General features: G+C 38.3%; 4 protein-coding genes and 4 long non-coding RNA genes across 10 annotated transcripts; 2 read left to right on the forward strand and 6 right to left on the reverse strand.

The window, feature by feature from the left end:
• The first annotated feature begins 21,063 nt into the window (after positions 1-21,063).
• On the forward strand, positions 21,064-25,300 carry LOC104449025 (S-adenosyl-L-methionine-dependent tRNA 4-demethylwyosine synthase). The gene is made up of 8 exons (XM_010063018.3): positions 21,064-22,087; positions 22,419-22,534; positions 23,176-23,351; positions 23,492-23,682; positions 23,789-23,875; positions 24,378-24,535; positions 24,624-24,834; positions 24,919-25,300. The coding sequence occupies exons 1-8, from the start codon at positions 21,218-21,220 to the stop codon at positions 25,057-25,059; spliced, it is 1,950 nt and encodes a 649-aa protein (XP_010061320.2). The 5' UTR covers positions 21,064-21,217; the 3' UTR covers positions 25,060-25,300.
• A 4,020-nt stretch (positions 25,301-29,320) lies between these two features.
• On the reverse strand, positions 29,321-30,363 carry LOC104449027 (ataxin-8). Its single transcript, XM_010063019.3, has 2 exons — positions 30,101-30,363; positions 29,321-29,834 (listed from the first exon to the last, which is right to left on the reverse strand). The coding sequence occupies exons 1-2, from the start codon at positions 30,101-30,103 to the stop codon at positions 29,442-29,444; spliced, it is 396 nt and encodes a 131-aa protein (XP_010061321.2). The 5' UTR covers positions 30,104-30,363; the 3' UTR covers positions 29,321-29,441.
• Positions 30,364-33,435: 3,072 nt separating this feature from the next.
• LOC120294719 (ataxin-8-like) lies at positions 33,436-34,591 on the reverse strand. Its single transcript, XM_039315157.1, has 2 exons — positions 34,457-34,591; positions 33,436-34,189 (listed from the first exon to the last, which is right to left on the reverse strand). The coding sequence occupies exons 1-2, from the start codon at positions 34,457-34,459 to the stop codon at positions 33,800-33,802; spliced, it is 393 nt and encodes a 130-aa protein (XP_039171091.1). The 5' UTR covers positions 34,460-34,591; the 3' UTR covers positions 33,436-33,799.
• A 3,171-nt stretch (positions 34,592-37,762) lies between these two features.
• LOC104449028 lies at positions 37,763-42,348 on the reverse strand. 3 transcript variants are annotated; one of them, XR_005552148.1, is made up of 4 exons: positions 41,717-42,348; positions 40,893-41,000; positions 38,481-40,811; positions 37,763-38,261 (listed from the first exon to the last, which is right to left on the reverse strand). It is a non-coding gene; the product is annotated as an uncharacterized LOC104449028 (long non-coding RNA). The 3 variants fall into 3 exon arrangements; XR_005552149.1 differs by having other exon boundaries at positions 37,763-38,779; positions 39,018-40,811; positions 41,717-42,347; XR_005552147.1 differs by having other exon boundaries at positions 37,848-40,811; positions 41,717-42,338.
• A 490-nt stretch (positions 42,349-42,838) lies between these two features.
• Positions 42,839-43,846, reverse strand: LOC108960607. The gene is made up of 3 exons (XR_001988550.2): positions 43,666-43,846; positions 43,437-43,549; positions 42,839-43,350 (listed from the first exon to the last, which is right to left on the reverse strand). It is a non-coding gene; the product is annotated as an uncharacterized LOC108960607 (long non-coding RNA).
• Positions 43,847-45,881: 2,035 nt separating this feature from the next.
• LOC120294579 lies at positions 45,882-46,448 on the reverse strand. Its single transcript, XR_005551780.1, has 4 exons — positions 46,316-46,448; positions 46,146-46,215; positions 45,988-46,053; positions 45,882-45,910 (listed from the first exon to the last, which is right to left on the reverse strand). It is a non-coding gene; the product is annotated as an uncharacterized LOC120294579 (long non-coding RNA).
• A 3,825-nt stretch (positions 46,449-50,273) lies between these two features.
• Positions 50,274-51,258, reverse strand: LOC120294615. The gene is made up of 3 exons (XR_005551854.1): positions 51,222-51,258; positions 50,593-50,778; positions 50,274-50,504 (listed from the first exon to the last, which is right to left on the reverse strand). It is a non-coding gene; the product is annotated as an uncharacterized LOC120294615 (long non-coding RNA).
• Positions 51,259-53,923: 2,665 nt separating this feature from the next.
• Positions 53,924-59,144, forward strand: LOC104451729 (histone chaperone cia1-like). Its single transcript, XM_039314484.1, has 2 exons — positions 53,924-54,077; positions 58,804-59,144. The coding sequence occupies exons 1-2, from the start codon at positions 53,924-53,926 to the stop codon at positions 59,142-59,144; spliced, it is 495 nt and encodes a 164-aa protein (XP_039170418.1).
• The last annotated feature ends 12,945 nt before the right edge of the window (positions 59,145-72,089 follow it).

Genomic DNA, 72,089 nt, shown 5'->3' on the forward strand with positions numbered 1-72,089 from the left:
TCGGTCCCAGCGTAGTTCATATAGCGGAAACATAATCAATATCTCCCTACCCCATGCTCAACAAGATAATGCAATGCAATGCACACCAATTACACATTTCATATATAAGTTAGAGCCGAACCACTTTTATTTACATAACTTTGATGGACATCACGAGTCGATACATTAAAAGGCCAAAGCTTTATCCTCCCAACCCCACAGCAATCATGTACATCAATCCATCATCCAGTGTCGGCTATCCAGAAAGAAGCTTCATCCTCCCTCCATCGCACTCAGTCACACCCAACTTGGTCCGTTAGCCGGCAGTGGCAGCATCCCCAGCATAACCCCATCGTGGCGAACATGCACGAACAAGAACTTTTGAATGACAGGGCCGGTGGGTGATCCAACGTCGTACAAAACCAAGACCCGCACACGAACAAAAACTAACCCCCGAATCTCAGGGTGATGATGCTCTGAACACTCAACCTCGATGTCGGTCGGTATGCTATAGAAAGTACCAGGGGTGATTGGCGACAGAGACATAATTCCTAGTTTGAAATGTTAGTCCCCAAAAGGGGTGAGTACAACCACTTAGCAGTAAAAGATCCATCAAACTACACAATGCAACAAGCAAAACAACCAAAATCTCATGTGAAATGCACATATCATCTATGCAATCATGCATATATTTCCATGAGATCCATTCAATGCCTTAATGACCACATTATCAATGCCAAATAGTGCCAGCTCAAATTCATAGACAATTCATGCACCATGCCATATGCACACACATGCGCATGATTCATTTCCCATTTTGATATTCAAAAGGATCTCATTTTTCTCCAGGGACCAATCTTTGCATCCCTCCTGACTCTCGCACCCAACCTGGCATCGCGAGACCTCCAGCACACACCTCCGGACATCCCGCACCCCAACTGGCATCACGAGGCTTCCGGCACGCACCTCCAGGCATCTCGAAACTCCCGAGGACTGTGGCACCCCTCGACACGGCCCTCGATCCACTAGAGTCGCCACAATTCGCTTACCTTTCACTTGTCCTAATAACATGTCACTCTGATACAATTTTAATTATAGTGGGTCCATAAATCCCAGGGGTTATATTATCTTAATTGGTCCTAGTGCAGTTCATATAACGGAAGCACACTTGACATCTTCCTAACCCATACTTAAACTAAATAATACAAGTCAATGCACACCAACTACACTTTTCATATATATATATAGAAGCTAATGCCAAACCACTTTTATTTATATACTTTGATGGACATCACAAGTCGGTACAACAAAAGGCCAAGGCTTTAACTAAGCTCAACTAAAACCCAAAAGAACCCGACTCTACATCAGACAAGTATATCAATCCATCATCCCAGTGTCGGCCATTCAAAAAGTGTCAACCTCCACCAGTCACACGCTCCTATCATACCCAACCTGATGCGTCGGCCGATGGCGGCGGCAGCATCCCCATCATCCTCCCGTCTCGACAAACTTGGACGGATAGGAACTCCTGAACTACGGGGCCATTAGGTAGGCCCACATCATACATAACCAAAACATGGATGCGGATAAACACCAGACCATGAACACCAACGCAGGGGTGCTCTGAGTACTCGACCTCAACATCAAACGGTAAGCCATAAAATGTACCACGCGTGACAGGTGATAGAGACATCTCTCAATATGATATATTAGTCCCCAAAAAGGGTGAGTACAATCACTCAGCAGTAAAGATCCATCAAACTACATAATGCAACAAGCAAGACAACCACAATTTCATGTGAAATGCACATATCATCCATGCCATCATACATATGTCTCCATGAGATCCATTCCTAACCTTAATAATCACATTTTCTATGCCAAACGATACCAATTCGAGATTCGTGGGCAATTATATCTCATACCATATGCACACACACATACGCATGATTCATGTCATCACACAATCATGTATACATATCCTCATGAGATCCATTCAATGCCTTCATGACCGCATTCTCAATGCCAAATAGTACCAATTCAATTTCATAGGTAATTTGTGCACCACGCCATATGCACACACATGTGCGTGATTCAATTCCCAATTTTAATTCTCAAAAGGATCTCATTTTCTTCTAGGGATCAGTGTTTGCATCCCTCATATAAATCGCTCGCACCCAACCTGGCATCGCGAGGAACCTCCGACACACCTCCGAGCATCCGGCACACACACTCCGAGCATCCCGTACCCCAACTAGCATCACGAAGAACCTCCGGCACACACCTCCGGGCATCCGGCATACACACTCCGGGCATCTTGAAACTCCCGAGGACATCCGGCACACACCTCCGGGCATCTCGACACTCCTAGGGCATCGGCTCACACCTCCGACAGTATCATTTTCATCACAATGTCTATTCACACATATATATTTCACTTTCAACATAGCATTCGATGCAATAATGTCAAAGGTCTAAACCAGCCTTTTGATGCTTTATGACATGCTAAATTTCACCACATATACAGCATAATCAACCACCCAAGACATCATATCTCATAGAGCAGTTTATTCATTCTTGAAAATACAGCAATTTTTCGAATAAAACAGAATGCACTCCTTTAGTTAAAATTCTGGAAAAATTAGTAAATGATCTTAATAAATTTTGAAAATTTACCATGTTATAAACGAGATCTAGAGAAAAATATTTCATGAAGGACACTATGTCAAAAGAGCTTCATAAGAATCGTTACGGTCCATGCACCACAGCCTTAAAATTTCCGAACATCACCATTGCACAGTTTCATTCACAAATTCGGTATAAACCCTAAATCGACTAAAAAAAAATCTGAAATTTTGATATGTCATAGCCAAGACCTAGAGGTAAAAGTTTTGTGAAGAACTCAAAGTCAGATTCGTTATAGATCATGAGCTACATTTACCAAAACTCCCCCTAACTCTCGGTAACGATTTCCAGATTTAACACTTCAAAGAAAAATCATTTCACCGACCAACACTTGTTTTTTTCTTCTCAAATTTTAGTATGTTACTTCTCAATATGTCATCTACAACTTTCATAAAGAACACGAAACCAAATTTCAACTGAATAATTTTATAAAATTCGCGGAATCACAAGGAGTCGGACTGTTCCTGCATGCAACAGCTTACTTGGAAAACCACCACCATTCACTCGAGTTTCTAGCATTCAACATCACAACCCAAGCATTTCCAACACCCATTACACTTCACACACAACCACAGCAAGCAAAATGTAGGCTAACGGACTTTACTTGCCTCAAATCCAAAGAAAATCACAGCAAACACAACGGCAGGGCAAGGCGGCTCGACGGTGGCAGCAAGGCGGATGCACGGCGGCCGGTCTTCTTCCTCCTCTTTCTCTCTTTCTCTCTTTCTCTCCTTCTCTCGCACAAACACTCTCTCTCTCTCTCTCTCTCTCTCTCTCTCTCTCTCGGTTGCTTCGTCCATTCCGCCCCCTTCTCTCTCTCTTTTTCTTCTTCTCTCACTCATGATTAGCAATCATTAGATTGCATGCAATGGCCACTTGGCTGACCTCTCTTGCCACTTGTAGATTTTCATGCAAGATGATGGGCTTTCTTTGGGCCGGATTTGGGCCAGCTTTGTGGCCGACCAAATGGGGAGAAATGGTGGGGGATTCGGTGGGGCTGTGGGCTGGTTTGGCCTTAAGAAAATCAGCCCACTCATTCTCCAATTTTCCTATTTAATCCCCACTTATATAAATACTTAATTACAATTTAGATGGCCAGAAAAATTTGTAATATAAATCAATAAAATCCAACTTATAAAGTATATGGTTGAACATAATTTCCTTATCAAATTATCCTTTAGTACCATCCTTGATCACACTTGGACATATAATATATTTCCAACCAAATCATTGTCCATTCAAATGCTTGGCCTTAATCTATTGTAATTCATTGGTCTAATGGCTATAGTAAAATCCGATGGCGCTTCCATCACCTATTCAAGATTCATGGTATATTCATGAGTTGCTATGAAATTTTAGGATGCCACAAGGACATGCGGCACACACCTTCGGGCATCCGGCACACATCTCTGAGCATCTCGAAACTCCCGAGGCATCGTCGACTCAAGGGTCCGACGGTATCATCAACATCACAATATATATTCACATATATGTCTCACTTTCAAAATAGCATTTGATGCAATAATGTCAAAGGTTTCAATCAACTTTTGATATCATACGATATGCTAAATGTCATCACAAATGCTGTATAATTAACAACCCAAGATATCACCTCTCATAGAGCAATTCATTTGTTCTTGAAAATAAAACAATTTTCAGATAAAACAGAATGCACTCCTTTAATTAAAGTTCTGGAAAAATTAGTAAACGATCTTAATAAATTCTGAAAATTTAACATGTTATAAATGAGATCTATAGAAAAATGTTTCATGAAGAACACCATGTCAAAATAATTTCGTACGAATCTCTATGGTTCATGCATCACAGCCTTAAAATTTCAAACATCACCATTGCACAGTTTTATTCATAATTTCGGTATAACCCCTAAATCAACTCAGAAAATTCTGAAATTTTGATATGTTATATAAAAAACCTATAGGTAAAAGTTTCATGAAGAACTCAAAGTCAGATTCATGATATATCACTAGCTATAATCACCATAACTCTCCCTAACCCTCGGTAACGATTTCCAGATTTAACAATTTCAGAGAAAAAAATCGTTTCACCAACCAATACTTGTCCGTTTCTTCTAAAATTTTAGTACGTTACTCCTCAAGATTTCATCTACAACTTTCATTAAGGACACAAAGTCAAATTTCGGCTAGATAATTACATAAAATTCACGGAGTCGCCAAAGGTCAAGCTGTTTTTCCATGAAACAGTTTACTAACTCAAAGAACTACTCCTATACCTTCGAATTCCAGCATCCAGCATCACAACTCAAGCATCTCCTAAATCTATTACACATCACACACAACCAAAGCAAGCAAAATGTAGATCGATGGACTCTCACTTGCCTTAAGTTCAACGCAAACACAGAAAGCAAACGGCAATTTGAGGGCTTCGGGCACGGCTCGATCGACGGCGAAGCTAGGCAACGTCGACGACAGCAGCAAGCGCACTCACGGCGGGGCTGGTCTCCTTCTTTCCATCCTCTCTCGCTTGTTCGCCCACTCGAACTCTCTCGGTCTCACTCTCTCCCTCGGTTGCCTCCTCGTCCATTCTGCCCCTCTATCTCTGTTTTCTTTCTTTCACTCTCATGATTAGCTAGTAATCATTGGATTTGCATGGAGATCACCAGTGAAGCAATGGGGACAGCGACACTTACTTAATCTCTCTTGCCACTTGTCAATCTTCATGCAAAGACGATGGGTCTCATTCGACCGGGCCTTGGTCGACCGAATGATGGGGGAAATGTGGGCTGCTTTGGGCTGTTTTGGGCCTTAGGTATCTAGCCCACACTTGCTCCTAATAATCCACCTTAATCCCCACTTATATATATACATAATTACAAATACTCACATGGCCATATAATATTGCAACATTAATCGATGGCAATCCGACTTATAGAGTACACGGCCAAAAATAGAAAATTCCTTATCAATTTATCCTTTTGTACAACCTAGATCATACGTGGACATAGGATAGATTTCCAACAAAGCAATAATCCATTCAATCCTCGACGTTGTTTTATTATAATCCATTAGTCTAATGACTATAATATAGTCCGATGGCACTTCCATTACCTATTCATGGGTCGTAGTGCATCTAAAGATCATTATGAAATTTTAGGATGCCACAGCTTGTGTGATCACATAATGGTTCCATACTCGTATGATTACGAGGGAGATACTCGATGCATTTCAAATGCCACTTGTCAACAGGTTGTTGTTCACATATAGATTTTGAAAAAAAAAGCTCCTCAATTGGAATGCAATTTTCGAGTGAGATCGAGATGTTGACGTACTTGATGGGACAGGGCAATACCCGGTCATACTAGAAGACCACCAAAGTGAGTGTCAATAATGGTCGAGAGAGGTTGTGATAATCTGGAATTATGATCTTGAGGATGACATGATAGTATGGGATGTCATGCAATTCTTGAGACATCACATGTATAAAGTGCATGAGTACTAAATGTCTCACGCCTCGACCCGCTTCGGGCTTGCGGCACCCCATGCTTCCATACTTATGGTCATTCATTGCGACATCCTAGAAAACGTCACCAACCCATTTGTATTATCATTTATATACACAAGTGGAAGTAAAAACAAATCACCTAACCATTCACAACAAAACAGGATAGTTTCAAACACGCTTGTATATACTTATATGCATCCATATCATTATCACAACATATAAGCCATTTACATTCAAACTTAAATATCACTTATTACACTACTTCATTTACAAGCCAAAAGTGTAACTACAACCATCTCTAAAAAGGGTCCCGGGATAAGCTTAGCACATTTAATACTACGAAGGTGACTTCAAAAAGCGATATACCACATTCACTCTTAATTCGTCTCCTACTCAAAATACCATGGCTTAGGCTCAACTAGTCATGATTAGAGCCTGAAAAGGGTTAAACAACAAGGAGTGAGATAAAATTCGACGAGTGAACTTCCTAGACCTCGCGCAGTGAGGTTATTCACCTCAAAATAGCCTAAACGTGTAAGTTATCTATTGATGGCAAATCAATCGCAAAACAAATCTTGCTTTGCCCTAACTAATAAACGGGAACATTTATCTCACCTTCTCAAGTCATCAAGACATAAGTACATAAACAATTCTTATAACACTTCCCATATTCAGGGCCAAATATAAGAATGTGCAATATAACATAGTCATGCGCCCATGCCACGTGGTAGTCCAAACATGCTCATATATCAATCCCATGTCACATGTGTGCAAACTATAACATTACTCTCAAAATATGCATTCATGCACTCATGCACTTTACACACATGGTGTCTCAAGAATCGCATGACATCCCATGCTACCATGCAACCCTCGAGACCATGCTCAGGACCCAAGGCCAACTCGAAGGTTCACAATCATCCGACCTAATCGGGCATCATCCCACGTATACATGCATCTTAGTACGTCATTCCAATAAGGAGCTTCGTTTCGAAATCCATCCGGGAACGGCATCCTGTTGACATGAGGACATCTCAATGTAATTGGACATCATCATGCATAATCATATGCATTAGGGCAGAACCATCATCCCACATAATCATACGCATTAGGGTATTTAAATGATCACACGGGCATACATCACTCAAGCTCATTTCATATCTTTCTCATTAATTGATAGAAGAGTGTGTAATACTCATATAATATACGACAGCATTAATTATATACAACCATGTCATGTTGTCATGTCACGTGATCACACCCCAATTATGCATTAGGGAAACGAGAAGAAAACTGAAGAGAAAGCTTGCAATGGAATGGAACTGGAGATGGGTGATGGTTGGCCAACACAAAGAGAGAGAAAGAGGGAGAGAGAGAGAGAGAGAGAGAGAGAGAGAGAGAGAGAGAGAGAGAGAGGGGAGGTGAAGAGCAAAAGTGAGAAAATGAGAAAGAGAGAGCGAGAGTGAAAGGTTGATGGTTTTGGGAGAGAGGGAGGAGAGAGAGATTGAGAGATTTAGCTCATTAACATCCATCCCATCTAAGCAAGTGGAAGGTAATTGATGAAGCAAAATCCAAGCATTAATGGAGGAGATTTCACATATGGTTCAATAGCTTTAAGGTAGGCTTAGAATAGGCTAAGTTGTCCTTCTTCAAGTCTTCTCCAAGCATGTGGTGGGTGCCCTCGCAAGTCCTCTTTCCCTTATTGCCCTTTGGTCCTTAGTTGTATGAGAGGGCAAATTGGTCATTTCACCAAAATTGTGCACTGTCCACATGCATGGAGCACATTTAATGTCAAGATCTTGCAATGGATGGCTTGGTGGGCTTGGAAGGTCCATGCCTTCCCTTGGGCCGCTCACTCCTTGGGCATGCGGCCCTTGGGCCGCCCATCATAGGCTTAGGCCCATTTGGGCCAGTCTCCATGGGCTCGGGCCCATCGAGCTGCCCAACGTAGGGCCTGGGCCCATTTGAGTCTTCGTCTGTGGCCCACTCCACCTTTCCAAGTTTTAGCGTTCTGTCGGTGAGAAATCAAGTCTTCACCTCTAAAGTGGCTTTTTCGGCGTTTCCAAGGTCTAACAATCTCTATTGTAATCCCACCCAAAAATTTATAATTCCATTTTGAAAATCAGGGTCAAATCAAATATGTCATAGATTGGGTGATGTTAATTCTGCTTCCGCTAGCGTATAATTGAAAGATAAAATAAATGGCTCAGCAACGCCTTTTGGGACGTCGCAATTAAATAACCAAAGAAAAAGAGGGTTGTCTCGCGTCCAAAGGTTGGGGGCTGACAATGGTGCTCACAGCCATGGCTCTAGATTCGGAGCTCATCCACTTATTGCTCTAGATATGGAGTTCTTTCAAAAACCATGTTTGTGGCCAAGTACGATTATTGCTCGAGTCATGGCCCCAGATTTGAAATTTGTCCACCTACCGCTTCAGATCTGGAGTTCATTTGTGATTTTTTAATCTTTCTTCTTTCTTTAGATTTAAAGTTCTTTTGTGGTTTTTTTTAAATCTTCTCCTTCCTCCTCCCAATTACAACACTTCTATTCTTTTCTTTTTCCTACCCTGTGTTAAGGGCTCCAATTACTTGAATATTTAGTCTTTGGTCTATAGTCATAACAATTGAGTTTATCGCTTCATACTTCGCTAAAGTGAAGTTTGAACAGCCAACAGCCTCCACTTTCCATTAAAAAACCAAAAACCAAAAAAATAAAAAATAAAATGGAGTTCATTCACTGTCATCACTTGCGGCCATGGACGGTGCCTCAAGTGGTTGGCCATGCGAATTCCTTCAGATCTGACCAAGTCAAGTCGTGACCGGAGGTTCCGCGATGGACTCGAGATTGAAGGTTGCGGCCGCTTGAGCAGTGGAGATGGTCGTGCCTTACTCGTCTTAGGCCAGTTGAAGGAGTATGTTGGTGAAAAAAGAAAGAAAAGAACAAATTTCACATCATTTTTTTTAATTACATATTAGGAGTCACGAGTCAATTTATAAATGGATAAGAATTAACCTGACGTTTTGCAATCACCGAATATTTTCTCGATTAGTGTATTAGTACAAAGGCAAGAGAGCATCATTATTATTTTTTTAATCAAGAAAAGGGTAAGAAGGGACAACCTGCCTAGCTACTCATGTAATCTCATAAAAGATAGTACCACATTTTTATCACTAGATTACTATGTTCAATGGTGACATAGCATACTCGTTAAATGTATGGGTGGATGGCATTTCCTATTTGCTCTTTTCTCCTCCTTTATTCACTAGAACGCTCTAATCCCAAATACATATGCATGAAATATATACATTGTGTCCAGAGCGTGAACCAAAATATGTGAAGCAATATAAAAAATCAATAGACTTGAAAGGACTAACTTGGGATGGTACTGTTAGAAAATAGTTCTTCAAGAAACCTAGGGCTCCCTACTTCATAATTAGCTCATAATCATGGTAGTCTACGAATACGTTTAAAAAACCACGTTCATAATAAGTCATGTCAGTTAAGAATAAAATTTTTGTTATAAAATACATGAATGGATATTCATTATATTCATCTTATCTAATGTACTTATTATGGTACATTTGTATCATATATTCTAAGTACATCTCCCTATACAACGAACGTTCATCTCTCTATCCAGTACATGTATCATTCATACATTGATATTAATGATAAGTACATTCTTGTTCTCCTATAAATAGAAGTTTAGTTTTGATGTACAATAAAACAACACAATAAAATACAATGATACACTGGAAATAAAACTCTCTCATCTGGCTTTCTCTATTATCTTTGGTGTTCACTTGCTTTATTCTTCTCAATCTCTTCTCTATTATATATTTGCAACGCAATATTTTACAACATGTTATCAGCACGAAGATCTACTGATTGAGTAAGTAATTAATCAACTTATACTTCATCTTCTTCTATCAATTCTTCATTTTTATTTTTCTTGGCTCGAAGCCAATTTCAAATCTAAAGGTATCCTTTTGCTCCTGAAGTGGCAGTGATATTAAGAAATCATTTTAATTAATTTAAGGATTTGATTTTGCAAAGATTATATGCAAATTTTATAATACTTGACACCTGAAGTTGTCAATATAAATGCAAATAAAAAATACCGAGAAAAAGGAAGATGTTTGTTTGCTTGATAGTGCAACAACACATACTATATTTCATAATAGACACTTTTTCTCGAATATGACATTGTGTAAGGCACAAATCTATACAATATCAAGTTAGGGGTGTGCATGGTCCGAGCAGGCAGTTCCCGACCTAGAACCGAGAACCACCCGCTAAGGATCGGTTCCGAAAAATTGGAACCGGGATTCACCCATTCATTGCATGGATCCACCCGGGAACCGGACCACACCGTTGGTCCGATTCCCGAGTGGATCCATGGAACTGATCTTGACGCAAAATAATTTTGGTTTTCAACATAAAACGACTACGTGACATCAAAGCAAGCCGAAAAACCAAATTTAAGTACGTGGAACAAACTCATCAAGTAAAGTAAATTAGACAAGGTTACAAGGATTGTACTTCCATATCCAAAGCAACCAAAGATATCTCCAATAAGTTTCTTGACATGACAAACATTTTCCACATCATCGAGGACAATGAAAACTCTCATGTGGCCACATAAGTCCCTGAAAAACTCGATTCCCAAGCTGGCTAAAGCAACATGCTTACTAAGGTAAGCAACTTAGTTTGCAAAAGCTGAACATTGGATTCTGCTCCTTGGGTACATAAATCAAGCCCTCCTAATTGTTAGTTCGCAAAAGCTGAAGCCCCTTTTCCGAACTCAAGCCCTCATAAATCAGCTTAGTTCGCAAAAGCTGAAGCCCCTTTTTCGAACTCAAGCCATCATCAATGTTTATTCACAATCAAAAAAACTCCTTAGGTGCCCCTTCTAGAACATCATAAATCAACTTAGTTTGCAAAAGTTGAAGCCCTCCTAATTCTTGAGTTGTTTCTGCTTGTCCTCAACACCAATATTCATCAAGCCCATGATGTGGCCTACTTGATGGTAAGCATTTTTTGTTCTTACCAGGCGAGCGTTGCCATTAAGAGCAAGATCCAAAACATGGTAAAGTCAAAACACAAGCTAAAACTAGTGATAGGAACATATCGGCATGAATTAGCATCACGATATGTCAAATTATCCATGCATACACTTTACAACGACACAACAATCACAACTAGATTCTTTATAAAAAAAAAAAAAAAATCGCAACAAGATTCGCCTAAAACTTCACAACTTATAAAGCTTGTGAATCCCAAGTTTTGAGCTCTGAAATTTCAAGTTCCAAACTCCTAAAAGTAAAACAATAATTAATAGATGATTGCTCAATATTAGTAAAAATTGAACTCAAACAATTATTGAAAATCTCACCACATATATTCCTCCCACTTCAACTTGTAAACTCTATGGACTGTCAATCTCCTTGTTAATCTCCTTGTTAACATCATCCATATCTAACAAAAAGAAGATATTAAATAAAGTATTCAGTTATTAGATAATAGATATACAAAAGAATTACATTATGAAATGATATGGACTTACCAAATTCAAACTTTTCCGCATTTTCGATACATTCTTCAACATTAATCGGCACAAGACTTGCTCTCAACCAATCTTGAGTACAAATCAAAGCTTCCACAACTCTAGGAGTCAAAGAACTCCGAAAACTATCAAGCACACGACCAGAAGTACTGAAAGTTGATTCTGAAGCAACGGTAGTAACGAGAATAGACGAAATATCCCGAGCCATTAAAGATAAGATTTTAAAATTTTGGCCAGCAACACTCCACCATTTCAAAATGTCAAGATCACGACCATCTTCAAGTTCAACTTTAAGGTATCGATCGAGCTCAGATAAGTTGCCATCGGATTTTTTCTTCTCCTCATTAAGAAAGTCATCATACGAAGGCTCTTGCACATTGAAATTTAAGCTGCAATCGTCCTCTTCATTTCCCTCATTGAAATAAGAATCGCAGCTACTACCGATATTAGTAGAACTTACTAATTCGCCATCCAAATTTTTGTCTCTAGAAGTGTGACAAGATTTCTCATAAAATTTAAACACACGTTCCAGGGCAAACTTCACCTTATCAAACATCTCATCAACTTCTGCAGCATCATCATAAATGAGTTTACAACAATACCTCACATAATTCAGCTTTTTTCTAGGATCCAATATTACCACGATCAATACCATCATATTGACTTTTTCGAAACTCCCATAATATTTGTCAAACTTCTCTTTCATTTTCAAGCCCATAACTCTCACCCTATGATCAAAAGTCTTCGTTGTTTCTCGCAAATATTTATACAAAGAAGCTATCCCCACAAAATAATCATTTGAAGTGGTATACAAAGTTCCGGACATCTTCTTAGTGGTATCATAAAACTTCTTCAAAAAATTAAAAAGAACAATAGCATTTTCCCAATCAACGCTACTTGGAGATCAAAATTAAGCTCAGTTAGGAAAGAAACATCTTCTTCTTCCATCCTTTCAAAAGCTTTTCTTAGCTTTATGGCACTCTCTAACATTAGGTAAGTGGAATTCCACCTAGTTGAGACATCAAGACAAACTGAACCCTTATAAGCAATCCTTGTAATTTCAATGCAATCTTGAAATGTCTTAGCTCTCATAGGAGAACTCCTCACATACCTAACCACGTTTCGAATACGTGTAATGGAATCACGTATCTCGGCCAAGCCATCCTTCACAATCAAGTTTAATATATGAGTCGTGCACCTCATGTGTAAAGATTCACCATCTAAGATCAATAGCCTCTCTCTTGAAAATTTTTCTTTCAAATAATTAATGGCCACATCATTTGAACTAGCATTATCCACTGTGATTGTGGACACTTTTTTTCTCTAGTCCCCACTCATATATGCATGTATCAACTACTCTCCCAATATCTCTACCCTTGTGACTAGCTATCACCACAAAATTGATGATCATTTTGTGCAATTTCCAATTTTCATCAATAAAATGTGCAGTGAGGCATAGATAGTTCAAATTTTGAATGGAACTCCATGTATTAGTCGTAAGGGCAATCCTAGAATTAAGCTTACGAAAAGAAGCCTTCAATTTTCTTTTTTCACAAAAATACAACTTTATGCAATCCCTCGCCACCGTAAATTGCGACATATGCTTGAAGAGAGGTTATAATTGATTCACATAATCACGAAATCCAACACGTTCAGCAATCAAAAATGGTTGTTCATCAATTATAATCATCCAAATAAGCATTTGCCTACAAATCTCCTTATCAAACTTCCATGTCGTTAAAATTCCAACACTCCCAGTACTACTAGTAGTATCTCCTCCTATCATTTGAGTTCCATCTACTCTTTGTGATGCAAACAATTTTTTCCTCGTATCCACATTGCGAGGATACTTATTGCACTTTCTCAAGTGCTTCAACATATTTGAAGTCCCATTATCAACGTGGTACGAATACTTGGATTCACAGTAATTGCAAAATACATCAACTTTTCCATTTGTGTGAGTTGTTCCTTTTCGAAAATAAAGCCAAGCTACTAATTTTCGCTTACTAGGAGGACATGGACAAGAACCAGATACCTTATTTGTTTTGGATGTATCTTCAAAGTTTTCACCTCCTTCTTGTTCTTGTGATGTTGATTCCACTATTGGCATTATTGCATCATAAGATTCTTCTACTTCCATTGACATGTTAATGAATCACCTGAATCAAGCAACGCACTGTCAACACTTAAAATGGTTAGCCATCAAATGAAGATAGACATTTTTAGGATGCTTATTATCTTTAAATATTATAAGATCCAATGTCAAATAGAGGAAGGAACTCAAAGAGTTGATCCTTAAAATAACAAACGAAGAAGAAAGGTGGCTTCTGAGTTGTAGGCCAAGTAAAACAGTGATTGCATTGCATATATACTTTTAATGGAAACTAAAAAATGTCTTCTCGTCCTTTCAACGAGTTGTCTTCCCATGATCTAACATAGGAGAAGCAAAATGTAGCCAAACGATATGTGATTGGGTGTCACCAAGTAAACTGTTAGGAGGATTGTCAAAAAATCAATATACGTGCCACACGAGCAATACATAGATAGAAACTTCTGCCCAGTTGCACTAAGAAACAATGTGATCCTCCTCTCCCGAAATTGAAAGCAAATTACATTTTAGAAATGCAAATTATAAATACCTGTTGTATAATTTAGAAAACAGTAAACAAAATCCTTCCTCTAGAAACCTTTACAAATGAATCTGGCATTCTGAACAGAGCATAACCAGTCAAAAGTCCACCACCATATCTAAATAGATAAAGTCCAGTCATTACTCGCATGCTATTAAACCAATGGATAATCAATTTTCATGCGAAACTCCATGGGAATTTGAAGGGTATGTCCCTGGAACGAAAGGGTGGAGTCTTGAACATATTCAAGCAACCATCAACAGAGAATGAAATTGGCAGCACTCCAAGTCATTTACTCAAAAGAAAGCAGCAAGTGACAACTCAAACTCGACAAAAGGGAGGGCTCGTTCAAATCAAGCATGTTGGTGGACTAGGGAAAGCGAGGCCCAGCTATCATTTCAATTCCATCTTAAATAAAACCAAGCAACAAAGTTCCCAGAGAGAAGTGTTTGACCACGAATATCCCTACTCGGCTCGGCAACGACGGTAGAAGGTGAGCCTAAAGAGAAATGAGCTATGGTCGGCCGCCGACGACGGTAGAAGGTGAGCCTAAAGAGAAATGAGCTATGGTCGGCCACCTCGACATTGCATTGAGCCGACGGAGGAGCATCGGCGGCGGAGGAGCAGCGGTGGTGGAGGAGCGGCGGCGGCGGTGGAGACGCTCGGGGAGAAATCGAAGACAAAGAGACTAAGCGAGGGGGCGAACAGCAGAGGTGGAGGAGCAGCGGGCGTGGCGGGTGGCAAGCGGCACGAGGGGGCGAACGAGGCAGAGAGGAGGAGCGGCGGCGGCGGTGTCGACGCTCGGGAGGAATCGAAGACGAAGAGAGGCGAGCGAAGGGGCGACAGCAGCAAGGGGCGGATAGTAGAGGCGGAGGAGCGGCGGGCGTGGCAGGTGGCGACCGGCGAGAGGGGGTGGACAACGGCGGAGGAGGAGCAGCGGCGGCGGCGTCGACGCTCGGGGAGGAATCGAAAACGAAGAGAAGAGACTGAGGAAGAGAGGAGAGAGAGAGAGAGAGAGAGAGAGAGAGAGAGAGAGAGAATCGAAGATGATGAAACCGCGAGAGGAAGAGATGAGACACGAACTTAGGGTTTCTTTTAGTTTTTTTTTTTTTTTTAATATTAAAAGTTCCGATCCGGTCCAGGGTGGGCGGGTGGATCCGCCCACAGAACCGGGAACCAGACCGATTCCCACTGGTTCCCAAAAATTGGAACTGGGAACCGGACCGGTTGCCTCAAGAACCGCCGGTTCCAGGCGGTTCCCGGGTATTTTGCACACCTCTATATCAAGTCATGTTCTGATTATTGATGGTTTTGGGAATGCCACAATTATTTTATCAAATGGCACAATCCTGCATATTGAGAATGTGTTTCTAAGCATTAAATCAAAAAGGAATCTGCTCAGTTTCAAATATGTATGCCATAATGGGTACCATATTGAGACTATTTATAAGCAAAATAGGAAATATATTGGCACTTCCTCTTATAAGATGAGCCTGGAAACCATCATGAGAAGCTAAAAGCTTCTTCTATGGATTTATATTGTGTTATAATTAAGACTGTTAAAACCTATGCCACCACATCCTAGAGATTGATAAATCCTAATCAGTTTGGACTGTGGCATGATCGCCTTGGTCATCATGGCTCTTCAATGATGCGTAGGATAATTCAAAATACAAAAGGGCGCCCTTTAAAGGATATAAATGTATTATTGTCCAAAAATTATAATTGTGAGACTTGCTCACAAGGAAAGCTCATTATCAAACATTCTATAACAAACATTAATCTTAAATCTCATTTATTCTTGCAAAGAATTCAGGGTAATATTTGTGGACCAATACAACTACCAAGTGGACCATTTCGATATTTTATAGTATTAGTAGACGTATCCTGTAGATGGTCCCATGTTTGCCTATTAATCTACGCACAATGTCAAATTTGCACGTTTACTTCGTAGATTATAAAGCTCCGGGCACAATTCCCCGATTATCCAATTAAGAGCATAAGAATGGATAATGTTGGTGAATTTACATCAAAAAGTTTTGATACATATTGTGCTTCACTCGGAATCGAGGTTGAGCACCCGGTTGCATATGTTCATACTCAAAATGGATTGGCAAAATTCTTGATTAAACGTATCCAAATCATTGCCCACACTCTATTATTGAGAACAAATCTCAACGATACATCACGGGGTCATGTAGTTTTGCAAGTGCGCGGCTCTAATAAGATTACGCCCCACTACTAATCTTTTACAATATCCCCTTCAAATGGTTCTTGGTTATGAACCAGATATTTCACATCTACGCACATTTGGTTGTGCAGTACAAGTGCTTGTAGCACCGCCAAAAAGGACGAAAATGGGTCCTCAACGCCGTTTAGGCATTTATATTAGGTTTAATTCACCATCTATCATTAGGTTCTTGAAACCAACTACTGGTGATCTTTTTACTGCCAGATTTGCAGATTGTCATTTCAATGATACTAGGTTTCCATCAATTGGGATACCTACAACTTCCATAACTGCAAAACAAAAACCAGTTAAGGTTTTTTCCTAGAATGAGAAAAATTTATCTCAATTAGACCAAGGATTCCTGAATGTGAAAATGAGGTGCAGTGCATAATCCATTTACAGGCTATGGCCAATAGACTTCCTAACACATTTAATGATGCTACTAAAGTAACGAACTCATATTCCAGCTGCAAATGCTCCAGCTAGGATAGATGTTCCCGAAGGATAGGCTAAAATGGATCAAAATCCCTCGCACTTAAAGCGTGAATTGCTCCTCGAAAACAAATGGGAAAGAATTAGAAATCCGATCCATAAAAGTCTGGCGTTGTGCTTGCTCCCAAAGAGCTTATTACCCCTAAAGAGGCGCAAACCTATGAAAGGAACACTAGCCCCAAGAATACCAAGAATTCCATTACATATTGTAATGAAATTTGGAATCGAAATGAAATCATCATTGATTATGCTTTTGCATTCTTAGTTGCTCATAAAATTACGAATGATGATTGTGAGCTGCAATCTATTACTAAATGTCGTCAAAGGCAAGATTAGCCTAAGTGGGAGGAAGTAATTAAAGCTAAATTAGCTTCCCTAACTAAACGAGAGGTTTTTGGACATATAACTCGTATCCCCGATAATGTAAAGCCCGTTGAATATAAATAGGTATTTATCCGAAAACGAAATGAGAAAAATGAGGTTGTCAGGTATAAAGCCCGACTCGTTTCCCAAGGATTCCCCCAGAGACTTGGGATTGATTATAATGAGACATATTCATCTATGATGGATATGATTACATTTCATTTTTTTTTATTAACCTAGCAATCTCTGAAAGATTGGAAATGAGTCTTATGGACGTTGTGACGGCATATTTATATGGTTCATTAAACTCTAATATTTATATGAAAATTCCCGAGAGATTCAAAATGCTTGAAGCATGCATTTCCCGCAATTTATTCTCAATAAAATTGCAAAGATCCTTGTATGGGTTAAAGTAATCCGGTCACATGTGGTATCAACGCTAAGTGAGTACCTAATTAAGGAAAGGTATAAGAATGATTTTATTTGCATATGCGTGTTTATTAAGAAATCAAAAACCGAATTTGCTATTATAGCAATTTATGTCGACGATATAAATTTAATTGGAACTCTAGAAGAGTTAGCTAAAACTGTTAAGTATTTGAAAATGGAGTTTGAAGTTAAAGATTTGAGTAAAACCAAACTTTGTCTTGGTCTAGAGCTTGAGCATAAAACAAATGAAATAATCGTCCATCAATTAGCGTACGTTGAAAGATTACTTAAACGCTTTTGCGATTATATTATTCTAAGGATTTCACTAACTCCGATTTAGTTGGATATGCTGATGCTGGATATAGATCTGATCCTCATAAGGCTCGCTCTCAAACCGGGTATTTATTTTGTTATAACGGCACCGCTATTTCTTGGCATTCTATGAAGTAATCGTTAGTATCTACATCTTCTAACCACTATGAGATTATTGCTTTATATGAAGCTGGAAGAGAGTATATTTGGTTAAGATCCGTTATAACGCATATTCATAATTTTGTTGTTTAATACCGGTTACAAATTCTCCCACTATAATTTATGAAGATAATGCTTCTTGTGTTGCACAAGTTAGAGGAGGATATATCAAAGGTAATAGGACTAAGCATATTTCGCCAAAAATTTTCTATACTCATGAACTCCAAGAAAGTCAACAAATTAATGTTAAACATATTCGATCCATAAATAATCTTGTAGATCCTTTTATTAAATAATTGCCAACATCAACTTTTAAGAAATTAGTATATGGCATTAATATGCGGCGAGTTCACAAGATACAAGATTAATTAGCCCCAACAGTGGCTACATGGCTCAATTGAGAGGGAGATATTATGAACTATACATTGCAGCATTGATATACGGCGAGTTCATAAGATGCAAGATTAATTAGCTTCAGCAGTGGCTATATATGCATTGCACTCTTTTTTCTTTTTGTCCGATTTTTTCCCACAGGGTTTTCCCGACTTAAAGTTTTTAACAAGGCAATTAATGCATCAATAAAAGAGAGAGATCATAAAGTTTGTGCTCTACACTCTTTTTCCCTTTTGTCCGATTTTTGTCCCACTAGGTTTTTCCGGCCTAAGGTTTTTAATGAGGCAGTATCATTCAATACACATTCATAATGAATACAATGAATATTCATGGGGGAGTGTTATGAAATACATAAATGAATGAAATACATAAATGGATATTCATTATATTCATCTTATACATTTGTATCATACATTCTAAGTACATCTCCCTATACAATGAAACAACACAGTGAAATACAGCGATACACTAAAAATAAAACTCTCTCATCTGGCTTTCTTTACTATCTCTGGTGTTCACTTGCTTTCTCTTCTTAATCTCTTCTCTATTATATATTTGCAACGCAATATTTTACAACAATTTTAAATACATCCTCTAATTTATATGATTTTCAAGTATTAAACTCAATTGAAGATAGAATATGGATATACTTTCTCTTTATTCATTTTTTTAATATCAAAACTCAATATAAATAAAGTATTAAAATTGGGAGAAGGTAGTATATAATTGATAATACGTTTTCCGAGTCATCTATCCCTCAAGTTACTATTTTCACGAATTAAATTCAAATAAGAGATGAAAACGAATAACAAATCACTAAGCTAAAAGCTTATTCATTGAATGCAGACCACACATCAAAATTACACTACGTGTCTTGCCATGCGGCAATTATAGAATTGAAGTGTCAGGTGATAAATACGAAAGCAAACACTCTCACCTCCAGCTTTAACAATAGTAGAGTTTTATACCGTCATCTGTCAAAAAAATTTTGCCTCTCTTCTTTTTTGGGCAGCACTATTTCTAACCCCATTTTGACTAAAATTTTCCAATGAACTTACCACAATACCCTCTCTCCCTTCAAATTATTGCTTCTTATTTTATCATATTAACCCACAAAAACTGCCGTCATTTTTATCTTCTCTCTAGTCTTTATCAGTTTCACGATATAACTGTCAAATGACACCCAAAAACATATTATCTTACCTTGTATCATATTATCATTTTGCCTAGACAAGTTCATTAATTTAAATTTATGATCTCATATTTTAATCACAAAAGTTACATAAAATATTAGAAATTTTTAACTATGATGGCTTATGAATATATAATCAACTACTTATTTTTTATCAAATAGTTTGAGGGAAACATTATTTCAAGTGAAAAACAAAATTTAATATAATTATCTAGATGATTTTGACATTGTGAATGTTTTTTCGGAATAAGTTTGTATGGGTTTAAAGTTAAACATTGCTAATTTGTGCTTCTTTTTTTTAGCTTTTCACATTTTAATATGAATTGCAAGATGGGGTCAAAAATTAATTTATGCCTTCTTCACTTTCTAACTCAAATAAGATTTTTTTCAAATGAACATTATAAACATATTTTAAAGTTTTGATACACTTAGTGTGAGAATGAATCTACAATCGTTAGTAATTACTTTCTTCATAATTAGAGTAGAACACTAAGAAGATTCTTTTTCCTCCTTTATGTGCTTATCACTTGTTAATTTTTAGATGTGATCTAAATATAAATATGTTGGACACTTGATCATTCTTCCAACAATTTAGCCTTTTTCATATTTTGATCAATTTTTTCTTTTCTATTTTTGATCAAAATCAGTATAATTAAATAGAATTTTAATTTTCGACTTTGAAATATAGTTTCGCTTATACTATTTGATAAAATATGGAATTAATTGCGTATTCATAAGCTGTCATAAATAGAAAATAGAAAATATAATTTCATAAATTAAAATCAACAACATTTTCTAGGAAATTACAATAAGATGCATGATAAAATGATATTTTGTTGGGTGTAATGGAGTATTTATATTGTAACACTCATGAGAGAGGTGATAAAAATAAAGGTAGTTTTGTGGGTTAACGTGATAGAAAAAGAAACGATAATTTGAAGAGAGAGAGAGAGAGAGGAGGGTATTTCGGTAAGTTGGGTGAGAAAAGGAGTGTTTTTATATGTTTTTTCTGGAATTCATAAATCCAGGTTTTTTTTTTTTTTTTGAACAGAAAATCCAGGTTCAATTAGTATTTTTGTTTCGGGGCTTTGCAAAGACAAAAGAAAGGAGAAGCCCACAATGACGAGCGCTTTATAAACCCGCGGTCGCTTCCTTCTTCGTCCTTTCCTCTTCCTCCTCCAGGCTCCATCTCCACCGCTGCGAGAAGAGGTGCCTAGAATGCTTCGTCGCTTCATTTCTTGGATTCGACGCAGTCGCTCTAAATTCTGGCCGAAACCCTGAATGCTCGCTCTGCGATCGCCGTCGTCATGTACCCTTCGTCGCTTTCCGCTCGCATAACCCTCCTTGCCCTCCTCTCCGCCTCCACCTTTTACTTCCTCTACAAATCTCGTCGCCGCAAGAACCTCCCTCTCGTCTCCTTCAACCCTAACGGCGATGGCAGCCTTGACGCTCTCTCTCGTCGCAGAGGCAAGCTCTTCTTCATCTCCCAGGCCGGCACTTCCAGAGCCCTAGCTGGTCGCCTCTTCTCTCGCCTCGCCTCCAACGGCCTCCCGTTCGACCTTGTCGACCCGCAGAGCTATGAGCCCGAGGATCTCTCGAAAGAGTCCCTCGTGTTGATGGTCGCCTCCACTTGGGAGGACGGGAAGCCCCCCGAGAACGGCGGGTTCCTCGCCAACTGGCTCGGCGAGAGCGCCGCCGACTTCAGGGTGGGGTCGCTGCTTCTCTCGCGGTGTAAGTTCGCAGTGTTTGGCATCGGGAGCGGTGCGTACGGATCCCATTTCAATGCCGTGGCGAAGGACTTATCGGTTAAGATGAGGGCCTTGGGTGCGGGGGAAATTTTGCCTCTGTCTCTGGGGGATGTTGATAAGGGTGATGTCGATGGCGTTTTCGATATCTGGAGTGAGAAGTTGATTGCGGTATTGAAGGGGGTTGAGGACAGTGGCGTGATATTGGAGAATGGCGTTGGCATTGGAGGAGAGAGTGAGAATGAGAGTGATGGTGGTTTTGAGAGCGATGAAGATGGAGAGAGTGGTGGCGAGACGGTGGTGGTCGATCTCGAAGATATTGCTGGTAAGGGTCCGTCGAGGAACTCAGGGGCAGTTGCTCAAATCAATGGGAAAGCTAATGGGACGAGAGAGATGGTGACTTCTGTTATAAGAACTAGCTTGGAGAAGCAGGTGCGCAATTGCCAATTGAGGCTATTTGAACTGTTCTTGAATTGGGCAATTGAATGCATAAAGATAGCGTTCTCTTGGCTGGTTCATATCTCCGCAAGTATATTTCTGTAATATATGTATATGGATATAGGTGCTTCATCACAACCTTTATGATTTCACTTTGAAGCAGCTTTTATTGATAAACTCACTGTAGAACTCTATAGTCGGTGTCTTTATTAGTTCCCATTTTCTGTTTGCCCCTCTTTATGTTACTGGTCGAGTGGGCTTTACCTGCCGCTCACCTGTGTCTTAGATTAGTTTCTTTTGCTAACTTGATGCCGTCAACCTGCAGGGCTATAAGATTATTGGTTCACACAGTGGGGTGAAAATTTGTAGATGGACCAAATCACAACTGAGAGGTCGAGGAGGTTGCTACAAGCATTCTTTTTATGGCATTGAGAGTCATAGGTGATTATTGCTTATTATTTTTCCTAAGTTAATAGGAACAATTTGATGTTTTCATTAGGCGACGCAATTTTTGTCAAGAGAAAATGATGGAGCAAAGTTTATGCTGCTGCTAGTAGTATGTTTATAAGTCTCTGGATGTTTTAACTTTTACATTTAAAACTCAAAGGCTGAAGTAGCTCTGATCACTGCTTAGCTGCATTTTGAGGAGAAGGTGATATTGCTTTTGGTCTGTACCCTTCCCTGTACTTCATGGAAGGCGCTCTCTGGATTTGCAAACCAAATGCCTTTGCAGAACGAATGGGATAAGGAGAGAGAATTATGGCAACTGAGACTTGGACTGCATTAAACCCTGAAACTCTTACTCCTTATGACAGAGCATTTGGGACTAAGCCTTTTTGGAGTAGATGGAAAATCCTCATTTTTTATGTGGTCACTAGTAACATAATGGCTGCTTTCTTGTCATTTTTATACTGTTTCATATTGCTGGCCATACTCAATTGTGTTGACTGAGAAGATGAGTTGATAGGTTGACCTTGCAGTGCTACGTATGCATCTGTTCTCATAATTCATGGTCTTTCTGTCATTGGTTTCTTTTATTATTAGAATTTGCCATTTATGTTTCTAAAGCGGAAGCAAAACAGGTGCATGGAGGCAACCCCTTCTTTGGCATGTGCAAACAAATGTGTCTTCTGCTGGAGGCATCATACAAACCCTGTGGGAAAAAGCTGGCAATGGAAGATGGATGATCCACTACAGATTGTTGATACTGCCATAGAGCTTCACACGAAAATGATCAAGCAAATGAAAGGGGTTCCTGGTGAGGTTTATTGCTTCAAATTTTTTAATTACTGGTGTGATTTCTTTTGTTGGAAGTTGGTGTTTTGCTGGTGAAGCATATGTTGCCTACGTAGATGTACTTATGAATGAGCCTCTTTACTCTTCATGACATTGTTACAGGTGTTACACAGGAACGCTTATCTGAAGGTCTCTCCCCTAGGCATTGTGCTTTATCTCTTGTTGGTGAACCCATCATGTATCCAGAGATAAATGCTCTGGTGGATGAGCTACACAGGAGGCATATTTCTACTTTTCTAGTAACAAATGCACAGTTCCCTGAGAAGATTAAAATGTTGAAGCCTGTCACACAGGTATTCCCCTCTACTTTCTTATTTGCAAGGTTTAAAAGGTTACTGTCATCAAAGGCCTTGACCTGGATTTGACACTAACAGAATTCATATTTTTGGAAATGTGCAGTTATATGTGAGTGTAGATGCATCAACAAAAGAAAGCTTGAAGGCAATTGACAGACCATTATTTGGGGACTTCTGGGAAAGGTTCATTGTATGTGCTTTTATTTTACAACGCTTATATTTTCATCTTATGTGGAGAAGACTTGAGCACAGTTCTTGATGAAGTTTGATACATGGACAAAAAGAAAACATGAAGTGAATATTATTTGGAATAATAGATTTGCATGTAATAATTTTTGGTAAAATCTCCATTGTAAAAGCACCATCTTGCTTGACGCATTACCCTTCTTTGGTTTATTGTGCCGTTCCCGGAAGCATCTCTCTATGAGGCGGCTCAATTGTGAATTGCACTTCCTGTTGCTTCCATAAATATTTTTGATATAACAACTCTCTCAGGAAATTTTAAGTGCATTTTCATCCCCATCCTTCTCTCCCCCCCCTTCCCCCTTTTTCTCTTCCCTCTCTCGCTTGAAATTCTGGTTTAGCCATTTTTGTTTGATATGTGGAACTTGCCTATGCAGTGGTGCTGATAAATCTAAGTTGTTCTTCATATTTGGAAATCAGTCATCACCAACATTTAAGTTATTTGCCAGGACTCCTTGCGAGAACTTAAAGACAAGCAGCAGCGAACTGTTTACAGATTGACACTTGTGAAAGGGTGGAATACTGAGGACATTGATGCTTATTCTAACCTCTTTAGCATTGGGAAGCCAGATTTTGTTGAAATCAAAGGCGTCACTTATTGTGGATCGTACGTTTTCAACCTCTCAATTTTATTTTTTATTTTTTAATTAATAACTTTTGCTTTTGGAGTTCTTGACCATTCTGACATGTCTTAGGTCCGCTACATCAAAGTTAACTATGGAGAATGTGCCTTGGCATTCTGATGTGAAAGCTTTCTCTGAGGCCTTAGCTTTGAGGAGCAAGGGCGAGTATGAAGTTGCTTGCGAGCATGTACACTCGTGCTGCGTCCTTCTGGCAAAGACAGACAAATTCAAAGTTCGTGGCCAATGGTTCACATGGATAGACTATGAAAAGTTTCAAGAACTGGTGGGTAAAATCAATAGGTTTGTGCATCTCTGATTTGTTTGAGTGGGACATGGTGTGAAGTATTAACAACCTCTCGAATTGCAGGTAGCTTCTGGTAATCCGTTTGACAGCGGGGATTACATGGCAGCCACACCATCATGGGCTGTGTATGGAGCCGATGAAGGAGGATTTGATCCAGATCAGTTGCGGTATAGAAAAGAAAGGCATCACAAAACGAACCGGTGATCATGTAGCTGTGCGAGTGTGTGTTCCTTTTGTGGGTTTAGAACCTCTGCTCTTAACTTCAGGTGCTTCTTCTGTGTCTTGCCTTGGACGATAGGTGATAATTCTTTGTATAACTTTTTGTGAGTAGGATATAAGAGCAAGATTATACCATTTTATGCAGGAGTGTTACTCCCAGTCTCCTCAGGGAAAAATTTTGTACCTCAAACTGAATTTACTAATGGGTAGTGTTTTTCTTCTCTCTCTCTCGGCTTTCACGATGTTAGTGAATGCTGTAGTGGCGTTTGCTGTAAATTTAGCGAGTCTCCCATGTTAATTCGGCTTTAAAATGAATGCGCAACTCTTTGGGAATGTATGGATCAATACTCAAATCCGTGACCATGTGTCTCGTATCTGCGGTTCACATTGGCTTGTTGTATGGTTATTGGATGTGATGAACTCACCTCGTGTAAATTCAGTTCCAGACAAATATCGGCTCCATGGACTATATGACATTTTAACTGTAACCGTCCCATCTTACATCTCTAAATATTGAACTATTTAAATATGTCTCGGCCTTCAAATCTTATACACATTTTGTAAATTTCAGCTAGTTTCTTATATTGTTTTTCCGGAAAAATTGCATTTCCAAGAAAACGTCAAAGCAAATCATTCATGAATTTTATGAGACCGAATATTGGAATCACTTTTCTGAGGGAGAAATCACCCAAAAAAAATTAGATGGAAAAAATTGGCGAAACGCTCCCTTTATTACAAATCCTGGACCTCAAAGTCGCGAAAGGCGAAAGGACGGACCCAGGAGGAAACGTGTCATGGAGAGCAGAGTGGGTCCCGCCATTCACCCTTCTTTGTGCACGACGTCAACCTCCGAGTCAGCCCAGCCGAGGGGGAGATCTCTCTTAAATCTTTTTTTCTTTTGTTATTTTTGGCTTTTTTCATCGTTTTTGACTTGGCCACTAGAGGCGCCCCACCGTGAGCAGTGGGGCCTCTGATGGATTCTCAGTCGGCACCCGGTGGGTCCCTTCTTACGCGCTCGTCAACCCGCGTGCACCGCCCCGCTAACCCCGACTTATCAACCCCTTGCCCCGACAACCCGCTAGCAAATCAAGCTAGCTCTTGGGACCCCTCCGCGGTCAGCGCCCGCGCGCCCCAGTAAGGCTGAGCCCCAAGCCGTAAGGACCCGAAATTAATTTGAACTATTTTTGGACATGGACATTTAATAAGAAATGCCGATATGATCCATTCGTAATCAAGTTGAGTTGGACCCAACTTGAATATTTGCATATAAAAAAGAAATTATGATAAACTGATTTGAATAATGTTTTAAACCACACCTTACAACTTGATCTTGAGATAACCAATAATCACCGTTCCCAGATAGTTAGGTCAGTATTAGGTGGATGGTAGATTTAGATTATTTAACTTTTCGATTTTTAGGTAGGTTTAGATTATGAATTTTAACTCACAACCAATATCCTAAATGCCTCCACAATGGTGGGCTGAGCAATATAACTTGGCCTTTATATTCCATACCCAAACTCATGAATATATATAATTTATGAGATCATAAGGTTGGTCAAGCCTACCTTCTCCCAAATGATTTGGGACATCCTGGTTACATGTTCAAATCATTCAACCGGTCTTTAATCTCAAGAAGCATTTGATTCATCTATGGTGTCAGCTTGATCGTATCACGGCATAAGGTAACCCCGGCTTTACTTTCACTAACACTATGGTAGGTAGCAGTGATGAGCTCACACCAAATGAGGAATAATTATAGTTCAAATTGAACATCTTGTCTCGGATGTGAAATTCTTATGATAATGCCAAGAAATCATTGACACCGATTGCCCCTCTCCACACTTCTCTTTTTGCAAGAAAAAAACAGTCGATCCTCTTGTTTGATTACGACTAGTGTTTGCTAGCCTTTTGACCCTCTTTGAGCTACTAACTATTGAGTTACCTCTTATAGACGGATTGCAAGAGAGCTTAGCTTACAACTATTTTACATGGACAGATCTATATGATCGAAAATCTTCTTCAAATGATTAAATCAAAGCTAGAGTAATTCAATTATTGTGGAACATAGAGCACATAGTAATCACACATGCAATGCGGTAATTGGTTATCACAAATCATGTTGAATAATGAAAATTTTATGTCATAATTATTGAATTTAATCTTGTTTGAGATGCTTATCGAATTAATATAGCAAACTACAGTTACCAAATATAATCTTGTTTGATAAGCTTAAGTTTTGATCTCCGGTCGTAAACAAGAAATTGTCATCGAATTAATAGAATTTATGCCAGAATGATATGTTCTAAAAGCAGTAGTAGTGTAGGATCTTGGCATGAATATAATGTTAAGTGAAGTATTCCCAATGACGAAGGTGCATAACTTGACTTCCCATTGGGAACTACCCCAACTTATTGCTTCGTTTTGACTTGCTTTGACAGGAAATCCAACATCTTTGAACATGACTGATAATGGGAGACCAAAATATAAAAATCAAGTTGGGAATTATATCTCTGGTTGAAAATATTGAAGAAAGCTACACAAGATGATGGCTTTCTCTGCTAGAGAGATGATGAATAGGATCAAGGTCAATCAAAAGAATCATAACTTCTCTTGTTGAGCATAACGTCACTTATATTCGTTCGTTTTACCATGGACAAGGAAGCAATCGACATCTAGTACTAGAATTGATATCATATTTTGTGTGCAAACCTTATGGAGAAAGATATGGATTTTCTCAATAAGATAAATTTGTTCAATTACACCATCAGCACACATGTGAACGAGATGCTCTACTTAACAAAACTATAGCCTTTGTGTTTGTGATGCCCATCTAATCGCATTGTGTATACAATTTCTTGTCAATATGAATATTGCGTTATTGAACACAATTTATCATTTTTTGCCTTTATAAATTGGATTCATAACGACAATCTTAGTTAAAATTACAAGCAAAGAGAGAGAGAGAGAGAGGGAGAGAGAGACGTTTGTCGAAGACATATTTAACAAGTTAACTAGAATGATATATCACTACCACATCAAAGTTTTGTAATCATATTAGTAAATCCATTCAACATATGATTTGAAAGGAATGAGTTAAATAGTGCCGCATGGGCACAATATTGTTCTAGTTGCTGTATCGGAAATTGAAACTTCTCTACACAGAACACAATATTGCCAGAGCAAATGTGACCAAAATGCGATTTGAAGTCTAACCATTCGATTAGTCCCAAACAGATGGTATATTCTACCTAGCATGAGGTTAAATTTAGGTGCTATAGAATTAATGCTAGACAACCAAATAATGCTTGTGAATATAATCTCTGGGGTCTGGGGTCGATCCCAAATTCAATTCAAGTCTTAGCATGGTCCAACCGCCAGGCCTTCTGAGTTCTGACCAAGTACTACGGCCACACAGGGAAGTGGGCGTCACGTGCCGCAGACAGCGATTCGTCCCTCTTTCTTTCTTTCTGAATTTTGGATTTCCTCTCCGATTCTTTTCTTCTTCTTTTTCTGTTTAATTGGCGTCTTTTCATATGGGCACAAGTCAGTGAGTCGGGCAGTGGAGGACAGACACAGATCTGCAACTTGCGAATTCCTGCCTCATTATTTTTCCCTTCTTTCCCCATCCCCTCACAGATTGCAATTTCCCACACGCCCCCCCCCCCCCTTCTCTCTCCTCATCCTCTCATCATCTCTTCTTCTCGTGCTCCTCGTCTCGCTCCACCTTTCTCATTTTTCTTCCCTCCCCCACAAAAAAAGCAGAAAAGGTTTAATGAAATTACGCTTAAATGTTTATCATTTAATGGGTTGAGCAGATAAGTTTATCCATTTCAATTGTGGACTTCAAAGACAGGATTCAATCATGATTGGATGTGTGGAGCGTGGAGTGGGCCTACCCAACATATTTTAGTCTCATTCGTGATATAACAAAACAAAATAAAAGCACCCACAACCAGAATAAGCAAAGAAACTTGAAAATACATAAAAAGAATAAAAAAAGGAGAGCAAGAAAACCATGTCCATCTGTGATTCATAGGTTGGTTTGCGCACACAGATAAACCACAAGCTGAAAAACAACAAAAGAAGAGACCGATAACTTCAATCAGTGGGTAACTTCAATGAAGCGTGGGGGCATCGAAAGTGAAAACAAACCCGCATCAGAAAACCTAATTTGCAACAATATTTCATCGTCGTCGTGTCAACAGATAGGTATGAAGAATATATGTGAGCCATGTGAAGTGTCAAAGGCAGGAATGATCTTCGATCATACTAAAATTGCCTGATCAAGACCCAAGCTACAAAACCAAAAGAGAGAATGAGTTGCAGAGAGAAAGGAATAGATAGTAACCGGGTCATCTTCTTTGTCAGCTGCTCTTACGAGGCTTGCTCTTTCTTCTCGCTCTGCTTCTGCTGCTAGTCTTTTTTGTTGATGACTCCTGCAACATCTCTTGCTTCTGCTCTTCCACTTCACCAGTTCTGGCTTTCTTTGTTTGGTCCACTACTTTAGCTTCTTCTTCTACTGCTTCAGCTTGTTGTATTGGATTCTGTTGCTGCTGCTGCTGCTGCTGCTGCTGCTGTTGTTGTTCCTCTTCTTGCTTTGCTTCGGCTTTTGCTTCAACGATCTTGCGGGGTCGGCCTCTCTTTCTTGGGGTTACTGCTGGAGATTTGGTTTCGTCTCCTGCTTCTGCTGCTGATGATGATGCTTCTGCTATTGCCACCGATAGTTCCTTCGTTTTCTGTGCCTTCCTCTTTCCCATCTTCCCCAAATCAAGAAAACAAAAAGAATAAAAATTCCAGCTACTACTTGAATTTTGGGTCAACCGGTAATACCCAAAACCTTCGATGAAACCTGCAGAACCGACCGAACCCAAAGCCAGATGTTTCCTCTTTCACCAAATCAAAAATGGTTTTGATGATCTTACTTTTCTCAATATAAAGTCTCTCTCTCTCATCCAGAAGCTAATAACTGCACAGCAACCACTTCTTTTACTCGCTGAATGAATAGAATAAATAAAAAGATCACCATATCGTCTTTGCGTTTTCTTGGTCAAAGGAGAGTGAGACCCGACCCATCAACTTCTCTCTATGTATTGTTTTCTGTATCTCCTGCGCCTTGTCTCCCACGCTCTGTCCCACTCTCTCTCTCTCTAGTGAACGAAAAGAGATATGTATGCGGAGAAAAAAGGAGGAAGAAATGAGGTCGAAAGGGGTCAGCAGAGAAACGAGGGCGGGCGGAGAGCCTAAAAACAAAAGGCGAAGGCGAGGCGAGGTGGCTCAAAAGCTAATGCTGACTGACTAGGGTTATTAACATTACCCCACCAAAGGTCTCACATATATTACCATGTGATATTTCTTTAAATATTATTTCGATACATCATGCTATGGAAAGCTTGTCATACCGACGATTCAACACTTAACGAGATTTTACTGCGAACATCTTATCGAGTGCTCGGACACCTTATAAATCTTATCTATTAAATAAAAACTTTCATTTTTAATATATTGATTATACATAACTTAAAACAAATAATGCATTGAAAATAACAAACCTTCCTAATTATGTAACGAGTGCTTTGGAGACTTTTGTTAAGAAAATCTTTATTCCAATTCACAGGTTTATAACATGGCCACGTGACGCTCAACTTTCTCGTATTAAATGAATGTATTTAGTTCTTCTCATGATAAGCTGAAAAAGAAAAAATCATCTTCACTCAAGAAGAATATGAACAGGTGTAAATTAATGAAAATTTGAAAGTATGAACGAAACTAGAACAAAGAGAAAGGAGGCACTCAGATGTAACTTACGGACACCTTCACCAGACTGGCATGCTTGGATAATTAGAAAGAGTTCTTCTTTCAAAGATTATTGGCTGAATCTTGGGCACGCACATTGATATCAAAGTAATAGTATTCGAAGAGCTCCATTGGTCACTTCATCGTCTTATGGTTTGAAATTGATCCACCCTGTGCGAACAGCTACCCCTGTTGCTTGATGAGTCCCTTTTCTTTCTGCTTCAAGTGCTCCTTCACGGCATAAGGTAACCCCGGCTTTACTTTCACTAACACTATGGTAGGTAGCAGTGATGAGCTCACACCAAATGAGGAATAATTATAGTTCAAATTGAACATCTTGTCTCGGATGTGAAATTCTTATGATAATGCCAAGAAATCATTGACACCGATTGCCCCTCTCCACACTTCTCTTTTGCAAGAAAAAAACAGTCGATCCTCTTGTTTGATTACGACTAGTGTTTGCTAGCCTTTTGACCCTCTTTGAGCTACTAACTATTGAGTTACCTCTTATAGACGGATTGCAAGAGAGCTTAGCTTACAACTATTTTACATGGACAGATCTATATGATCGAAAATCTTCTTCAAATGATTAAATCAAAGCTAGAGTAATTCAATTATTGTGGAACATAGAGCACATAGTAATCACACATGCAATGCGGTAATTGGTTATCACAAATCATGTTGAATAATGAAAATTTTATGTCATAATTATTGAATTTAATCTTGTTTGAGATGCTTATCGAATTAATATAGCAAACTACAGTTACCAAATATAATCTTGTTTGATAAGCTTAAGTTTTGATCTCCGGTCGTAAACAAGAAATTGTCATCGAATTAATAGAATTTATGCCAGAATGATATGTTCTAAAAGCAGTAGTAGTGTAGGATCTTGGCATGAATATAATGTTAAGTGAAGTATTCCCAATGACGAAGGTGCATAACTTGACTTCCCATTGGGAACTACCCCCAACTTATTGCTTCGTTTTGACTTGCTTTGACAGGAAATCCAACATCTTTGAACATGACTGATAATGGGAGACCAAAATATAAAAATCAAGTTGGGAATTATATCTCTGGTTGAAAATATTGAAGAAAGCTACACAAGATGATGGCTTTCTCTGCTAGAGAGATGATGAATAGGATCAAGGTCAATCAAAAGAATCATAACTTCTCTTGTTGAGCATAACGTCACTTATATTCGTTCTGTTTACCATGGACAAGGAAGCAATCGACATCTAGTACTAGAATTGATATCATATTTTGTGTGCAAACCTTATGGAGAAAGATATGGATTTTCTCAATAAGATAAATTTGTTCAATTACACCATCAGCACACATGTGAACGAGATGCTCTACTTAACAAAACTATAGCCTTTGTGTTTGTGATGCCCATCTAATCGCATTGTGTATACAATTTCTTGTCAATATGAATATTGCGTTATTGAACACAATTTATCATTTTTTGCCTTTATAAATTGGATTCATAACGACAATCTTAGTTAAAATTACAAGCAAGAGAGAGAGAGAGAGGGAGAGAGAGACGTTTGTCGAAGACATATTTAACAAGTTAACTAGAATGATATATCACTACCACATCAAAGTTTTGTAATCATATTAGTAAATCCATTCAACATATGATTTGAAAGGAATGAGTTAAATAGTGCCGCATGGGCACAATATTGTTCTAGTTGCTGTATCGGAAATTGAAACTTTCTCTACACAGAACACAATATTGCCAGAGCAAATGTGACCAAAATGCGATTTGAAGTCTAACCATTCGATTAGTCCCAAACAGATGGTATATTCTACCTAGCATGAGGTTAAATTTAGGTGCTATAGAATTAATGCTAGACAACCAAATAATGCTTGTGAATATAATCTCTGGGGTCTGGGGTCGATCCCAAATTCAATTCAAGTCTTAGCATGGTCCAACCGCCAGGCCTTCTGAGTTCTGACCAAGTACTACGGCCACACAGGGAAGTGGGCGTCACGTGCCGCAGACAGCGATTCGTCCCTCTTTCTTTCTTTCTGAATTTTGGATTTCCTCTCCGATTCTTTTCTTCTTCTTTTTTCTGTTTAATTGGCGTCTTTTCATATGGGCACAAGTCAGTGAGTCGGGCAGTGGAGGACAGACACAGATCTGCAACTTGCGAATTCCTGCCTCATTATTTTTCCCTTCTTTCCCCATCCCCTCACAGATTGCAATTTCCCACACGCCCCCCCCCCCCTTCTCTCTCCTCATCCTCTCATCATCTCTTCTTCTCGTGCTCCTCGTCTCGCTCCACCTTTCTCATTTTTCTTCCCTCCCCCACAAAAAAAGCAGAAAAGGTTTAATGAAATTACGCTTAAATGTTTATCATTTAATGGGTTGAGCAGATAAGTTTATCCATTTCAATTGTGGACTTCAAAGACAGGATTCAATCATGATTGGATGTGTGGAGCGTGGAGTGGGCCTACCCAACATATTTTAGTCTCATTCGTGATATAACAAAACAAAATAAAAGCACCCACAACCAGAATAAGCAAAGAAACTTGAAAATACATAAAAAGAATAAAAAAAAGGGAGAGCAAGAAAAACCATGTCCATCTGTGATTCATAGGTTGGTTTGCGCACACAGATAAACCACAAGCTGAAAAACAACAAAAGAAGAGACCGATAACTTCAATCAGTGGGTAACTTCAATGAAGCGTGGGGGCATCGAAAGTGAAAACAAACCCGCATCAGAAAACCTAATTTGCAACAATATTTCATCGTCGTCGTGTCAACAGATAGGTATGAAGAATATATGTGAGCCATGTGAAGTGTCAAAAGGCAGGAATGATCTTCGATCATACTAAAATTGCCTGATCAAGACCCAAGCTACAAAACCAAAAGAGAGAATGAGTTGCAGAGAGAAAGGAATAGATAGTAACCGGGTCATCTTCTTTGTCAGCTGCTCTTACGAGGCTTGCTCTTTCTTCTCGCTCTGCTTCTGCTGCTAGTCTTTTTTGTTGATGACTCCTGCAACATCTCTTGCTTCTGCTCTTCCACTTCACCAGTTCTGGCTTTCTTTGTTTGGTCCACTACTTTAGCTTCTTCTTCTACTGCTTCAGCTTGTTGTATTGGATTCTGTTGCTGCTGCTGCTGCTGCTGCTGCTGTTGTTGTTCCTCTTCTTGCTTTGCTTCGGCTTTTGCTTCAACGATCTTGCGGGGTCGGCCTCTCTTTCTTGGGGTTACTGCTGGAGATTTGGTTTCGTCTCCTGCTTCTGCTGCTGATGATGATGCTTCTGCTATTGCCACCGATAGTTCCTTCGTTTTCTGTGCCTTCCTCTTTCCCATCTTCCCCAAATCAAGAAAACAAAAAGAATAAAAATTCCAGCTACTACTTGAATTTTGGGTCAACCGGTAATACCCAAAACCTTCGATGAAACCTGCAGAACCGACCGAACCCAAAGCCAGATGTTTCCTCTTTCACCAAATCAAAAATGGTTTTGATGATCTTACTTTTCTCAATATAAAGTCTCTCTCTCTCTCATCCAGAAGCTAATAACTGCACAGCAACCACTTCTTTTACTCGCTGAATGAATAGAATAAATAAAAGATCACCATATCGTCTTTGCGTTTTCTTGGTCAAAGGAGAGTGAGACCCGACCCATCAACTTCTCTCTATGTATTGTTTTCTGTATCTCCTGCGCCTTGTCTCCCACGCTCTGTCCCACTCTCTCTCTCTAGTGAACGAAAAGAGATATGTATGCGGAGAAAAAGGAGGAAGAAATGAGGTCGAAAGGGGTCAGCAGAGAAACGAGGGCGGGCGGAGAGCCTAAAAACAAAAGGCGAAGGCGAGGCGAGGTGGCTCAAAAGCTAATGCTGACTGACTAGGGTTATTAACATTACCCCACCAAAGGTCTCACATATATTACCATGTGATATTTCTTTAAATATTATTTCGATACATCATGCTATGGAAAGCTTGTCATACCGACGATTCAACACTTAACGAGATTTTACTGCGAACATCTTATCGAGTGCTCGGACACCTTATAAATCTTATCTATTAAATAAAAACTTTCATTTTTAATATATTGATTATACATAACTTAAAACAAATAATGCATTGAAAATAACAAACCTTCCTAATTATGTAACGAGTGCTTTGGAGACTTTTGTTAAGAAAATCTTTATTCCAATTCACAGGTTTATAACATGGCCACGTGACGCTCAACTTTCTCGTATTAAATGAATGTATTTAGTTCTTCTCATGATAAGCTGAAAAAGAAAAAATCATCTTCACTCAAGAAGAATATGAACAGGTGTAAATTAATGAAAATTTGAAAGTATGAACGAGAAACTAGAACAAAGAGAAAGGAGGCACTCAGATGTAACTTACGGACACCTTCACCAGACTGGCATGCTTGGATAATTAGAAAGAGTTCTTCTTTAAAAGATTATTGGCTGAATCTTGGGCACGCACATTGATATCAAAGTAATAGTATTCGAAGAGCTCCATTGGTCACTTCATCGTCTTATGGTTTGAAATTGGATCCACCCTGTGCGAACAGCTACCCCTGTTGCTTGATGAGTCCCTTTTCTTTCTGCTTCAAGTGCTCCTTCACTTTTTTCCGAAGTACGACCATCCTATGGACACCTCCTTTGCTTACGATAAAGTCCCCACTTTCTATGTTTATTTGTCATTTTTTTGCTTTCTAGTTGCCAAACCATTCCGACATTCGCTTTTCTAACCACCGTAACAGTTTCCTTTCTAATGCATTCAAGTATATTCCGATCGTGACTCCATGCGTTAATTGAATGAGTAAGTTGGTTTGAAATACATGCAATCACCTCTTTAGGAAATGGGATGAAGGCCCAGAAGGACACCGACCCCTCCTCTATGGCCTTTGCCTTTCATTTGATGAGTTTGGGCAGCAAAGCACTTGATAAGGACAGATTAGCTTTCTATCAATCAGCAAGAAGGATCACCAAATAAAAAGGGAAAAGGTACCAAAAAATCCCTAAACATACCAATTCGGTCTTAAAACTTCTTTATTGCACAAATTCAGTTCTAAACATTTTTACATTGGTACAAATTCAGTTCATCCGGTAATTTTGGCCAGCCGGCTCGAATGTAGATGCCAGCTGTCTAGCCAATGCTAACGTGACAATTTTCAATAATTTTTTTTAAATTTTTTTCTTTTTTTTTTCTTTTTTCTTCTTGGATCTGGCCGACAAGCCTCGCCAAAGGCTTGCCAGCCCTAGGCGAGGCCTAGCAAGGGCTTGCGAAGCCCTCATTCAATGGCCAATGAGCCACCGAAGGCTTACCGACCACCATCGGAGAAGAAGGCCAAGAGAAATAAAAGAAAAAGATAAAGGAAAAAATTAATAAAAAATCGAAAAAATAAAAATTATTTAAAAACTACCACGTCAGCATTCGCTAGCCAACCGTCATTCACGTCAGCGCTGGTTGGTTAAATTTGATAGGATGGACTGAAATAATATTAATGTGAAAAAATTTAGGATTAAATTAGTTTATTAAAGGCTTAGGACTACATTAATATGAATGTCATAAGTTTATGACTTTTTTGAAGTGCAAAGCCATACTACGGAATGAACAAAGGTTCATTCCGGCATTGGGTTTGGGATATTGACGAAGAGCAAATTGGATCAAATCAGTGCCCATCATTCATGCCATTGTCACCACACAATCCCTCTACATATTTGATGAAAGTGAGCTAGATTTTCATATGCTTAATCACCACTGAAGCGAGATGACCAAACACCCAATACACACTCTTCATAATTCCTTTTCTTTTGGGAGCCAAGAGCATGCAATGCAAAATCTAGGGCCACTACCATCAATGATACAGGTCGAGCCTTTCGGCATTCCATTAAGGCCACAGGTCGCATCAGAAAGTTCACTCAACTAAAAGGAGCAACATGGGTCGAGAACAAGTCGATCGAAGTTTGAGCGATGCTCTCTAGAAAAGAAGATACAATCGAGAGGGTCTTAGATCATCTAGACCAATACCATAAGAAGTTGCGTGCGAAAACATTGGACTTCTTTTGTGCAATCCCATTAAAAAGACTTGCGTATGCAATCGTGGAGCGTCGTCAAATGGTGTACAAACAGATGATCACAACCAGACTTTGAAAAAGAAACTTGAACATGAATTGAAGTGACAACTGGGTTTCTACTCGAGCAGTGAATATCATGAGAAAAAGTGAATTTTTGTTAATTTTAACTATAGAGAAAAGCCCGGTTGGCAAATACATTTTGCAGCTGACCATGGACCGACATTAAGGGATCCAAGTGGACTCGAACCACCATCCTCCCAAGCCCAGTGGGCTTGAGCGCTCTTACCATATTTGAGCTTATGGACCCACCACAAGGTAAATTCAAAGCTAAAAGACGGAAAAGGAATTAATCAAAACCACAGAAGAGATGAACAGACGTGCACCTGGAAGAAACGTCGACTTCAGCATCGACTTATCTGGGTAAAAGGAACAATTCGCATGATCTAGTTCTTACTTCACAATAGGATTTCCCATACACAATCCGTTTTCCTATTTTTTTAACGTCAGAAATATAAATAAGCCCGAAGATTATGGACAGGCCGTCAAGAAGTCTCAACATCCACAGAAACTGAGTAATAAACGTGGGAAGGGTGCTCAAAATTGTATTATCGCTACATTTTCATCTCGAGTTAGCATATATATCGTTGTTAATTTTTCACTTGGTGCAACTACTGAAATCAAAGGATAATTTTCTAGAAAATTAAAATTATTCATGACTTGATACGGAACACGCTCAAAACAGTAACGCAGTAAAATTGTTGAATTCACAAATACTGCCCATAGAAATGGATCGCACTCTCACAACTTTTCAAAGACATCCAATTTTTTTTCTATAAATCGAAAAGAGCAAAATTATATGCAATTAATTTTTAAATGCCAAAGATTTCCAAATGAAAATGGAAAAATATCTACAAGAATCACTCCGGTATCTGGTAACCCACTCGTCAAGCTCAATGCAACTCGATTGTAAGGTTAGCCAGCTAGCAGACAACAAAATAATCAGAGGCACAAAAAGGAAAACTATTATCCCTTTTCAAGGGCATGATTCTAGATTTTAAGCTCACCGGTCAATGACTACTCCATGCATCGGCTCCCAATACGTGAGCCCACTCCATATAAGCTGCTGGGATGGAGTGGCCTCAACTTCACCTGGTCCATAGGAGTATTTTTCCAGTAACTGACGGGGCACAAGAGGAAAAGAAACCTACGAACATCCTGCTGTCCGCTATTTCCGCGCATCTCTTAATTAACTCAAACTTGGAATTTTCCAAATTATGTTGGAAGCCAACAGATCTTGCTTCTCAAGCTCCCTCCACAAATCATGGCAACGGCTTGGCATATCCTTTAAAGAAATTGGGCGCAGTGAGATTGTGCAACAATCAACCAGATTCTGACAATACCATATCTACTACATCCATGCATTACTCGTTGAAAAGCACAAATAGATAACATTGGCAGTAAGGACCATAACTAAGAAAGAACATTGATTTGACAGGCAGTGAAAGACGAGGGAATTTCAGTGACTTAGTGGCAGAGTCCTCAGTACTCATAAAGAATATACCTTCCCAAGAAATCGACAACAATGAAGGCAGTACAGCTACTCAGTTCCTTGACAAGCACACTATCTGCACTTAAAAGCAGATTCTTCCACTTGTTTATGGATAGGAAGGAAACATGTTCATCAGTTTTCTACCAATGAGTCAGCATGCATACAATTGAGTTGTCTTTGATAACGGTAGATTCCCTCAGGAGTTCACCAATAAGAGCCAAACGAGGGATAGAGTTACCAAGACAAACCAGCAGCAGGGAGGATCCATGTCTACACAAGACAACACTCCGAATGGCACCAAGCTTAGCTCTCTACCAAATCACACAACTTTATTAGACACGATTAATCAATATATAAGATCCCAGTTACCTGTGAACATTCGATAAAATGAACCGTATGAACAATAAAAACCTAGGATGAACAAGGTTATGCCACTCAAAACATAAAACATATGTTGAGCTTAAAAGCACTGGACGCAGCTTAGACTGAATTCCACCCAAGTGACTCATTTTAAAGCACAAGGGAAACCAACAGAAAAAGAAAACCCACATGTAACATGGTTGGCACAAGCTTCCACCAAGCTGCCTAAACTCTTCTGGAGTCCATTTTCGAGCAACAGATACATCGGGTTCAACCATAGTAGTACAAAAATGAGGTGAAAAGACCACATTGAATCTTGAATATAGACTGAGTTGACTAAATCTAAATCCGGTGCTGCTACCCATGGGAAGGACAAGCCCGGGCCATTCGCTAGCTGAATCTTCGAAGTCCTAAATCTGGTCCAGTCTGACTCTTAGTAGTTCATCTCAAAAAGGCTTGACAATTCAGGCTTGCCATGTTCTCGTAATTTGGCATCATACCACCACTTTAACACCTTCACGAGATAAGTGCTCCTCCATCCAGATGCTAGAACAGCCAAAAACTAGCAGGGAGATGGCTCCATTTACATAAAGAACATACTTAATGCACACCACGCTTAGTACATGAGAATACAAGGGAATGGTCATACCACTAATAGAACACTCCTAAATTCTAACTGCTCCAAAAGCACATCCACTTCAGGCTACAAATAATTTCTCTACTACATACATAGCAAAATGCATATCTTACTTCAGCTATCTTGCCCAGAATTTCCATTCCCATTGCTTCATAAATAAGAATACAGCAAAATGACCGGAGGACAAAACAAATGTCCGTTCTCGTCAATCATGGATCACTTCCCTCAGAGATACACATTGGTTCAACTTGAGAATCTAATAATCAGCTTCACAGGAAGCAACTTGCAATTGAGTGTCTTAGAAAATATATTCATCAACCATATATTTACACAAAGTGCATTTATCTGGCCCACTTTACTTGCATTACTACCTTAGCTTGAAAAATATTAGATAAGAAGCCACTGGATATATTTATTCTAAAACAATTGCATAAAGTGTTCATGAAATCACAATTAATATTGGTTACCATTCATAGAGATAGAGAGGATAGGAAATTTCTCTAACTAATAATAGCAAATCCATAAAAGTATGTAGCATGCCAATCTTTGTAATGATTCCTTTTCCTGTACCCATTTTTGAAGAGAAATTAGCTGTTCACCATCAGCAATACAAAGCTGTAAAGGGATACATAAAACCTGTGATGATATCAAATGCAGCGATGTCATGCTGATGATTAATTCAGTAAAGGCATAGTATACAAAATTGGCAGTGATATATATTTATTAGTTGAGAAGTGATTAAGTACCTCCAATATGTATTATAGGAACAATTTCCATGGCATTACAAGAGGATATCTTCTTCTTCATGTTTTTTTTCTTCATTCAGAGAAACCAGCCATGTCGAACCATTTTCTCTTAGAGAGAGACAGAGACAGAGACAGAGAGGCAGGGAGAGAGAGAAGGGAGAGCCGAGCCAAAAAACTAAAGCCCGTCTGATCTCCCCCCAACTACTAAAAAAGAACATCTCATTAGGGTTGTTTTGACCTGCCATGCAAGCGCACCTGTCATGACAAAGGTCCTTAACTATGACTTTTTTTTACATCCCACGATTACTTCCTCTCACATCCTTCTTGATAGCCATACAGATTCCTTCTCACATATGCTTACCATGCTTACCTCTTTCAAAGATGATGGAGAACATGAAACTAAACAGCAGGTCATATCCCCAGCTGCTAGATAGAATTTTAGAAGAACCTGTACAGCTGCATCTAAATGTTTCTCTGCCCTCTGAAAACACTTTAGCAATGACCATCCAGGATTATTTTATCCAAACAGAACAAAGGGGACTTCTGCTGACGAACCAGAATTCTAATGATACAAGATCGATCAAGGGACCAGCACTTCACCTGTCAAAACAACGAAAGAGCAATGTCAAAACCTCAATATGTACATTTACATAAAGGTTTAAGGGGAACAAAAAGTAATACCTATTATTCCAAACTCTCTTCTTGCAGATCATGTGCAAACATGACCTTTGCCACGAAAGAAGGACAAGCAGATCTCTCAAAGAAGTTCCAGATTACTCTCGCAGATGTCTGATGAAGAAACTGAAAACTTAAGGCAAAATCATATCTACACGAACTTACTTTACTGGGACTATACAAAGGAGCCCATCATCGATAGCCCTCTCAGGGCATGTCCATTTATGTGAGCCACAGGATTAGTATTAAAAAATATTGCCTAATAAAATTTTTATGATGGTGGACAGCGATCATTGGCTGTGGTGAGCATTAGCCATTAATTACGATGAGATTGCTTGAGAACAGCAATGAACAGGTAAATTCCAAGATTTACCATTGCGAATATCTGTTAAGAACGTCAAGCCTTCCACTCTTATCCACGTTCATGGACTAAAATAAATACTGATAAGAGTGCCAGTTTGCAAGCAATCCAGTAAAATTGAATGGCCGCAATTGACCATATACAGCGTCAGGCCTGGTGCTGTTTTCCATGTTGATGAACTAAAATATATACGGACAATAACAGTTTGGCCCACCCAAATTAACTGGCGGTACTCGACACCAGTGAATGGAAAGTAGATATAGTATGAACTTTTTTTTAAAAAGTATAATATAGTATAAACTCAGAAGGCGAAGTTATGGTAGAATGGATCAAGCAGGGTAGTTGTACCTTTGGGTTGAATACCACTGAATAGAAAGTAAATATAGTATAATTTTTTTTTGAACGTATAACATGGTATAAACTCAGAAGGCGAAGTTATGGTAGAATGGATCAAGCGGGGTAGTTGTACCTTCGGGTTGAATATCATCGAGGACTTCCTCCAGCATAAGCCGTGTGTCGTATTTCGAGGTCATCGTGTCAGAACTTGATTGCCTTCCGATTAATGAAACAATTGGTTTCTTGCGAGATATCAGCAACTGAGAGAGACAGAGACAGAGACAGAGAAACAGAGGGACAGAGACGACACCGCGCCAAGGGGGAAGAGCCGGGCTAAAGAAAACCCAGTACCATCTCCCCCCGACACAACCAAAAAAACAAAATTTTATTGGGGTTTTTGACCCGCCATGAAAGCGCACCTGTCATGGCAAAGGTCGACGACAGTCGCACATTCTTATTCCAGCATCTCATCATCCTTTTCCTCTCACGACCCCCTTTTCAAAATCTCACCACTTGTATCCCCCCCTGTTAAACGGGTGGGTCGGGTCGGGTTTGGGTCGGGTCATAAATGGTCCGACCCAAATCGACCCATTTAACCCGTTTACGACTCATTTATTACAATGCAAAAATTTTGACTCATACCCGACTCGACCCGCACCCGACCCATACCCGATCCATTTAACGAAACCTAAAAAAGTTTATATATATATTTTTAAAATGATATTGCTAAAATGGTTTTATACAACATAAATTTAATAGATAATTTTTATAATTTTTAAAATAATTATTTTAAAAAAATCAAATTTTAATTATTTTTTGTTTTTTTAAAAATTAATTTTTTTTTTTTTTAAAAATAATTTTTATTTTTATTTTTATTTTTTTAAAAATAATTTTTAATTATTTTTATTTTTATTTTTAAGAATATAATATAATATTTCTTTTTCTTTTTCTTTTTTATTTTTATTTTTCTTCTTCTTCTTCGGTCGGTAGTCGGCCACAAGCAAGCCTCGAGCTCGAGCTCGCCCCTCGCCCCGACGGCGAGTTCGAGTCTCGCCGGATCGGCGAGGCTCGAGCCTCCGCCTCGTGAGATCCGCGAGCTCGAGCTCGCCCGACGCCGCTCGCCGCGAGCGAGCTCGAGGCTCGCCGGTCGCCGGCCATCGCCGTGCGACCAGGAGGAAGAAGAAAGAAAAAAATAAGAAGAAGGAAAAATAAAAAATAAAAAAAATAATTATAATTATAATTATAATTTCGATTTTTATAAAAAAAAATTGTAAAGTCAAAAAGAGGAGAGAGATGATGGGGTTTTAAATGAAAATAAATAGGTTTATTTTTAATGGGTTGATAAATGGGTCAACTCTTTAACCCATTTAAAACTCATATATCTTAATCTTAACCCATTAAAACTCATTATGGGTGCTTTATGAAAGAAAGCTTGACCCATTAATGACCCATTTAACCATAAATGGGTCTATAAATGGGTTGTGCAACCCATTTAACACCTCTAATTCCCCCACACAACCAATCATTCCTATTTTCATAAATAATGAAAAGCTACTGACCAGCAGATAATCGTGTATCAAACAGTCAAAGCCACCATGCCATCATCTCGCGAGTCCTTCTTTGTATGGGAATACAAATACACCGGCTCTGATGATCGCCATCCACACGTAAAATATGAAATGACCTCCTCAATCCGTCTGGCCACCAACATCGAACTGATAGTCCGCTGCAACACGACCTCAGCGAGGAACACGCGATCTGCCGCATCTGAACAGCATGATTGCAACGAAAGTCGTTACATATGCTTCAAAACGAAAACAGGAAAACTAAGAGCTTCTTCGCTATATATGTACCTGCAGGCTAAACTCTCGGCTTTCGTGCGCGGCGATGAATCTGCGGCAGAAGAACACCAGAGACAGATATCTCGAAATACCGCCCGAATCACAAAACCCGATGCTTGATCGATCTGCTCCGAAAATCGAAAAATCGATGATGCAAGAGGAACAGATCTAACGCAGAGAGAGAGAGAGAGAGAGAGAGTCTTCATCAATCATACAGGAGAAGCGAAAAAAGGAGCTTTACCGAAGAATCTACGCAGAACCGCGGCAAAGCTATGCGCGATCGGCAGATCGCGGGCGGATCTACGAGAATCCACGGCTCAATCGATCGGACACGTTGACCAAGAGAACAGATCGAAGAGAAGGTTCTAGGGATTCGTGCCACGTGACGAAGTTATCCACCACGTTTGCGCGAGTTGGCGTCCGTGGCGTGGCATGGCAGGCGTGGAATAAAAGTCAAGGATTTGCCCTGTTTGGAAACGCGAACTTACGTGCCCTTATGACCGACGAGATTTTCCAAGTAGCACGCGTAACTTTACATTTTTAAATGACAAAAAAACCACCAAAAATTCCAAATTTTATGTGAAATAACAAATTTACCCCAATTTTTTTTTTTCATAACATAAAAAATTCTGAACTTATATTGACACATTTATTCTAAACTATAGGACATATTCGTCTTTTACTTTTTTAATTTTTTTTCTTTTTGTTTTCTTCTTCTCTTTTCTCTCTGTCGAATTTGGTGAGGGCTGTCCACGCCTGGGCTAGTTTCCCTCTGTCATGGCTAGTGGAGGGAAGAGAGAAGAAGAAAAAAGGGAAAAAAAAAAGAAAAGGAAAAGGAAAAAGATAAAATAAAAAAGACGAAAATGCCATTGGTCATAGAGTTTGGGGTAAATGTGTTACGATTATCAAAATTTGGGTTTTTCATGTCACAAAAAAAAAAGTTTGAGATAAATTTGTTACTTTGGACAAAGTTTAGGATTTTTTGTGATTTTTTCCTTTTTAAATTTAACCGCTGAGACGCTGACGTAACATCCTAATTCAGTTTGGATGGCCACGATCGAATATTCCTTTCTAAATTTTTTTCTTTATGTTTCCTTTCTATTTTTTGTCTCTAGCAATCTAGGCTTCCTCTATCTCTTTTTTTTTTCAACTTCTGTATCAAGTAAGGGGATTGGCTCCCAAGCGACTTATTCCCACCAACAAACCTTGTTCTCATCCCATGTTCAAGATTGGGAAACTCCTATTAGGTTTTGAAATTGACAAAACTTTCCTATTCTTGTTCTTATTCTGAATAATACTAAACTTTTGTGCTATATCGTGGAATGTTGTCAAAATCTATTTTACTCCATAAGTCTTTCCCACTTTGACAAGATCTAGATTGAACTCAAGTCAAGAATGAAGATATAATTAGACTCAGGATTATTGATATTTCGACAAGTATTCAGTACGTACTAGGGGTGAGCATGGTCCGGGTTGGTCCGGGCCACCCCCTAACCCTAGGACCAACCCGTACAGTGTCGGTCCTCAATTTTTAGGACCGAGGACCGACCCTATTGAGCCTGGGACCAAGGACCGGACCGACCCAATGGGTTCGGTCCGGTTCCAGGGTCAACCCGGGACCGATCGATAATTTTTTTCATCTTTTTTTTTTTCATACACCTTAAAAAAGTAAGCTTACAAAAAAGTATCTCAGTGTATGAAATCGACAATGTGGCATATAAGACAAAAAAAAGTATCTCAATAATTTTTTTTCGTCTTGTATATACATAACTAGATCTAATGAATTTTTTCATCATGCATATACATAACTAGATCAAACACAAAGCTTCCCGGGTTCTTCTCCAACGGTAGATAAGCCACTAGGACAAGGAAAAACAGGCCTAACTCTACGGTCTATCTAAATGCCCGCATTCCAAAATTGCAAGAGCCAAAGTGATTTGAATAGAATATACATTATACGAGAAAAGGTATTAGTTTTATAGATAGATTATTCACCGGAGGGGGAGAACCCATTTTCGCATTGCAAGATCTACAACGCTCCTTGGACAGTACAACGGTGTCTCGGATGTCGCCGATAAAGCCTCGGCACTAGTCACGGGACATCTTTTCTGCGACAACTATAGCCTTGTCCGGCTGCTCCTGTGTTAAATCTTCCTTTTCCTTCGCAGCTACTTCAAGATTTGCTCCCGAATATTGTCGATGGTAACGCGAGAACCACGACAGATATGAACGCTATCAAGAGACCAATACCAAACTGTCAAGTTAAGTAGACACGATGCTCTAAACAAGTTTAGTCGTCAACAGCTACTTCACAAAAGTCTACACCACGTCTTAAATTTCAGAGACTCGTCTTTTTAAGTTCACCTGTGAGCAAGTGAGTTTTTATAGTCATCAGGTTCTAGAAGGCCATGATTGCTGATGCGGCCACGATTTTCTTGTGGGAGCAAGCACCCCAAGCTTCAAAACCCACCATTTGGAGCACTCAACTATACAAACCGAGGTATGCTTAGTCTATAAGCATAAGCAGGTAACATTTATATACGTTATCAGCAAACGTATGTACCTTTTTGGCTTATCCGAGCTGAATAGCGCAAGTATAGTTTCGGGGCGGTGAAGCTGACAAAGAACCCTGCTCAAAGTCAAAAGAATAAGGCATTAATATTCATTGCAAAACAGGTTCTGACTTTGGTGCAGTACAATTATGAGCTTGCTCTCACTAACCAATTGCGCATAGCCTCTGAAGCGTGATGAGATGGCCATATTCAGCTCCAAGAAGGAGAAACGGAGCTACCTAATCAGGAAAAAAACAAAAAAGTCGATCAAGGATGAACGACCTAAGCAATATGCATATAAGGATTGAACATGAATACTAGCCCACCACCACGACGTACTTTTAGGGTCATGGATGGCTCTCCAGAGAAAAGCTCTCAGCGTCTTTGAAATTGCGAGATTAGCAGCAGGAAGTATTAATCTAGCCACTCTCAAGATGTCATCTTCTTTTAACTGGATGTCACGCCTCTTCTCAATATTCTTCCTGCATTAGCACTGCACCTTAGCTCACAATTTTATCCAAATGGAGAAACAGAGCAAACGCTAGGTTGAGACTATACCTTTGACAGATGGAATTGGAGAAGAAAGATAACCCCAACAAGAGAAGCCCCAGTTGGCAAATTGCAGAGAAAATGCGGATAACATAGGCCATCACGAAGATAATCGGATATCACCCTTCACCAGGTGCTCTTGCAATCAAAAACCCATGTAGACATAAGCCAAACAAACAAAAAATGACTTCATCACACCTGAAGCTGATTCCTTGAGCAAAGCAAGAAGACAAGAAGCAGAGAGACCCTACACCAAACCAGAGTGTCGATTTCGCGACATCTCTCCACAATATCAAATCAGTAATCCCTGTCCAATTCGGTCCAGATTCCCATTGTCCCTCGGTAAAATCAGTTCCTTCACAAAAAGCAAATCGAACATCCAACTCGCAAGATTAGGAACATCCATCAAGAATGCGGCATATGCAACTAAACTATAAATACCATTACTATTAGTGCTATTGATAGAACATCTCACCATATATATTCATTCAATGTGCAAGCTCTCTTTATTGATGGTAATCTCCTTGGTAAGACAATCCATATCTAAAAAAAAGAATTCATTCATTAGATCTACAAACGAATTAACAAGAAAAAAGAAATATGCATAATTTAAGCTTACCCAATTCAAACTTTTCAGCATTTTCAATACACTCTTCAATATTAATAGGCACACGAGCAGCTCTCAACCAGTCTTGAGTACAAATTAAAGCTTCCACTACTCTAGGAGTCAAAGAACTTCGAAAACCATCAAGCACACGGCCCGAAGTACTAAAAGCCGACTCTGAAGCAACAGTAGTTACAGGAATAGGCAAAACATCTCGAGCTATCAAAGATAAGATTTTATATTTTGAACCAGTACTCTTCCACCACATCAAAATGTCAAGATCAAGAATATCTTCAGCTTCCTCTTCAAGATACCGTTCAAGCTCCGATTTGTTGTCATCGCGCCCCTTTTTCTTTTGGTGGAAAAAGTTTTTTCGCCAAGCTTTGACGTTAACCTCATCACTCTCATCATTTCCATCGATATTGGAAGCACTGCTACTATCAACAGGTATAGATTGACCACCCAAATATTGATGACCATGACTAGAAAAAGATTGCTCATAAAATGCATATAAACGCTCCAGCACATACTTCACCTTATCATGCATTTCTTCAATTTTTGCTTCATCATCATAAATTTGCTCAAAACAGAACTTCACATATTGCAACTTTTTTGTAGGATCTAATGCCACTGCAATTAAAACCATCATGTTTACTTTATCTAAACTCCCATAGTATTTATCAAACTTCCCTTCATCTTCACACCCATAGCTCTAAGCTTGGGATCCAAAGCATTACTTGCATCTTTCAAATATTTATATAAAAAGCTATCCCCTCAAAATAATCATTCGAAGTGGTATATAAACTCCCTGACATTTGATTGGTAGCATCATAAAACTGCTTCAGAAATTTGGAAAGAATAGTGGCATTTTCCCAATCTTCATTTTTAGGAGGATCATTGCTAAGCTCAGATTGGAAAGACAAATCATCTTCCGCCATCCTTTCAAAAGCTTTTCTGAATTTTATGGCCGTGTGTAACATGAGATAAGTTGAATTCCATCTAGTGGCAACATCTAAACATACCGAACCCTTATGAGTGATTCTTTCAACCTCAATGCAAGATTGGAAAGCTTTAGCTCTCATGGGAGAACTCCTCACATATCTAACAATGTTTCGGATGCGTGCAATAGAATCACGTACCTCAGACAAGCCATCTTTTACAATCAAGTTCAATATATGAGCAGTGCACCTCATGTGTAAAGCCTCACCAGCTAAGACCAATGACCCATCTCTTGAAAATTTATCTTTCAAATAATCAATGGCAACATCATTCGCACTAGCATTATCCACTGTGATTGTAGACACATTTCTTTCTATTCCCCATTCATAGATGCATTTTTCAAGTATTTTCCCAATCTCCCTGCCCTTGTGACTGTGTATCACCATAAAATTGATGATCCTTTTGTGTAATTTCCAGTCTTCATCAATGAAATGTGCAGTAAGACATAAATAGTTCAGATTTTGAAAGAAGTCCATGTATCGGTCGTGAGTGCAACCCTTGATCTAAGCTTACCAAAGAAAGCCTTCAAAGAACTTTTTTTCATTCATATACAACTTGATGCAATCTCTAGCTACCGTAAATCGTGACAAATGTGTGAAAGAGGTTGTATCTCAGTAACAAAATCACGAAATCCAGCACGCTCAACCAAAGAAAATGGTTGTTCATCAACGATGATCATCCGAGCAAGCATGTACCTAGACCGGTCTTGATCAAATTTCCATGTTGTTAAGATATTACCACTATCATTACCAGTACCAGTATCTCCCCTTGCCTTGCCAAGCACATTTGCATCACGTGGTGCAAACAATTTTTGCCTCTTATCTATATTGGGAGGATACTTATTGCACTTCTTTAAATGCTTCAACATCGTTGAAGTACCATTGTTAACAGTATATGAATACTCCTTTCCACAATGAATGCACTTTACCATACATGTTTTTTTTGTCTTCTCATCTATGATTCTTGAAAAATTATCCCATGCAATAGATTTATCCATTTTTCTCTTCTTACAAAGAGGAGGATGATTAGTGGATACCTTGGTTGACTCTTTTAAGTTGTCTTCACATCCATGGCTAGACGATTCCATCATAGGACTGATCTCGTAGCATCCCTCCACTTCAGTTGAAATATTATCTAAATCCATCAAGTTCACCTGAATATTTGAGTACCAACACATAAGCTTCAGCGTTGCACTCACTAATGAAACAAAAAATATCAGCTATGGTTTCATTTTTGAGGTGGCAACATCAAATAGCTATTCAGAAACTACATGCAGCAAATAATAGAAAAATGCAACATCAAATAGCTATTTATATGTTGGGTGGTTGAGAACCATGACCGCTACTAGTCTTGACAAGGAAAAGGTTGAGGGGGGAAAAGAAATTTTACTAGGAAAGAAAATGCAGAAGTTAAGTGATAAAGAAAAAGGGATCTTTAGAATGATTTCCCTGAAGAGAAGGAAAATTGACAAACTTGGGATCTACATAAAGTTATTCATGTTAGGTAAGGTTGTACCACTTTTCAAGGGTGTGATTCATTCAAATTAGTAGTAGAATAGCACATCAGAACATTGTGATAGGCACTTCACTAGATCCGAATATTTGCCAACATGAGGCATTGAGCAGAATTTATGAAGGCCTAAACATAGTAAGAGGAGCTAAAGTAATCAACAAAATCATAAATTGAGGTCAAAAGAGCAAAAAGGACACAAAGCCCAAAAAGAAAAAGTGGGCACTTCGGTCTGAAATTTAATTATTATTCAGATTAAACTATAGCTACGTAGCATCCATAGTTACTTGATAATGATGAGTTCATAAAGTTTAGAGAGTTTGCCGGTGCATGTCTATAATAAAGTGATTTTTACCTTGCCACACGACTCCCAAGTCAAGTGAATTTGGCTTGATTCTTGTGCCAAATTAAGTCAATTCTTTGGGAAAGTCATTAGCACTACAATGATGGAGCCTGCAACCAATAGAAAAAGCCAATTTCTTAGAAAATCCATAGGACAATTTGAACCCATACTTGCAGGAAATTCTTATTTCATCCCAAAATGCTACAATTTTTTTTAGCATTACCAATCGTATGCTCATTGTCAAATTGAGTGGCCTTGCTTCAGTTGCTAAGCCGATGAGCCCGCTCTTTTAAATCAGGAAATACACAAAAGAGACAGCCAAGAAGTTGATCCTCTTGTGATATACGCACAACTTCAAATTATTTTTCCTGACTTTGATTGATCATGTCTCCCACGGTATACAATCGTGAACTTAGCTCAAAGATTGGTCTCCAAAATGCTTACGCGCTACTATGATTGGGTCAGCAAACAGAGAGTAGAGGGCATGACAACTGACGAGAGGCAGACAGTCTAGGCAAGTCCCCCTGTTGTAAGTGAGAAACTTAAAAAACAAACAGAAAAATGTGTTCCCGAGTGAGTAATTAAAACAGATAAAAATGCCAAGGAATGTACCTCCATTAAGAGCCAACCTATTGATCAGCAAAGTAATTCAATTGCTGCGCTGGAAAAGACAACGAAAATTACATCATATGGGCCTGACTACGATGAAGTTGATTGTTCTTCTCAAGACGTCTAGCATTGGGAATGTTTGACAGTGGCATTCTTGTTCACCCATCATCAAATGCTTTTCAGAAAATCCTTTGCGGAGCAAAGGAGAAGATACTTCAGGTAGCTTTCATACACTTGCAGCCATGTTCCTCAGTCAGCAAGCCGTCCCTCTGTTATTTGCATTGTAAGAAGCAGAGCAAATAAACCAAATATGTAATCGACTTGTGGTGATAATCTGAGTACACAGCTCAACCCAAATATTCTCCACCACTGATTCAAATACCATCCACTTCAAGGTATGCCTCTTCTTTGAAATATCTATGGTGAATAGGACATTGTAAGGATCAGATTGTGAAAAAGAAAGTGTATAACAGAAAACTAGGATCTCTCTCTCAAAGCACATACACATCATAGAGACTAATACCCAGCCAAACCGGTCACGTACACGAAGCAAACATGGAAAAAAAAATCAACACAAATCAAGAGCATACATGAGGTTGAAGATCTCAAAAGAAGCACAAAGTAGAACTCACTAGCCAAGTTGTGTTCGGAAAGCAAGGGCGAGCCGAGTATTAGGGTTTCTAATTAGGGCTTCTTCTTTTTCCTTCTGATTTACTCGGCGATAAGCGAGGCGATCGGCACGAGTGGCAAGCGGCAAGTGCGAGCATCGAGTGGGGCGAGCGTCGACTGGCGAGCGGCAAGAGTTGAGCGAGGCTAGCGGCGAGCAGCGAGCGTTAAGCAAGGCTAGCGGTGAGTGGTGAGTGGTGAGGGTTGAGAGGGGCCAGCAACAACAGCAAAGGGCGAGAAGCAAGCGACGCGCGGCGCGAGCGGCGAGCGGCGCGAGCGGTGAGCGGCGCGAGTGGCACGGGCAACCAGAGGCGAGCGGCGCGGGCAACCAGAGGCGAGCAAGGATGTCGCTACTTTTGATTTTGGCAAATTTGAAGAACAAAGAAGAAAAAAATGGAAGAGAACATACCCACGAGGAGATTAACGGCGTAGACTTTGCAGCGTTTTGGACGTTGCAAGTCCGTAACTGTGAAGACTCCATGGTCTTCACGGTGAAGAACACTCTGGAATCTGGATTGTGGACTTTGGAGTTTGGACTGTGGAGGAGAGGACGCCGTGAAGACTTTGTGGCGTAAACGTCACACTTTTGGATGCCGTTAGTGCTTTGGATGCCGTTAGTGCGTGACAGTGAGCTGAGGAGTCAATTTTAACATAATTTTAATTAAGTTTGACCATTTGAATATATAAAAGAATAATTCCTTACCCAAAAAAAAATAAAAAAATTATAAATAATATAATATAAATAATATACAGGGTTGGTCGGGTTGGACCGACCCAAAACTCTTAGGACCGAGGACCAACCGCGCACAGTGTTGGTCCTGAAATTTCAGGACCAAGGACCGACCCAGTCCTCTTGGGAACCGGACCAGGACCGGCAGGGTTGGGCCGGTCCAGGGTCGGTCCAGGGTCGACCCTAAACCGCTGCTCACCCCTAGTACGTACGAGATTTATCCTTAATATTTGGCTTTCTGGCAAAGAATCTCACTTACCTTTTATAAATATATTGATGGAATCAATCACGAATTGATAAAATCAATCTCGAAAATAAGTTCCTTTCCAAGAAGCATCTACTTATGGAAACCTAGATTCTAATTGTATGGGCGACGAGAATCATTGGATTTTTATCTCAATCTTCAAACGGCCACAAGATTTCCTTAATTGATCTTATTTAACGGATTGATTGGAAGGAATTCCTCTAGAGAATGCCAACAGTTAGAAAGACGTAGATAAGTATTTAAGAAGGTCATTCAATCCATTTGGGGTAAAGCATGAAAATTGAAATTCCAAAGTTTGAGGCATTTCCAATCACTTGTTCTTCATCAACAGTGCTTACAAATTGTATTCAAGAGAGAAAAACACAAGATGAGTGAATTAGTGGGAGAAAAAGAAATCATTCACTGAGTGTTCGTACTCAAATCGTCATATTTCTTTGTCCTTAGTGAATTCCAGCTAGAAGGCTGTTAACGTGGGAGAGTGGATGTATGCTTGATCTAAGCCAAACCACTATAAATCTCGTGTTCAATTTTCTCTTTCCTTAACTCTTTTGATTTGTTTGTCACAATCTTTTTCTGAATTCTGCGAATTTCTAAGCCATCTAAATTGAGTTTGAGTGTGAACTTACTTCAGAAGTCTGGTGTCACTTTTAATCAAACTTTGCTTGCAAAATAACTTATTATGCATTTCTTTGCTTAATTTGTTTTTTACACCTATTCACCCCCCTCTAGGTGGTAGTACTAGCATTTTAAATTGGAATCAAAGCTGCGGTGTTTGTCTTATTGAAGTGTTTTTACTTCTGAACTAAAGATATTGTATGGCTAGTATCTTGGCACCAGGGCTGATTGAAGGACAAAACAATACCATGTCACCCTACTTTGATGAAAAATAGTATAATGTGTGGAAGAATAAAATGAAGGCGTTTCTAAGATCTAGAGATCCTCTGGAATGGGATGTTATGGAAAGATGAATCAACCCAAAGGCAACATCAACTTCAGACAAGGGTAAATCAGTGATAAATAAAGATGCTAAGGATTCCAATCAAGTAGATATTACCAAGAGACATGCTCTTAATGCTAAAGTTATTTATTCTTTATATCGTGCTTTATCGCTTGCTGAATATAACATAATTTATTCATGTGAAATAGCTAAAGAAGTCTGGGGTAGGCTTTATGTCACTTATGAAGAAACAGATCGTGTAAATGAGACACAAACATCTTACTTGGTCAATATGAGTCCTTCAGAATGAAGTTTGGAGAGTCTATTGGAGATATGTTCATTCGCTTTACGGAAATTGTAAATGAATTGGCATATCAAGGTCAACCAATTTTTGCTCCAATTAAGGTCAACAAACTACTGCGAGGACTTTCAAATGGCTAGAACCATGTGAATACTTCAATTAGTGAGACACAAAGGATCATGCCTCTTCTGGTTGACGAGCTGATAAACACTCTTTAGTCGTATGAAGTGGAACAGATCAATGATGAAGATGATTCAAAAGGTAAGAAGTCACTTGCATTCAAGTCTAATGCTGATTCCAATGATACAGATATAGTCAATGACATGGATGACGAGGAACTAGCCTTTATGATAAAGAAATTCAGAAAACTAAATAGGAAATGAAAGAAAATTGAACTGGAAGAAGCAAAGCAAGAAAAATTCCCTTAAGAGATCAATGGAAGATGTTGAAACAAGTAAGGATGTAATATGCTTTGAGTGCAAGAAGAATGTACACATCAAGCCTAACTGTCCCTTACTGAAAAAGAAGAAAGCAAAGTATGAGAAGTACAAGAAAGCTCTTAAAGCAAAAATCTGGAGTGACATAGAATGTGAGGAAAACGAAGAGAAATTTGCAAATATTTGTCTGATGGTTTGTTCAAAATCAAACTTAGAGTCAAACTCAAACTCAAACACAGATTCAAAATCTAACAAGGAAATCAAGGTCATTGTTAAAAGGAAAATCAAATGGTACTTAGACAGTGGCTATTCTAAGCATATGATTGGAGATTCAAGCAATTTTGCAAAGTTAGAAAAATAAAAATGAGGAAATGTCTCTTTTGGTGGGAATAACAAAGGAAAAATGATTGGATATGAAATAGTGAAGATTGGAAGTTTAATCATCGACAATGTTTCAATTGTAAAATGTTTGAATTACAATCTTCTAAGCATAAGCCAGTTATATAACATAGGATTCCGAATCAATTTTCAAGAAGATGTTTGTTCTAGAGTTAGTTGAGATTTATCTCAATCCTTTACTGGGCGAAAACATTACAATATTTATCTTCTGGACATAAGTCCAAAGAGCTCTCAATGTCTTATTTCAATTCAAGATGAAGCATATCTCTAGCATCAAAAGCTTGGACATGTGAATATGAAACATATTGCTAAACTTTATTCTAAGAAGCTAGTATGAGGTCTTCCCAAAATGGTGTACTAAAAGTTTGAGTTGTGTACTCCATGTATCTTGGGAAAATAAGTTAAAAGCTCTTTTAAATCTATAAATCAAGTTTCTACCAATCATGTCTTGCAACTTTTTCATATGGATCATTTTGGACCAACAAGAACACAGAGTATTGGTGGAAAGAAATTCCGTTTGGTAGTTGTGGATGATTATTCACAATTCACTTAGGTTTTCTTCTTAGTAAATAAGTCCGAAACTTTCTCTTACTTTTAAAAAATTGCTAAGAAAGTTTAGAACGAGAAATGTTGTGTTATTTCAAGCATAAAGACTGATCATGGGGGAGAATTTAAAAATTAAGACTTTGCAAGTTTTTGTGACGAGAATGGTCTTCAACATATTTTCTCCTCTCCATATACCTCAAAACAAATAGAGTTGTAAAAAGAAAAAATAAATTGTTACAAGAGATGGCCATAACTCTACTAATAAAAAGTAAAATATCTTCTCGTTTTTTGGCAAAAACAGTTTCTACTGCATGTTATATAATTAATAGGGTATTTTTAAGGCACGTCCTAGATAAGACTCCCTATGAAGTATATAAAGGGAATAAGCCAAAAATCTCTTATTTTCATGTGCTTGGTTGCAAGTGTTTTATCTTGAAGAATGCAAATGATCGGTCTAGAAAATTTGAAGAAAGATTGGATGAAGGAATATTTCTTGGTTACTTCACTTCAAGCAAAGCTTATAGGGTCTTCAACAATAATACTAAGACTGTCGAAGAATTTATGAATATTAGATTTCAGGAAGCACAAATCAAGTCATCTCAAAGAACTCATTATTGGCAATATAGAAAAAGGAATCCGCACCAGATCCAAAGTAAAAGAAGATTTTAGTGCATTAGCACTTATTTCAGAAATAGAACCAAAAGGAGTAGAAGAAGCACTATTTGACGAAAGCTAGATAGAAGCAATGCAAGAAGAATTCAGACAATTTAGTATCAATAATGTCTGGAGCTAGTTCCAAAACCAAAAGGGAAATTTATGATTGAAACGAAGTGGGTGTTCAGAAACAAAATGGATGTAAAGGGCAAAGTAACCAGGAAAAAATGATACACACAAGAAGAAGGAATAGACTATAATGAGACTCATGCACCTATAGCTAGGTTAGAAGCCATTAGATTACTGCTTGCATATGCATATTTTCATGATTTCGGGTTATTCTAGATAGGTGTCAAAAAGTGCTTTCCTAAGTGGATTTATACAATAAGAAGTCTATGTGGAACAATCACCAGGATTTGAAGATCCTAGAAAACCAAACTTTGTCTATAGACTGAAGAAGGAGTTGTATAGTTTGAAACAGACACCTCGAGCTTGGTATGAGATATTGAGTAAATTCTTGATAAGCAATGGTTTTAAGAAAAGAATGGTTGATACAACCTTGTTTATAAAAAAGGAAGATAAAGATTTTCTACTTGTTCAAATATATGAAGATGATAATCTTTGGATCTTCTAATGAAAATTTGTGCAAGAAATTCTCAAAGTCTATAACTTGCTTTTTGGGTTTGTTAGTCAAACAACCAAAGAAAGGAACATTCATCTATCAAGAGAAATATGCCAAAAACGTTATCAAGAAGTTCGGGATGGAAAACTACAAGAAGACTGAGACTCCCATATCCAGTTTTAAAGTTGACCAAAAGATATACAATAGCATGATTGGTTCTCTTTTTTATCTCACTGCCTCTCAACTTGATATTCTATTCAATGTGTGCATGTGCACTAGATTCCAAGCTGACCTAGGATCTCATCTTAGTGCTATCAAACATATTATCAAATATATTGTGACTTATCCGAAGTTAGGTTTGTGGTATCCATAAGAATAAGACTTTATTTTACTTGGTTATTCTGATGTCGATCTGGCTGGTTGTAAAGTTGATAGGAAAAGTACTTTAGGAATATGTCAACTATTAAGACAAATGTTAGTGTCTTGGTTCTCAAAGAAGCATAACACTATGGCACTCTCAACAGCAGAAACAAAATATGTTGCTCTTGAAAGTTGTTGTTCACAGATTCTCTAAATCAGGCAACAACTAAGGGATTTAGGAATAAAAGAACCATGCACAGAAATCAGATGTGGCAACATAAATGCGATGAATCTTATCAAAAATCCTATTTTTCATTTAAGGGCAAAGCATATCGAAATTCGCCATCACTTATTAAAAGACCATGTGCAAAATGGCGAAATCAATATTTAATTCATTAACTCAAAGAATTAACTAGCAGATATCTTCACCAAGCCACTAGAGCAAGGCTTATTCGAGTCCAATTGTGAAAAGCTAAATATCACCCTGGCATCTGACTAAAGTCTGTGTATGAGCAGACTCACCAAATCAACATATAGAAAATACATCCTTCTGAAAGCCTTCTAGACTTAGGTAGTTTTATATTAAATTTTGGCACGTAAGTTTCTTTCTTATTGGACATGTACGTTTATTCTCAATTTATTACTTGCCTTTTATATTTTTGGAAATTGTAATATCCCCACTGATTTTTTAGAATTTATTTCGAAAATTATTGATAGTTAATTTTTTTGAATTTTTAAAAAGGGAAGTTTCTTTTTATGACGGTTCGGTTGTCATACTTCGTTTTCTTCGTTTTCTTTAAAACCTTAAAAATTTTCTTCCCGATAAACCAAACTGTCTTCAAACCCTAACTCTCGAACCCTCGTCTCTCTTGATCTTCTCTCAAATCTTCTGTAAAATTTCTCACCCATTCTCACACAAACCTGTCGTCGAAGTCCTCTAAGTCTACTTCGATGTCATATCAAAGGAAATCCTCTCGTATTCTCGTATTGCTAGTCGCAAGCCTCGGATTGTCTCTGAAGGTCCGATGCATTTTGATCTCATTGGAGACGATTTGCCTCGCAGCTCTCCTCATTGTTCAACATAAGAGGAAGTTACTCAAGAAGCAACTCCTATTTCGGTAAGAAGGCTTGAGGTACTTCTTAAGCATTATAAATTTTTGAAATTGGGAGGAAATCCTATGGATTTCACAAGTTCTTTTTTGAAAGAAAATGATTATGGAAATGAAACCTTGTTTTTGAGAGCCATAGAGAAGTTAGGATTGGTAGAGGCTGGAACTATGGAAAAGGAATTTTCGAACTTTCCTGCTGATCCTCGCTTTGGGACGAAGGGTCAGACCAAGAACAAATAGAAGATGATGATGAGATGGTTTTCAAGAATTTTCAACCAAAAATTGCTGCTGCTAATGAAATCGCTAGAGAAAAGACAAAGTTGTTTCATTTAAAAGATCATAAGAAAGTTTTCTCTCAAATGCTGAACAAATGGGTCATCAACCCTCACACCATGGACTTTGACTTTCTGGGTTCAATCAAGGTGAACTTGAGAGAAAGTTTGCCAAACTTTAGATGGAAGAAGTTATGTGTGGAGACGTCAGAAGCTTACCCCAAATTGGCGGCATACTTTTTATTCCAACCTATTTATCTTGGATCCAACTCATATGCAATTTACTTTGTGTGATAGAGTGTTTGATGTTAAAGTTAATTTGTTGGCTGACGTTCTAGGGGTAGAAAGGAGTGGATTTCTGCCCATTAATGTGTCTAACGAGCATGTCACTAAGTTTTTGGTAAGGGACATGATTCCTAAGGGGAGTATTACTTACTCTTGGATGTCTGTTTCTAATATCTTGCTGCTTCAAAGACCGATGTTTCTAGATTCGAAATAAAGATGATGTGGGCCATCTGTAATGGTGTTGCCTTCTCACTCCCTCACACAATCATACTGCACTTGTACAGAACAATTATGAAAGGGACATGACAACTACCATACATTGCATTGGTAACCGGACTCTTGAAACACTTTCAGATTCAACCGCCATCCTAGCTTTGCTCTAGAACCATTACTCCCATGCAAAATGATTTTAAAGATGCAATTGAAGGATCTTTCTAGAGCCTCAACCCTTTTGAAGAAAGAATATGTTAGCAAAGTAAAGCCAGGATCTACTACTGAGAAGAAACGCAAAGGGAAAAAAGCGTTGTCTCAAAAACACCAAAAAGGAAATGACCAATTCTTCTCCAAGATGAAGAAGAGGAAGATGATGATGATGAGACCATCTCTGCTATTGCCTTGCATGATCTTCAAGGTTTTGCTGATTCCGAGGAAGAAGAAGAGGATGAAAGTGAAAAAGAACCAGAAGAAGAGAGTGTTGGTGAAGAAACTAAAGTAAAAGAGAGTGAGGATGATGACTCAAAAGGGGATGCCAATGTGAACAAGGAACATGATGAGACTGACAAGGAAGGAGAAGATACAAGGGAAATTGATGCTCCATATGATGAGGAGATGGGAACTAGTAAACAAACCCGTGCAGGAAAAGAAAAGGTTCAAGAAGGAGAAGTTACTTCTCAAATTTTAGGCACCAAGACAAGAGAAGTAGGTGATAAAACTCCTCTTACTGAACCAACTGCTAGTGATGGCATCAATTGATCTCCTCCAAACGCTGAAGATATTTTTGCATCTCATTATCTTGAAGTCTGACCTAAGGGTCTATACAAAGAAGCAAATGTTCAAGGGGAGCAAAGAACTTCACATGTTCAAGTCGATGTTCCTTCACTTTTGGATACTCCACCAGAACAATTCGCTGAAGCTAGTGCCCAAACAAAACCAAAATCAAACTATCCTCGAATAGTAGAACTCTTCTTGGAGATTAAGGCACAACAATATGCAATGGAGTTTGAAATCCAAATGTCGCATGCTGCTTTTTGGTACTACCTCATAGTCTCTTATAGGCAAGGTACAATCTCTTAATAATCAAGTCCAGACCTTGAATCAGCAGGCTTCGCAGAATCTAGCAAAAGTGGAGACTGTTTACCATCAGTGCCTGACTAAGCTTGAGGAGACCATGCAAACCTTGGAGGATTTCCAACTTGTTTGTGTTCTCAAACAATCCTGATCTTTTTTTTTACCCAACTTCTTTTTATGCTTAACTGGTTTTATCTTTTTGCTGCTGACAAAAAGGGAGAGAGACTATGCAGATTGAATTTTATCCTTGACTTGTGATTGTATTTGATTTTTCTTGGTTGGTGTGTTTTGCATACTGTTAATTGATGTGTTTTATGGATGCCATGTGTATTTATTATAATTAATGTATGTTTTCTTTATCAATTATCATGTAACTTTCATATAATGATTAAATCTGCATGAAAGTTTTGTCATTATTAAAAAGAGGGAGATTATTGAGAAAACTCCTATAAGGTTTTGAAGTTGACAATACTTTCCTATTCTTGTTCTTATTCTGAAGAATACTAGACTTCTGTGCTATTCTTGTCACTATCAAAGTCTATCTTGTTCTTATTCTGACGAGATCCAGATTGAACCCAAGTTCAAAACGAATATATAATCAGACTCAGGATTATTGATCTCTCGACAAGGATTCAGTACGTATGAGATTTATCCTTAATATCTGGCTTTGTGGCAAAGAATCTCACTTACCTTCTATAAATATATTGATGGAATCAATCACGAATTTATTAAATCAATCTCGAAGACAAGTTCCTTTTTGGGAAGCATCTACTTATGAAAACTTAGATTTTGATTGTATGGGCAACCACAATCATCGGATTTTCATATCAATCTTTAAACAGCTACAAGATTTCCTTAATTGATTTTGTCCAACAAATTGATTGGAAGAAATTCCTCTGGAGAATGCCAACGGTTAGAAAGACGTAGAGGAGTGTTTAAGGAGGTTATTCAGTCCATTTTGGGGTAGAGCGTGAAAATTGAAATTCCAAAGTTTGAGGCCTTTCCAATCACTTGTTCTTCATCGACAATGCTTACAAATTATATTCAAGAGAGAAAAACACTAGAGGAGTGACTTAGTGAGAGAAAAAAGAAATCATTCACTAAGTGTTCATACTCAAATAGTTGTATTTCTCTATTGATACCTTAGTGAATTCTAGTAATAAGTCTATTAACGTGGGAGAGTAGACATAGGCTTGATCTAAGCCGAACCACTATAAATCTCGTGTTCAATTTTCTCTTTCATTAACTCTTTTGATTTGTTTGTCGCTATTTTTTTTTTTTTCTGAATTCCACGAATTTCTAAGCCATCTAAGTTGAGTGTGAACTTAATTAAAAAGTCCGGTGTCACTTTTAGTCAGACTTTACTTGCAAAATAACTTATTCTACATTTATTTGCTTAATTTGTTTTTTTTTACACTTATTCACCCCCCTTTAGGTGGTAATACTAGCATTTTTAAGAAAAAAAAAAGGGCAATAACATGGTCATTCTTGATTTGCATCACCCTTTGCTCTTTTTCAATACCCGAAAGTTATTCAAAAAACCATTTGATAAAGAAAATAAATAGATTAGTTCATAAATCCATATGGCACGTTTTAAATGTTGTTCAAGTTCTCGCTAGTCAATAAATCGTTCCTTAGGGACGGTTTATAGATCATAAAATTCCCACAAATGGAATGAGAAGTGGGCCCATGTAAATGATTGAGACCTCACAAACAACAATGCTCCTTCCCCATATGGAGTTCGGAACCCAAAGGCAATCGTTGAGTGAACTCTATCTTCTTTGTGTTAGTTGACCTAAGCCGCACCATTATTGCTGGGGTGGGGCTCGGCCTCCAAATTGTACGTGAGACGAGTTTATGCCTCATATAGCTCGGTCCGAAGACTAAGGGAAGCTTAGGAGAGATGGGGAAAGCTAGCAACTGCCGATCGGGGCGGGGATAAGGTTGCTTCTAAAGAAGCTTATTCCCCCCCGCGCCAAAAAAAAACTGACTCTATATATAGCGCTAGCGCTTTGCGTTATTTCTATTCTATCCCATTCCATTTTGGGATAGGTGATTAATAATAATCTAATAAGCGAAGTAGTCGTCGTCTGACTAATTGGCTCGAACACTAGACCACTTGTGCTCGCCCATTCTGTCTTGCCCTACCTAAATGGAATGGCTCTGTTAGCTATGCTGCTCCCTGACTTGAGTCCCCACGTCCGCTCTTCTCTGCCCGACCAGTTGGCTTTGCCAACACAACATTAGGGTTGTCCCTTTCATTCTATGCTGACCCTGACTTGGGCTGGCTTTTTGGGAAGCCCATTCCCACCGAGCTCATGGCTCGGCTGGCCTGCCAGCGGTGGTGGGAATTCTCCGATTCCCTGGTCAAAGACTTGGTTGGATGCGGGATCTACTCCACAAGGAGCGGTATGGACATAGATGATATCATCACGACCTCTCTTTTCGTACCGCTATGGCTGCTTAACGCCACTTAAACACATCCATTGTCTACAGTATGAAAAAGAGTTCGTCACAAGTTCACTAAAGCAAGCAAGAAAATAAATTAGCTAAATATAAATTGAACACAAATCTTCTACTTTTCGGAATAAAAGAACAAGCAAAATGGCTTCAAAGCTCATATGCAACTAAGAAAAATAAATTTTTCAAGATTTCGATCTAGAAGACTAGAACCAATCGACAAATACAAAGGATCCATTCCTTAGGCATCTCGAACTTAGAACTTCAACATTTATCCATAAAGGTTACACCAAGTTCTAACCCCCAAAAACTAAACAACAACGACTATGTATAATCATTGAGCACTAGTTTCAATTAGAATTACTAGAAATTGAAATCAATTAATGAATGGAAAATCTCACCACATATATTCATTTTATTTTAACTTGTAAACTCTATCTATGAGTAAGTTCCGAGTGATCATCCATATCTAACAAAAACATGATATTAAATAAAAGGGAGAAAGTACACTAATGGTGCCATAAGTTGTGTACGGCGCTCACTTTGGTGCCAAAAGTTTCCGTCGGATCACTTAAGTGCCAAATCGGAAAAAAAAACGATCACTTTGGTGCCACTGGCGAGAAATTCCAGCCAAAATAAATACGTGGCTCTTATATATTTTTTTTAAAAGCGACGTGGCTTAAGATTGTCCACGGTGGATAGCATAAAACGAAACCGTTTTCCTTTCTTCGTAAGAAACGACGTCGTTTCTTGCCATCCACTGTGGATTCACATAAGAAACGCCGCAGCGTTACTCCATAGCAAAAAACAATGTCGCTGAAGAGGGAGTAAAATAGGGTTCGTATATGGTTCTCCTCGACGCCGGCTATAGCTCGCTCACCCACCATCGTTTGCTTGCCTACCGTCGCTCGCCCGCCGTCACTCAGCCACCACTGTAGTTGTGCCCTATGTAGCACGGACACTCTCCAGAAGCCTTCGTGTCGTGTCCAACACTTCAACACGTGTCCGACACGCTCCGATACGTCCTGACACGCTCCGACACGCGGTCAACGAGTGTCGAAAAATCCGACATGTGGTCAACTCTCTCCGACATGCTCTGACACGTGAGTCCAGAATTCCGACACACGATTCTGACACGCACGGGGTCAATTTAAAAAATTTCTAATACTTGTGGGGTCAAAATATAAATATACACAAAAGAAGTAATAAAACAAGTAATAAAAATGCTATACATATACAAGCACGGGGTCAACTTTTTTTCAGTTTTTTTTAAAAATTGTTTTTTTTTTAAAAGTCTTTTTATGAAAGAAGTAATAAAAAAAATGCGTTATATGATAAATAAATAAATTTAAAAATATCATTTCAGCATTTTATTTAATTTTTTCCTCTAATTTTTATGTGTTATTGTAACAAATTAAAATAATGAATGATATTATTTAATATTAGAAGTTTAGGCTATTATTATTATTATTATTATTATTATTATTTATGTATTTATATATAAAAATATATTTAATATATAAAATGTCGAAACGTGTCGAAATTTTCTATTTTTAATAAATGACGTGTCGGCGTGTCGTGTCGTGTCGTGTCGCGTGTCGCGTGTCCGTGTCGGTTCTACATAGGTTGTGCCGTCGTTCACAATCGTTCAGGTTTGTCATGTTCTCTACGTGGATCAATTTTGCGAAAAAATTAGGGTTTTAACGGGCAAGTTAGGGCACGGAGGGCAAATTGAGGGCTTGGCTCAAGGGGAAAGTATGGGGAAAGTGGTGGGGATGTCACTTTTATGGGGACGGAATAGAAAAATTGATTCTTCCATTGTTCGTTCATTTTCTGTTGTGGGGACCAAATAGAAAAAAATGGTTCGGAGGGGCTTGACTCGGAGAGAAACAGTGGTGGAACCGAATTTGTTTGTTTAATTAATTGGACTGCTTTTGTGAATGTGAATGTGATTGAATTGAAAAATGGGTGGTAGGGACCTCCCTTTGTTTATTTAATTCGGTTTCTTTTGTTTTTGTAAATGCATCGAATTAGGGAGATTTTAGTCGCATTTATTTCTTGACAACAAAACGACAAGGACCTACATGTGAAGTTGTTTATTCTGTCATGTGGTTCCAACAAAACGACAATGACTATTTTTCTTCTTTTTTTCATTGGATGCAACATTGACATGGACGCGAATCAGGTAGGCGTCATTGTTTGCTATGGTGGAGAGTTTGTTATTGGCACTAAAGATTGGGAATATAGTGGTGGAAATGAAGGTACTATTTATGTCAATGTTTGGAAGCCATCATATATTGATTTTCTGAGGGATTTGGTGTATTTTTTACGACGCAAAGTGCAAAAACTATATTACCGTGTTCCTGGGAAGGAATTGAAGGATGGGTTGAGATTTTTTAATGACGATAATGGTATTAAGGATATCATTTACCATTATCTTCACGATGAAGAAGCTAAGATATATGTTGAGTATTATAGTGAGGATGCGGATGGGGATGAGCAGACGACCACTGAATGAGAAGAAGTGATCCTGTTCAAGCGAGTAATCAGGTTGGGATGAGTTTAGGCTAGATGAAGGGCAAAATGAGAGGGAGATAAGTCATATTGATAGAGATGAACAAAGAGGGAGATGTCCTGAAATCTTGGGTGACGATTTGAGTGAAGATGTGGGCAATGAAGACTTTATTGGATTAGAATGTGAAATTGCTTTATCTAGTGAATTGGAAAATGAATGTTTGGCTTTAGTAAATTTCCCAAGTGACGAAGATGATGATGAACTCGCACAGTCAAGACAAAAGCAAAGGGAATTTCTGAGAAAAAAACTTGCAGTTTCAGCAAAAAGGCCCGAGCTAGTAAATAGGGATGGAGATCAAGTTGAGGGTAATAGAAGTGAAGGTGAAGAAAGCTGTGGTGATGAAGTTGCTGGTTCGGAAAATGAGCTTGACAATGATGATGAAGAAACTGCTCCTCAAAGAAAAAGTAAGTACCCTTTCTATGATCCGACTGTTGATAAACATGTTTTGTCGGTGGGTATGAGATTTGACGATGCCAAACAGTTCAAGGAAGCTGTTGTGAAAAACTCAATTGGTGAACAAATGAGTGTTAAATTCATTAGAAATACGAAGGAATTTGTGAGAGCTAAGTGCTCACAACCTAATTGTTCGTGGAAGCTCTATGTCGCGCTTAGTAAGAATGGGTCATTCCAAATTAGGTTCTTTCAGGAGGAGCATACTTGTCCAATTATCTTTAACAATAAAATGGTAACAAGTGTGTGGTTATCAAAGTATTTTTTCAATACTATTAAAGCAATGCCCAAGATCAAGAGTCCTCAATTTCAACATTTAGTGAAGGAGCAAGTGGGGGTTAATGTGTCGAGGAATCAATGTAAGAGAACTAAGATGAGGGTGATGAAGATATTGATGGATGGATATAAAGAAGAATATGCGCAGGTATGGGATTATGCTAGTGAATGCATGTTTCAAAACCCATCTAGTAGGGTATATGTAGAGGTTGTGGAGAGGCCACTCCATGATCTTGGGCCTAGATTTGATAGATTTTATGTATGTTTTTATGTATGCAAACGGGGCTTCTTGACTGGTTGTAGAAGAGTTATAGGATTGGATGGATGCTTTCTAAAGGGTTTATGCAAGGGGGAGTTGTTGGTTGTGGTAAAGACAGAGAACAAGGATATTTTGTCTTGGTTCCTAAAAAATTTAATGGCTGACCTTGAGATAATCGATGGGGGAGGATGGGCATTCATGAGTGACCAACAGAATGTAATTTCATTGTCAATTCACTCATTTATAATATTAATCACTTGCATATTTTTCTTGACTTGTATTTATTAGTTTGAATTTTTGTAGCGACTTATTCCTGCATTGGCTGAGTTGATGCCACATGCTGAGCATAGAATGTGCACGAGGCACATATATGCAAACTGGTCAAGGAACTTCAAAGGAGATATGCTGCAAAAGCAGTTCTGGCAGATAGCAAAGAGTACGAATATGGTTGATTTTAGATTAGCCAAATAAGGATTGTTGCAGCTGACAAATGAAGGTTTTGATGCATTCTTCTAGACATAAGCTAAGCACTGGTGTCAGGCCTTCTTCAGTAAAGAGTTCAAATGCGATATCATTGATAACAACCTCAGTGAAGCTTTCAATGGTAGAATTTTAAAGGCCAGATGCAAACCAATCATCAGCATGCTTGATGATATTCGAGTTATGGTTATGACTAGACTGCATAGGCAAAGAGATGAGGTTACAAAATAAATTGTGAAGAGATTGGATGCAAATATTGTTGCTAGTAGGTTCTGCCATCCAGTTTAGAATTGAGATAATGGATATGAGATTATTCAAAATCAGGATAAGTATGTTGTCAATCTGGATAGAAGAAAGTGTTCATGTCGAGCTTGGCAACTGAATAAAATTCACTGTGCTGATGCCATTTTGTGCTAATTCAGATGAAGCAAGAAAACCCAAATGATTACCTACATGAGTAGTACAAAAAAAGCTTATACCTTGCTTCATACCAATTTATGATGCAGCCTTATCAGAAACAGCAAATTTTGGGAGCCAACAAATTATGAAAGCCCTCTACCTTTACTGCTGAAGAAGCAAATAGGAAGGCCAAAAAAGAGACGAAGAATGCAGTAGGACGAGACATCAGGTCAAAGGATGAGTATGACTGGATCAAAGATGAAATGCTCCTATTGCCGCAAGAAAGGGCACAATAAGAAAGATTGTGAGCTGAAAAAGCAGCATCAACAGCAAGATGTAATGGCTGATTCAGTGCCAGGGACATAACCTACTGAAGAGTTTCTTGTTGGGCCTATTGAAGGGAGGACAGAAGGCCCTGCTGTAATGCCTACTGAAGGGCAAACAGAAAGCCATGTTGTAAGGTAAGTATCATCTTTATCTCAGTAACTTTACAGTTCTTATTCGATAGAGTTTGATGGTTGACCATGAGTACTGTCTTCTCTTGCGCTTTTCCTCTGTCATGCACTTGTAATTTGAGAAGTTTTCTCCATTTGTTTCCACCATGAAAATGAGCAGATGTGTAATTATTTGTTGTAATTGGTCATAATCCTAATACAGTAGATTGTTGTAAGACCTACTAATGGGCTAGAAAAAGGCCTTGTTGTAGGCTCAAGTGCAGGGACAGGGATTGGAATGGGCAAGACAGCAACAACAACAACATTGTCCACTATTGAGCAAACAAGAAAAAAAATATCCTGTAAGTTGTACATCGCTGTGTTTGGTCTTTTATGGGCTAAAATTTACATTTGTTATGTGTTTCTCAAGTGAGAAGATGAGCAACTACACAAGAATTGTTGTTGCTGAAAATGATACACCACAGTGAACAAGGTGGGCTCTTGGAAAAAGATTAAGGCAATATGGTTATGAGATTTATATAGATGAACGTACTGGAATGACTATTTTGAATGTAAGGTTTATAGGCCTCATGCATTTAATTTGTTATACTTCAATTCATTTAGTTGACAATATCACTATGTTCTTGTAGCCTGGGAGAACTTCGGAGGTACTTCTCTCTCAAGGTGGGCCAACTCAAGAATCAAGGGCGTGGTGCTCCGAAGAAGAAGAAGAAGAAGAAGAAGAAGACAGCGGAGCGGGTATAGCTGCGAAACAACCATTTAAAAAGAACCCAGCACTAGTTCCATCTCAACCAACGATTGTGAGCAGTAGTGATGATATGGACCAACACATGACACGTGCTAGAATAAAAATAACCGCCGTAAAAAACAAGGAAAAGGAAAATGAGGTGACAGAAAGCCCAGTTAAAGAACATACACATCCAGTTCGAAAGAGTGCTCAGATTATGAATCAATTCAAAGCTCCAAGAGGAAAATGAGATCAGGGTGTTGGATATAGTCTCTTTTTATGTGATGCTAGACATGGTCTCTTTTCATGTTTTCTTTTTTTAGGAGTGTGCTAGATATTATATCATCAATGGTAGTTGCTGCCTGCATATTGCCATTGTTTTTTTTTAGGAAAGTACTGAACTTTCGATGATTGGGAAGTGAAGTTAGACATGCTTTTCTTTTCTTTTGTAAACAATCAAGCAATGTTAATGGCAAGTACTGGAATGACTATTCATTTTCTCTTGTGTTGGTTTCGGCTAGAATACTAGCAAGTTAGTTATGTTGTGTATTTTATTTTTGCTGTTACTGCAATGTTGCTGTTGTTCGTTGAAGTTGTGGATTATAATGAATTTGTGGGGTTCTGTTTATATGTGATGCTACAAGAATACTTTGGGTGCCGGTACATCTTCTTGCGTCAACATCTGTATGGGTTGGTGCAAGAAGATGCACCAACAACTCAACTGGTGCCAGAACAAGGTACAAGAACTAGGTGCATTTGGAATGTGACGTTTGGCACTAACATGTTATTTTTTTTAAAAACTTGTGCAATATAAATGATCACTTTGTAATCGCGACTGGCACTTAAATGATCACTTTTATAAAAATTTGGCACTTAAGCGATCACTATTTACAACTTATGGCACTGAAATGGTCAATCGTGAATTTTCCACCATCCTTTAATTTCGGCCATGGTTTAATAGTTGCAGCAAACCAGCAAACTAGCAAACTAGCAAACCAGCAAACCCGTAAACCATTACCAAATAAAAAATACAGCAAACTGTTACCAAATAAAAAAATGCAGCAAATCATTACCAAAAAGCTTTCAATGCAGCAAACTATTACCAAATAAAAAATGCAGCAAACCATTATATTTGAAGCAAAAACTAACCAAAACAAACATTGACAATACACAACTAAACAACAAAACTTTTAAGTGCTCACAACTAATACATTCCAAGTCCAACCTTGCATTTATACCTATAGATTACAATAACAAAACATTATGCTCTATACAAAAATTGCAGCAAACCAAAAAACACATTTTACTAATAAATATTCCAATACAAGTGCATATTCCATGTCTTCAACTATGGTAGACATACAAACTTCTTCTCATTACTCACTTTACATTTGAATAAACTTCCCAAGAGAATAAGAACACAATCAATGCTCGATAAAAGTTTCTTTCAATTTTCAGCTTTGAAACCTCCATTTTCAAATGATCTAATAGAGATGTTAAACCCTTTATTTAAGCTTGCATTAAGTCAACATCCTCCAACTCGTCCATTAACATAGATGGAGGTTGATTTCGGCCTTCAAGTAACTACAATATCACATCTGTCGCTCGATCAGAGAATTTTCTATCAACCCATTTGAAATAAAAGTTTCTCTATATCTGCACCACCCATGGAATCTTCTCCCGGGATTCAACCGAGTCCCAGATGTTCTTCTCGGACTCGGTAACCCACAATAACAGTAACACTCACCATCTAATTTGCTTTTCTTATAGGAATGTGAGCCGTTGCTGAAGCTTTTGTCCTCCATTTGCAAAAGCGAGCTGATAACTTTGGCAGAAAATCGAAGTATGCACTCGAAATGGTTGAATTGGGGATTTTGGGTTTTCAACTTCCAGTTCTAGTCAAAATTGGAGATTTAGGGTTTCTTATTTGGGGGAAAACGGTAAACGGCATCGTTTTGTTCTTTGTATGCTGATTGTATTCTCCGGTAATGCACGTTGGCGTAAAAAACTAATAAAAAACTGCTACATCGGATTTCCGACCAACCAAATCGGCGATGGCACCAAAGTGATCGTTTTTCAAAATTTTTGGCACTTAAGTGATCCGACGGAAACTTTTGGCACCAAAGTGAACGCCGTACACCACTTATGGCACCATTAGGGTACTTCTGCCTTAAATAAATTATTCACTTATTAGATACACGAAAAAAATTACAAATGAGAAGAAGAAGAAGAAGAAGATATATCCACAACTTAACTCACTCAAATTTTGCTGCATTCTCTATACACTCTTCAACATTAATTAGTGGTAATCACTCTCAACCAATCTTGAGTGTGAATGAAAGCTTTCATTACTCTAGAGGTCAAAGAACTTTGAACCCATCAACCACATGATCAAATGTACTGAAAGTCAACTCTAAAGCAATGAAACTACATGAATAATTAAAATCTCTTAATGAATCTTCCACCACACCAAAAGGTTAATATCATATGACACTTGTTTCTCTTTGTCAAGAAAGCTTTCATATGTCTGTTGCAAATCGAAATCGAAATCGTTCTCTTTTTCTATATTACCCTCCTCATGGCTATAAGTATCCCAACTACCACTAGTATCACTCAAAAGTTGGCAACCTAAATTTTTCTACATTTCAGGGTATTCCTCACCTTATCATGTATCTCATCAACTTTCACACTATCATTAAGTATATATTATTTTACTTTTGCTCGAGGACTAGCAAAATGATAAGTTTAGGGGTTTGATAACTCTATAGCCACATTTGGCCATTCGGATTTTTTTTTATCAAGATAGGATTGAATAAGATATGATATGAAATCTAGGGATTTTGTTATATCAAATCCACTATTTGGTGATTGAAGTAATAAAGTCAGATATATATCATCAAATCATGTATATTGTTTAATATAAACAACATATTAATATAAATGAACACAAAATTTTACAAACAAAGATGTTAAAAATCTCTTAGGACACTCTTGCCTACTCTAGTTTTATTTTTTTATTTTTTTTCTCTCTTTTTTAATCAATTTCTTTTTTTTTATTTCTTTCTTCCCATTCCATCGTTCTCTAATAAAATTGTGTTAAATAGTAAATTGTACTAATATATCTAAAATAATAAAATATGTGATAAATATAAACATATATTGAATTTATATATTGAATTTATATTATAAGATATAATTAAATTTGAACATATAAACAAAAATAAGATTAAATTAAAATAACTAAATTATTATTTTTTGTTATTTTGAATTTCTTATATTAAAATTCAAGTATTAATTATATAAAAATATAATATTAATTTTATGAATTTAAGAAGTTTGTTATCTGATAAAAATAACTTTCCTATTATGTATGTTAGAAATTCTCTCTACCTTTATTCCACCTCTCCAATATGATAATTTTACCTAGTCTATATCCCCCTCATATCCGACTTTATTTTGCCTTAAGTAGGCACCAAATGTAGAATATAATAAATTTTACCCAATCATGAATTTTGTTCAAACTATCAAACACAGCCTATAAAAATATAGTTATTTTACCTATTTTAGACAACGAATAATGCAATATTTATGAGAAAATATCTGGATTTTTTTTTGTTTATGCAATATAATGATATATAGAGAAAACAAGGAAAATAATGGCAAATGGAAGGAAATGAAGATTATTTGATTTAGAAAATCAAATTAGAAGTGTTGGAAGATAAATACCAAATCAAGTATTTTGCAATTTTTTTTTTTTGGTAAGGTAAGTAATATATTGACTTTTAACCAAAACTATACAGCAAGGATTCATGGCACCAAAAAACTTACACTTATAATGACAAACATGTCATAACAAGTGGAAGGGTGTCGAGAAAAAGAGAAACACAAGCTGCCAAAACAGTGGCAACGAAACGGTCAAATAACGGCAAGAACCAGCCAAACAACGGCAACAAACAAGAAGGGAAAGAGGAAAGGGAAACAGGACAGCAAACAACGGCAACCCTCACACAAGCGACAACAACCTCTGAAGAACTGAAACTAGCCCCCAACTTTGCTGAGTCCTCCCAATTGCAACAGTAGCAAATAACCTCCGAAGAAAAAGGCTTGAACAAACCCCCATCTTCGCTGAGTGCACCTACTCACACCTACTCGAGGTATTTTGCGATTTATTCTCTAATTTTATGCAAAAAAGAAGAAGAAGTAATTGCTTTGTGTTAGGATTCTTGAATATATCTTATAAATATAATAACATAAAGAGCTTGGAGAGCAACTAGGTTTTTATTTTTAAATTGTTTTTATTGTTTTGGGATTCTCATATATTTTGAAAAGTTGACAAAAGTGGTGATAGAATTCTTGCGTTTTGATTTAAGATGTTAGGTCTAATTTATATTTTCACTTCTTCTTCTATTATGTTCAACTTTTTTTTTTATTAGGGTTACGATGTAGCCTGACCATGATAATAAAAATTTCATGATTTGATGTGCATATTTGAAATTTAGAAGTGATAATGTGCAATTGCTCCTTATAATAGATAATGATGAATTAAATA

The sequence above is a fragment of the Eucalyptus grandis genome, chromosome 6, assembly GCF_016545825.1.
Source record: "Eucalyptus grandis isolate ANBG69807.140 chromosome 6, ASM1654582v1, whole genome shotgun sequence".
NCBI classification, from domain to species: domain Eukaryota; kingdom Viridiplantae; phylum Streptophyta; class Magnoliopsida; order Myrtales; family Myrtaceae; genus Eucalyptus; species Eucalyptus grandis.

Bases quoted from the DNA above. Each gene is read 5' to 3' on its own strand.
- LOC104451729 (XM_039314484.1), top strand. From the start codon at position 53,924: ATGGAAGATGTTGAAACAAGTAAGGATGTAATATGCTTTGAGTGCAAG. The intron at 54,078-58,803 runs GTGAGGAAAACG...ATGATCTTCAAG, and splicing joins AATCTGGAGTGACATAGAAT to GTTTTGCTGATTCCGAGGAA.
- LOC104449025 (XM_010063018.3), top strand. From the start codon at position 21,218: ATGTACCCTTCGTCGCTTTCCGCTCGCATAACCCTCCTTGCCCTCCTC. The intron at 23,352-23,491 runs GTGAGGTTTATT...ACATTGTTACAG, and splicing joins GCAAATGAAAGGGGTTCCTG to GTGTTACACAGGAACGCTTA. The intron at 23,683-23,788 runs GTATTCCCCTCT...GGAAATGTGCAG, and splicing joins TGTTGAAGCCTGTCACACAG to TTATATGTGAGTGTAGATGC.